The 64,081-nt window shown below is 35.3% G+C and overlaps 1 long non-coding RNA gene across 1 annotated transcript; it reads right to left on the bottom strand.

Moving 5' to 3' along the window:
- Positions 1-3,676: 3,676 nt before the first annotated feature.
- Positions 3,677-40,975, bottom strand: LOC116339251. The gene is made up of 3 exons (XR_004200969.1): positions 40,762-40,975; positions 39,677-40,477; positions 3,677-3,716 (listed from the first exon to the last, which is right to left on the bottom strand). It is a non-coding gene; the product is annotated as an uncharacterized LOC116339251 (long non-coding RNA).
- Positions 40,976-64,081: the final 23,106 nt, after the last annotated feature.

The raw sequence follows: 64,081 nt of genomic DNA, 5'->3' as shown, positions 1-64,081 counted from the left end.
TGTGTGTGTGTGTGTGTGTGTGTGTGTGTGTGTGTGTGTGTGTGTGTACGGAAAGAAATAAAAAAAGACTGGCGAACGAAAAAAAAAATTTGTCTGACAAATTAACATTCTAATCACATTCCGGCTCTTTATTTCGAATAGCCCGTGAATTGGTCGGCATTGGTCGGCAAAACCTTTTTTTTTGTCAGAAATTACTGGAAAGAAATAAATATTTAAAAAAAGAACAAATAGAATAAATGACGCTTGATTTTTTACTCTTCCACACATATTTGTGACTATTTATGGCATTTAACCGTACCATGGCCCACTCGAAATGTTAAATTTTTCACGCGGTGAAATCCATAAACGTTTCGTGTTTTTTTTTTCGGGAACATGGAAATGAATGTTCATAACAAAAGAGACGAACAGCATGCATCCAATGCTCAAATATCACATTCTTTGGTCATTCGACAAAATGAGAGATGAAAAAAATGATGTGTCAAAACGAGAAAAAAAAAATTAATTATGATCGAAGCGTTTATGAGACCATAATATCCATATAATCATTTTCATAATCATTATCATTATCAATGTCATCGTCGATTGTGACCATTCAGCTCTCATTCAGTATGCACTCAATTTTTCTCTTGTCAATTACTTCTCAGCTCTCTTTTTCAGACATTTCTTTCAACACTTGCATATCTATTATCGTCTGCATATTTTCGTCTTTTCTTCTCTCTATCAATATCATTATCGAGACGAGGGAACATTCTTTTCACAAAGAATCCATAGATTTTGTTGATTTCACTTTATCAAACACCATCAGACACATTTTGAGCACCCAATAAACTGTTATGTAACAAACAAACAACATAGTGATTTGACTTTAAACATGAATACTAACAATATTTGATGACGAAAGTAAATGGTTTGTGAAAAACCAAATGGTGCGTGAGAGAGAGAGAGAAAGAAAATTAGAATAAGCAATAGGAATCACAGTTCATAAACACCATTTTTATGACTGACAAGATATGCCATTATTTTTTTTTTCGCCAAGACACAACCAAATAAGAACCCGTTTCTCTTCTTTTCTTCACTTTAAACCAGACAATATATTTAGCTGCCGTCATCTGGATATTACAGCTCATCTGGATATCGTCAGCAGATGATACGAAGTGAAAACAATGGAAGTGATTGTTATAGGTATATAAGCTTGTTATATACTGGTATTACTATAACAATCACTTCTATTGTTTTCAATTCGTATCATCTGCTGACGGCATCCAGATGAGCTGAAATATCCAGATGACGGCAGCTAAATATATTGTCTGCTTTAAACCAACGAATTTTTCAAATTTGACTTACAAATTATTATTTTTTTATTTTCAACGTCCAACTCAAAAGCGATTTGCAATAAAACGCAGTCAATTTTATTTGTAAATGGTTTATGAGCATAAATTACAATATTTTGTAATTTTGTCGTCATCATCGTTTTGATTATATTATTAGTTTGAAAATGTCAAATTATTTCTGTTGAGTAAATAAATTTATACAATAATCACATCACATCGTCGGACATATATGCAAATGATTCGGAGAATATCATTTGAGTGTAGTTGCACACACAAACGCGCGCGCGCCTCGTCACAGAATGCCATTTTTGTTTGGTGCCTGACCAAATTGATTGCCATTTTTAGAATGATTTAACAAGAAAGAGTGAATTTTATAGTTGTTGTTTGTTGGTGAAGAGTTTGCGGCATTTGAATTGCGTGATAAAACGATATATCTCTTGAAGCTGTCGCCGTTCGCCAATTTTATGCCGAACCATGGTTGAAAAAAAAAATCTCGCTCTAGAATATGTTTTATTAGTAAGCACAAAGTGTTTTCAGTGAACTCTCTCATGCTTGAGAGTTGGCTGCTTTTGCCCCATTTCCAAGTTTTGCGCTGAGTCGCCAAAACACTTTGTTGTTTCCTCTTTTGTATCGATCATAAATCATTGATTTAAATCACTTAGCTGGTGCGCATAAGGCATACAAATTTCATATTTTCTTCCCCCGTCTACTTCTTCATCATCCTTTCAAATTCTTTTTTTTTTTTTTTCATTCGCTCGGTTTGTTGATGTATACATATTTTTCGCATGCGCGCGTCCATTAGAAAATTGAATGTTTGCATGAATCATTTCAGCTTTTAGCAAATTACCATAAGTTTTCAATAAAATCCATTCTTTTACAGTCATATCATGTGCACATCGTCTGGTTCATAGTATTAAATGAATTACTTTGTTTTGCAAATTAATTTCATAAACATTATAATAACCATTTTTTATTTCAATTTTTGGTCAGCCTATTCTATTCGAACAATTCACTTGTTTGCATCTCTTAATTTGGTTAAACAAAGATTATTCATTTGTTTATTTCGCGTCGCAAGAGAGTCAACTGCAAATGTAAGCGTTTATTACTAATAAACAATGCGAATGGAGTGTCTTATTCTTCGAACCATTTGCGCCAGAATTAATATTAATTGTTAAATAAAAACCTCAATCTTATTTTCATTTTGGTCGACAATTCATTTCATGTAATCAGTGTTACATGTTACGTGCAGAAAAAAACGTGTTTGATGCACATAGACACGTTGGCTATACAAATGAAATTAGAAGTTTGGTGCGTGTAAGCGTGCGTGCAAAAGACAACAGTTTTCGAAAACTTCAACTAACAACAATTTTTGTTGCACGTTTATATGGTTGTAAAACAATCGTTGAACTCATAAACAAACATTAAAACACAGTATCCACATACCACACCAGTGACGATGGAACGGACGAACGAACAAACCGACAATGTTGTCGTATGAGACGAGAAGCCACAAATGATAAACCAAATCAAAATTGAAACAAAAATAAAATTGTGCGCCGCACATACACAGGACATGTAATGCAATACATTATCGTTATAATGTTATTAAATTATGTTCAGTAAGTTGCGCACATCCAACTGAACCGGCCAGTCAATAAAATTGTAGCAAATCTAGCTAAAAATCGTTGTATCATGTACGTGTATATTCTTAACGTGTTTATTTGCTTTTGATTTGCTTTGTGCCCGCTCTCTCTTTATCTCTCTCTGTGCCTTGTGCTGACGGTATATGCCTGTGCATTTGAACGAATCTGCGCAATGTCTGGAGTGAATTTGCTAGCCGCTTGTATATACACACAATGGTCATTGAGAAAATGGCTAGTACACGTTCTGGATTGTTGATTCCATGAGCTTTTGGAGAACGTGCCGCTCGCATATCGCCATCGCACTAACCGAATGCGATTGAATAATAGTAGACATTAAATAAACCACACGGAAAAACAAATATCAAGTAACCGAGAGAAAGAAGAAGAAGAAGAAGAAGAAGAGAAAAACGCACCGCTCTTTCAAACCCAAAAACTAAAGAAGATTATTCGATGATATGATATGTATACTTCTTTGTAGCGTGGTTTTTCATTCATTCATGCTCCATGAAGTGTGGGCAACATTTATACGTGATTATGAAATATAAATGAAACGGCAATTAGAAGTTCGGTCATGGAACAACAATAAATGAAATGAAATTCGCTCGTTTATCGAACGATTGAGTGTCGTTTTGTTCCTCTTCCGAAAAATATTATTACCGTTTTTGTATTTGTGTTATTATTGTTCGAACATAATGGTCATACATACCGTTGGGTTGGTGTTGTTGTCTGCAAACTCAGCAATCTGTAACAAGATAAAAAAAAACAGAGAAGTGATGTGGTTAATGGATGCAAATGATTTACAAATCGATGCTTAATGTATTTTCAGACGCCATTTGACGAGAATGGGCCCAACATATTAAATCGAATCACTTTTTCTCATTCGAAATATTGGAAGTTAGATCAACCGTTATGCTGAAGATAACAAAGTTAAACGGATGCTCATAAACTAAAACTGTAATCAAATTGAATGCCAATGCTTATGTATGATGAGTAACAACAAAAACACAACAGTACACACACACAGAGAGAGAGAGAGAGACCCAACACACACTTTTTTGTCAAATATCTGTATCTACATAATTTATGATTTAACATCATCGATCCGACGACACACACACAGAGAGAAAGAGAGAGAGAGAAATACCGATGACCTGCATCGATGATGTGCCAAGCCACTAATCTAACTATTCTTAGCTTAACAACTGCCGATGAAAAACCACTGAATTTAATTAAAAACCGAACAACATGAACAGCAGCTGCTGTTTCCATTGCTTCTGACTTGAACGTAAATGAATTTTCGACATTCTTAAATTCATATTTAAATACTCGGAAATGTGAATTGGGAATGAGTGAAACGCATCGATCAGAAAGCACATTCGGAGATATCAGATAATAACAAAGGCGACGACATTGCTCGCATTAATTCAGTGACTTGCCTAATTTTCTTATCCACATTCTTCTCTTGCATGTTGATCCCTTTTTTCGTTGGATTGATCTTTTGTTGTTGTTGAGCATCGATTTTATACGAAAGCAAAATGAAAGAAAGGGAAAAAAATACAAAAATTACTCGCTGCCAAGAATTGTAATCAGACAAATTCAACAAATTTTAACTCATTAGCTAGTTTGAGAAACGAATCGATTTGCATCAATGTCAAGCATCAACTCCGACAAAATCCATGCAAATGCATTTAGCATTTTAATTCTTTCTTTCATTCGTTTGCCGGATGGTGTGTATGTGTTTCGATTGTTTTTTAATCATTTCATTTATGGAGTTGCGATTGAAGTTCAAAAGATTTCTAAAAAAAGTAGAAATCGATAAGAAATAAGAAAAAAAACTACACAGACAAAAAACGAAATCAATGGAAACCAAACAACATGCGTGCCCAGATAAAGACGAATAAGCATATCAAAAGAATTGGTTATTTTCCATTCTCTCTGGCTTCTGTGCTCTGTTAAGAATCACAAATATGGCAGTCTTAAGAGTCATGCATGAATTTTTCTCTCAAAATATTCACGATGCTCTGAAAAAGAATACGAAGAAAATCCGAAGATCGAGTAAAGGCATTTTCAGTCTAAATCCCGTTTGATTTGCTTCTTTTTTTTGCGGTTTTTGTTCACTTTTATCTATATGGTGCCATAACTGCGTCAAGATTTTCCAAATTTCATTCTCTCAAATGGATCAAATGCGACGACATTCACAAGAAATATACAATCGAAAAAGAAATGATAACATTTACACAGCTCTTTTGTACATGCATGAATGTGAAAATTATTATTATCATTGCAAATCCAAAAGTGAATGAATCAAAAATATTATTTATGATAATAATTACGAATCTTATATTCATCACTTGCCGTCATTTTCATTGGAAACTATCTTAAATGTATTTATGTAGTTTATTTTGTGAGAATGAGTTTTGAACGCATTAACGATAATGCCACGTGTGTGCATTGGCATTTTGGAAACTTTTCGCTTTCATTATTTGATGGGATTTTGGGGTATGGCCAAATTTGAGCAAAATACCAAGTTTTTCAATCGAAAATATGTTTGCGTGTGCTTACATCAGTTTTCGGTTCGAATGAAATCGAATTATATGTTCCACAGGGAATATATGTCATACAAGAGCCGAATATACATAATTCGGTGCACGAAAACCGATGAAAAGTGATGGAGAAAAGAAAGAGCAACCTCAGCAGAATCATCAACGGAGAAAAACCTAATACCATCCAAATTCATACATGAAAGAGGATTATCACAATGTGGAACAGAGTTCGACGCATCCGAATCTATTTTGACGATGATTATTAATACTGTTATTGTTACTTCCCATATAGTTGTGTAATGTTGAAAAGTTTTCTTTTTCTTCGTGTTTCTGCTGCTGTTATTTTAATGTTATATGCTGCGTAGTTTTTGATGCCGTTCAGTTGTTGTTGCTGTTGTTGTTATCTTAATTGCATTTTAATCTTCTAATAAAGCGTATGAGCAACGATTGCCGAGAATGTTCGCACTGAGTGAATGTGGCATGCGTGTGCTCTCGTTGTATGTTAGACAGGCAACAGTAAATTTATAGAGAGGAAGACGAGAATAAAAATTGATTGTACGCATTACATTCATGATATCCGTTCTCGTCACTTTTCGCTTTTCGATTTCGAGCACTGGGGATTGAGATATTCAATTTCATACTTGATTCGTTATGTGTCTCATTGCGTCTTTTGTTTCTTTTTTTTTCTCGTTCATATGCGAGTGAATCGTTGTTGTTGTTGATGTTATATTTTGAAGCACGTTGCTTATTATTCGAACAGAGCACGAGCCAAATCGTGTATGAAAATGCGAATGAAAGTAGCGTTTACGCCAATGAAATGAACATAAACACACACACACAGTGTCACACACATACACTCTTGTGTGTATAATGTAATAATATAATATAGTCGCTGGCAACGGATCTCATGAGAAACAAATGCGACCACTTTGCGTGTCTTATTCCCTTATCCCTGTCGCAAAAGTAAATATTCAATCGGTCTTTTTGCAACAGAAGCAACAACTCGACCGACAACAACAACCGACAGCAAAAAGATTGACAACTCATAATCACTGTTTCGTGCACGAGACATTCAACGTCTTAACATTGGATTCCCTGGAAGCGAAATGGCACTCACTTATTCGACTCGTTCGCTTCGTTTCTTTCTCTTACTACTTACACATTTTTTTTATGTATATCGTCGCCACCAATTTCATTCATGAATGTATATGAACAACGTGAGCATGAGCAAAACGAAAAATTACGATTTATATGCATTTTACCATATAGTAAACACACATTCAGTGTGCAATACTTAAATGGATGTACTGATAACATTCACGCCTCAGTTGCAAATATGAACAAACGAACGAACGCATACATATTTTTTTTTCTTGTTTTCATATTTAATAGAAGAATTAGCATAATATTTGGTTCAATCAACGCGCGCGCACTTCAATGTATTTACACACAAAACTAAACGACATGACTGACAATGGAAAATCACAACAAAAACACTACAGTTAAGTAGCAGTTAAATTGTGAATGCGTATCATTGTACGTGCAGTGTATATGTTGCGAAAAGATTTTAAAGAGAGACGATTTTAGAGCTCAATGTACCAAGTCAACATCAAACAAGCAAGCAAAAAACACACACATATTAAATGGACAAATGAATACGAGCGCGCACAATTCACATTTTCATGAATCAAGTCGCTTAATACAGACAATGCATATGTGGAGTAATATCGAAACCGAACACGAAGATAATTTCATGTAAATTGTTCAGTTTTTGGATATTTGGATGTGCGCGCGCGCACACGCGAACGACCCAGCAAAATAAATGTTATTTGTACATGAAATTTTCATTCGTCTTTATATTCAACGAGAGATGATTGCGATGAATCCAGACCGAAAAGTAGTCGACCGTTAACAGACAGGAAAATTCGGTGGTCTACTGTATACAGTACGCGATACAAACATAATGTGGGTACAATGAACACCCAGATGCAGTTAACAACATTTACAGTAGCTATTTGGTGATGGTGTCCGCGACCAAACACAAACCAACACATAAAATCAACTAAATAAATATAGAAATAAATGATCGCACACGACATTGCAAGTGAAAACTTGGAATTGTTTGGCCCATATGCATATGTGAAGAGAAAAACACAAAGATGAATGCGAAAAAAAAACACCGAAATAAACACACGAGAAATAATAACAAAGTTGCATGTAGAATTTAGATTCTTGTGTTTGCGTTTGTCTCTTCTCGAGAATGTGTGAAACGCGTTGGGTTTTTTAGTGTCTTTTTGGGTTTTGTTTCGGTATTCGATCGACATTCAGTTCACTTTGAAAGACACACGGCGTGTGTGTGTGCATTGTCCACGCGTGATAGATGCAAATGTGATGTTGATGTGGGTTTTTGCATATATGCATCGTACACATTTTCTCAAGCATTTTTTACGACTTACTCCTCATTCCATTGGCACCGAACAAGGGATTTTCCACCGAAAATGTTCGTCGTTGGCGCTATATTGCTGCTGCGGTTATGGTTGGTGAATGTTATTGCTTCATGTTCAGTACGTTTATATGCTTTTCATAAGCGCATTGCAAACAAAATGTTCCGTTCTCTCGTTGCTCGGCTTTATAAATATGTGCGGTTTAATAAATACGTACACCGTGTACTGGGAATGCGAGAGAGAGAAAGAAAGAGAGAAATAAAATTGAGTGTGGTTCAATGTATGTGCAACTGTGTATTGTGTGAGTCGCGTTCAATGTTCATTTTGGTTTTATCATATTCCATATTTGTGTAATTCCTAGTTTACCGTTTATAGCCTCCCATAATCATGTGTACATTCGTTGTTTTGCAACACACACAATTTTCACATCCATGCCAATGACAATGTTACCAAAAACCCATTTTTCGATATGTACAATATGAAAGTGAGGCACCGCACAATTCACAACATTTCTCTGTCGCACACTTGAAACTTTATTTGATGGCTGCGATGTGTTTGCCTGCCTTTCATTCTGCAGGTTTCTACTAGAAAAATGTGGATCATAATTTTTCACGAGTACGATTATGAAACCAATATTATGCCGCTATTGTCGCTGTTGATGCTGCTGCTGCTGTTCACTGCTGTTGTGCCTATGACAGTGCCCTTTTTTTGTATGAAAATACATTGAAATTGAAGTAACTGGAGCAAACCGAAATGTATGTGTATCAGTACTCCCCCCCATTCCGTTTGTAATGCATTTAACTTCATTTTTATCAAGCCAAAATGTCTGTATCTTCCTCAGTGATTAAATTAAAAAATTTGCGAAGAGATGTGTGGAACCGCACATCGGATTTAAAATGATACATTCAAAATTCACTTTATGTTCTCATTTTTCTGTTTGCCATGATTCGACATAAACATAGAACACACACAAACACACAGTCAGAGAGAGAGAGAGAGAGAATGGCAGAAATTGGGATTATGGTTTGGTTTATACTTTCACAATTCAGCCCTTTTGCAATCGGATTGAATGTCATTTCATGTACGAATGAACATCCACAAATGATGACAACTGCGGTATATTCAATCTATGTGTGTGTTTGTAAATGTGCGCGTGTACTGTATGTTTCGAATAATTTCAAATAAAAAACAATTTTTCTGCAATCTTTGTAAACCTTATGCGGTTTTTTCCTGTCTTAATTGCTGAATTTTCGCATTTTTCTCTCTTCATTTTTCAGAAGGCTCAGACCAAAACATGATTCTGTTTGTATATTTAAACCATTTTCATTTTTCGTACAACGGAAGAAACTTAGATAATTTCGAACATATTTGAAATGTTCGAATTGGTTTTAAATCGAGATTATTCCACAAAGTCAAATGCATACGTTTTAGACAAAAACATATTCAAAGCAACATTTTGTCTTTATCGTTTTTATCGCATGTCTTTCCAAAACTGAAAATAGATTGTATTTTGAATTTGTTAGTTAACGACCTACGGTACGAAAGATAGATGTACAATGTTTAAAAGACAAAAGCAAACTTCCGAACATCTCATTGTGTATTCTCATCTTTCTTTCTCTCTCTGTGTTTGGTTCATTTCTAATTCTACTCATTAGATTAAGAGAATGTGATATAATATAGTGGAAAAAGTTTAAGATCTTAAGCCCTTTGAGCTGAGGCGCTGAAAATGCCCCATTCAACATATTTAAACGAATGTGAATGAACGGTATGAATGAATGATAAAATTACACTCGGATTTGGAGACGTCATGTGTGTGTGTGTGTGTGTGCGCTCGCGCGCGCTCTTCGCAACACCATAGCAAACCGAAAACATTCCTCCAATAGATTTATTCGGAATGTTTGGAATTAACTTGTGTCAAACAATAAAAATATCTCTTAAAACGAACAAAAACAATTCGAATATGAACAAAAATAACTTTCTCCTCTTTCTTTAACTCAATTCAATGCACATCGAGATGTGCATCATTTTATGCTGGTGCGTTTATATTCCAAAGATCGATACGTGTCATCGTTTGTTTCCTTTGACTGCATGCGTACGTATGTTGCAAACGTGATCATTATTATGTAACAAACATCGGGGTTGCCGTTTAGGTACGCATTTCATTTTAAAGAAAGGATTTTTCTTGGTTCATTATTCTTTTTCTCTTCAGTCGGTGTGTGTGTGTGTGTGTGTATGCGCTCCGACATTTTAAAGGTATGAACTGAATATTTATTATTGTACACCGTAGTACACAAATAAAATTATCTTGCATTTTAGTTGTCATTCCCTCGTTTTTTTCTCCCGTGTTTAAGTTTGTCAGTTTGTGAAAATAAATGATGAACCAAATGTCATTTTTTTTTATTTCGTTTCATTTTGACTGGGTTCTGTTTCTATTTTGAGAGGCCACAAATTTGGGACTTTAAAGAGAAAAAGAGACGATGAAATCGAATGAAAACGCACAAAACGCAACAAAACACACGTATTCACATGTGTATTATATGCGGTTTGAACACGAACAATTTTTGCCTTTGTTATTTCTAACTCGGTGTTATTGTGCTTTCGACACGCTAATCGTAGGTAATAATGAACGAAGCAATGTTCATTCTTTCATGTTCTATGTGCACTGTGTGTAAAACATGGTTGCACGATGTCAGAAAAATCTATTTAAATTGTTATTTCTCTCACTATTACAACTCCAAAAGTTAGTTAAAATATGCGTACTGTATAACCTCAGCCTCTTTTGTGTTCGAACTAGCAAAGATCATAAGGTATTTATGTGTGTAGATATTTTTAAATTATGCAGAAAAAAACAAACAGTTTACTTATTATTCCAAAGTGTTGCTATCAAAAAGAGTAAGTAAAAGTCAACATATCGTATTTTAAAATCGTTTATCTGTCTACACATGGACAATAGGAAAATCGTTTAAAATAAATGATTTGACATTCAAAAATCGATGTTCTTTTTATTTCTGTCCTCCTGCATTGAATTTATTTTCGAACAAAAAAAAAACAAATCATGTTGAATTTATTTGTCACAATTTCGATACAGAACGAATTTCAACAAAATCATTGAAAATTCCAATATTTTTTTCGGTCGGTCAATACCTTTACGTCAATTCGAAAAGGTGAGTAATGGATAGAGAATTCATTGGCTCGGCGTGTGTAAATTTATCGATTCATTGAATTCTCATTGCGACCTAGAAAACTTGAAGCAACAAAAAAAGACGAAGAAAAACAACATGGACAGATAACAATTCAGTTTCGTGCGTGGTTCGTCATATCATTTGAGAAGCAAATGTTTTTGAAATGGTCACATGAAGCACACACTACGTGCGAACAATAAGAGACTTTATTAAAAAGTCACTCTGCGTCTAATTCTCCTTTCTAACTCACATTACCGATAACAATAGCCACGCCAATAAGCAAACAAAAGGCACCTAAAACCAAAAGATACATCATTTTCAGTCATGTACCCATTCAATTGAGTTGAGAATGAGAGAATGAATTTATCACATGCCGATGAGTGTTGAACACGATGCATTGAACACTCTCAACGTAAAAATACCGATTGTCATAATTTCGATGTGGAATTGGCCGAAAAATGTGTGTTTCATCCAAATGAAACTGGAGTATAAAAAGAAATCACACATAAACCCCATCGGTCGGATTTAAGAAAATTGCTGTTTGCAAAATTACGCATATTATATGTATATGTTATGCGAATTTTATGATTCTATTCGATGCACATCCGTTTCTATTCAAATGCGAAAATGCAATTTATATTTGAATATATGCACATAAAAATATTGAAACTTTTATTATTGATTTATTATAGTTTTAGTGCATAAATTCCTAAAATGCTAACCAACTAAATTGACAAATGGGTTTCAGCCATTTCAAGCTTTTTGTTTTTTTTTAGTTTATTTTATGAAAAATTATGGATTGAAAAATATTGAAATATAGGAAAGTGGTCGCGCGCGCGTAACTCTCAACTATGATTGTGTCGAGGAATTAACAATTTTGTTGCTTTGTTTGTTATTTATTCTTGAACCCATTTTTTTTTATCTCTATCCATGAATTTTTTTGGAAAACCACTGCTTTTGTATCATTCTGTATAATTTGCATTTATACAATAAATATTTTCGTGCGGTGAAAACAGCAGCGCGTCAATAGTCAGTGAATAAACACACACGTAGACAAATACCGGAATTTGCCAAAGCCAAAGCCATAAAATGTCAAACATAAAAGTAGTTTTTATGACTTTGCTTCACATTTTTGATTATGTAAAATTTTGCAGCATATAGCAAAACATAAATAACATAAATGGGCATTTGAAATCGATCCTATATGTGCATCGGAAAGCGTCTCTATTTGCAATTTCGATGCAAAATGTGCACGCTTGCATTTTATAGTTTTTGGTTTTTATTGGCGCGTAACTAACACACACACACACAGACGATTCCAATGGAGAAAAAAGGGCAAATGATGGGCGAGTGCACAAGCAGCAAAAATAGAGAAAGAAGCAAACGAGAAAAAAAGTGAAGCAAAATCAATCATCAAAGTCACCATGAAGAAATATAACTTTTCGAATGCGAAACGAGTGGCTATTATTATTGCAAAAGATGCTAGAAAATACAACGACACAAAGGACGAATGTGGTGGTGTGACGATGGCTGCTTTTTTTCTCTCTCTTTCTCTCTTCCTCGATTCGGCCGATGATTGGAATGCAAATATAAATGCATAAAAATTAGCGATAAAAGCACAAAACTATGGAATGTCATAAGATGACGACAAACGACAACGAATCGAGAGAGAGAGAGAGATGGAGAGAGAGAAAGAGAGAGAGAGAGAGAGAGAGAAAAAACGGAGAAAGAAGTGTGGCGAATATTGGCGGCATGTGTGCTGATTGTTTTAAATATATGGTTGAAAATGCAACGAAAAAACTGGTGTGAGCACATATTGGATGTTAGTCATTACTTGTGTCGTCGAATATTGAAAAGCAATAAATTCATCAATTCCACGGCTATACACATTATTTCAGCTCGCGCGTACACAACATGGACCCAAAGAGAATAAAATTAACAAACTCAACAGACACACACACACACACTCATACACGGACAAAAGGCATGCAAACTAGTATCGAACTATCAATACAAAATGACATTAATGCGGTTGTTTTTTCAATGCACTTATGCATATATTGAAATTAATTATTATGTTCCGCGCTCGCACATGAGAACGAGATACAGCAAATTGAAAAACTGAATAACTGAATGTGTTGGTGAGTGATACAGAGAGAGAGAGAGAGAGAGAGAGAGAGAGAGAGAGAGCATAAGATAAATGATTAATGCGTTGTTGCCTGAAGTCTACACACTTAATACTCATATATGATATGGTCATACATATTTGGATGTAATACCTAATTTTGCGTTCGCTTGTTGCGATGTGTTTTTTTTTAAGCCGCACTTAACTAATCGAGCGCGCGGTATGTTTTTTTTTTGTATTTTGAAGAGCAAATGAACTAGAGTTACAACTGAAAGAAAAAAATTGTGCCAGCCAAATGGACAAAATCCAATAAAAACAATCGAAGCAAAAAGTTTTTCGGCCTTTATGGAAATCTGTTTTGACTTGTTGACTGTATACTGTTGCCGGTCGAATGAGTACGTGGTTCGTGCATATGCACATTGGGTTTACGCCTGCTGCATTCATTCAGGAATCTCAATGTAAATGTGTTAGACTATATATTCGAACAATGGTTGCGTATCCTAGCAAACTTGCAAAACAGAAAAAAAAAAACAAAACACAGAACAACAATGCACGAAAAACCTGGTCTCTTGGTCTGCTCACTATCTACATAAATTCAAATTCTGGGCAATAAATTATAAAAAAAAACACATACACACGACACGAGGGAAAAAAAAACAACGGAATAGAAAGAATTATGACACGAACGCAACTATCCAAATGGGACAAATGCTGAATAAAGGGCCATATACGCGCAAATGAAAACAAAGAAAATATACGCAGCAAATATTCAGAGACGTATAATAAACAATATTTATTATTTGTGTCAGTCGAATGTTTTAATTTACTTGTGCTATTGATTTCATTTACTTTATGATAATCATAAATTTTATTTTTGTGGTCTCATTGTTCCATTATTCGACAACTACCGAATTTCATTTTTTTTTGTCTTTCTTCGATTGCATCAAAAATGAGTGCGACGGTTTTTCGATGACGTAAATATCAAATGATGAGTTATCAAAACTATTATTATAACTCATTAAATGAGTGTGCTTCCACCCTCATCGTTCATCGTTCATCGCTTGAAGTTTTGTCTATATTGTTAACACATACTCACACTGGCCCGTGCTCTCTCTCTCACTCACACTCTCGCTTGCTCAGCATGTTGACACTATGCTGTGTCATTTTCGATTGAAGTGAAAATGAGAATCCAAAATGGAAATGAAATGCAACATATATATATGTATTTATTTACATAAAACCAATCAAATCCACATCAAAAAACAATTTTAATTATTATTTGGTTTGCATAAGCGTGGTGTCGGTGGTGTTGGTGGTGGTTCTGTGTTTTGCCTATTTCAAAGAGTGACAGTTTTTCCCTACCGGTTTGTGTACTTGCTTCTATGTGAACACATCGAATGAAATGATTTTTAGCTGACAATGGTGACAACGAGAATAACAACATGTCAGATTTTTCGGTTGGTGGTATGGCGGAGAAGCCATAAACACATTTGTTCACTCATCGAACAAATCATACGCGTGCACGCTTAACATCATGCAAGAGCATCCACTTCCTAATATGGAGAAAACACCCCTAATTTTATCTGCGTAATGTGAATTATTTGGAAAAAAGAATCAAGCCATTTCGGTTTTGTTATACAGTTCATTCTTGTCGTTTGCATTTCGGATTCCCTGAAAATTTCGAAATTGCATGCACACATTACACATACTCTCTCTTGGCTCTTTTTTGATTTGGGTAGAAAAGTGAACGCGATCAACGTGAATGTGTGTGTATATTCAAGTTAATTAACTAACTAAATATCAAGCAAACACGCACAATTGACGGAACACACCGAAAATCCTGAATGAATGACACATGATTCACAATTCAGCCAATTTCATTTGATTTTTATTGGGTTTCTTCCTAGCTTGCTTCCATTTCGAATGAGAATCACCATCAAACTTTTTAGTGTCGTCAATTTCGTCGTCTTTTGTACTCAGCATTTATACATGTGACAGCGGTTGAGATGGGTTCGCCTTTGGTTTTTGCTTCATGACATACCATCGTAATCGAAGGCAATCGACCGCTTTCAATTACATGTGTAATGAATCCGAGCATAAACTCGAACAACAAAGACGCTAAATCTTCCTTGAAAATTTCAAAACTACCAATTTCTCGCAGCGTACACAAACGCGTATATTAATCGAAACGACGGGTACCAGAGAGACACAGAGAGAGGGCGCGAAAGAAAGAAAGAAAGAGAACAAGAGAGTGGGAAAAATACGATCGACAGCCCGAAATAGAGAGCTACCAAAGTTAATTATGTCGAACCACATAACCACGATTTAGCTGCTGTGGCTCAAATTCAAATTCAACGCGCCGACCAAATAATAACGATAATATTTTTTAATGAAGCAGAAAAAGAGACAGAAACGAGAATTTAATTAATGACAGTTCCAACGCAATCAACAATAATTATTGTAATTGATTTCAATGAAAATACACACACCGAGCACAAGAGGCGGCGAAACAGCCAGAAAGATGGAAAGTGCGAATGAGTGAAGGAAAAAAAATAGCCGAAGCGACATAGTGAGCAAGAGAAGAGAAAAAAAAGATGACAAATTAAAAAAAGCACGCACTTTGGCGAAACGAATGCACTTGCGAGAGCAAAGATGAAAATTATTCGCTTGTGTAATGTTTAATGGTATGTTGTGGTTACGACATTCGTTTTTATAAAGGGCAATACCGCGCCGTCCAAACAAACGAAACACCGACCACACAGATTGAATGTTGCTGTTCAAGTACGAGCCTGCCCTTACTCTTAGGTTCTATTTCGAAGGCAAATTGAATGTACAGAAAAGTTGGAAAAACAGCTGGAGGTCATACAAAATACAGCACAAACAAATTAGAATTACAAAGTTCCGTTTAAATAGTTGAAAAGTGACAACCGCCAACGCCAACACCATCCACATCGATTCGTTGCAACATTTAGATTTCTAGCCAAATATCTATCAAAGTAAACAGACACTCTTTTATTTTCGCTAGAACTGTCCACATAGTCCATCATTTACACGTTTCTCTGGGCTTCCTCTATATATTTGGTAATTTTATCATTTTAAGGCGAATATAGTCGAAATGCACAGCCAAAATACAAAAAGTATATACTTTATGCCATCACCGAACACATTAAACTATTTGGTGATTTTGAATGAGAAAGATAGTAATGCGCTTTTCTACAAAACTTTTTGTGATACATAACAGGAATGGCGCAAAAGTGTTACATTGTAATCGGACCGTGTTGGCAGTTCAATGGCAAAAGTACCTGTACGTCACGGAAAAAAAGAAGAACTTAGTATTTACGCCAATGATTCGGTAGAAATTCCAAATCGAGTTGGTAGTTTGATGTTTATTCAGAGCAAAAGAGTCAGAGTTGGTGTGTGTGTCTGTTCGTGTGCATAGAGGTCGGGGTATATTCTTTGAGAGAGATAGACAGTGTCAAAAGTTCAAATTATCCAATTTCATTGCTAATTAGAGACTAAATAGAAACGAGTTGAAAATTACAAAGTCAACGAAAACGTAATGCGTCATAGACATCGTTGAACATCGGAAACAAACGTAGTTACAAAATATTGTGACTGTTGATGCTGACAGTGAAACATACCGTAACACAAGTAAGAGGAGAAGTGAGAGTTTATTGGGTAAAGGTGTTTTCTCTGCTTTTTCTCGCTATATATATATATTGTATGTGATACAAAGTCTCCCCATTTGTCGTTGCCGTCATGCTTGATGCGCTCGAAAATCATTCCACTTCGAAAGATTCAAATCATTCGTTCGTGAAAATGGTTATATGAGTGTAGTCTAGTATAGCAAATCGTATTGAATAACAGATCAAGCGCCGGATATCGACCGACCGGCACACATACACACACACACACACGTATACACAGAAAGATACTTTTAATTGACGAAAAAGTAACAAATTTTATTGAACAAATTTAGTTTTTGAATTTGAAAAGTTCTTGAAAACTTTTCATTTCCATCGACGACAACGACGACAACGACGACGCGAGCACTTATACAAAAGACACAAACACACACCATTTAGTTTTGAGTGACAAATTTAAATTTAACTCTTATTCCTCCCCATTCTTTTGTTGATAAATATACACGTTGACTATTTTCTATGGCTCATTAGATTTATTTGAATGATTTTTCCTCGTTTTCAAATGCTATTTTTTATTCATTGCGTTAAATCCTCACCTCCATCAAAACAAGCAAGCCCATATTTTTTTTTCTTGATCATCATCGTTGTAGTTGTCAGTGTATACATATCACCATATCGGTATTGTGTATTTTTACATTTTATTTTATTGCTTTTTAGATACGCGAGGATTAATCTGAAGTAGTAAAACAGTTTTGTAATGCAGACAGTTGTCGAATGAATTTTTATTTTCAAACACATTGCGTATCGTTGTAGTGTCTGTGTGTTGTTTTTTTTTATCATGTGTGTAATGTTATGTGTCGTCAGTTATTTTTAAATAAATAAACATAGGGATTGACAAAATTGATTAATTAGGCTTGTTCGTTGAATGTACTTTATTTGTTTGCTTTTCAGTACCATGATTTATTTACCGAACAGCCAAAAATGAACCCATGAAAAAAAAGCAACTTGTGTTTCTTATTTTTTTTTTTTTTTTGTTTTTGTTGTTCGTTGTCGTAAAATTGTAAAAAAGCATCGATGCACAACCAAATGATGGACACACTGAATTTATGCATTGGTTCATTAACACATGTCCTCATGAGCGAAACGATAAAGATAAAGTGAGTGACCAAACCATTTGTTGAACCACAGTAAATGAATTTGACCGCGTCGATCAACATGAGCTCATCAGACAGACACTCTCAAATCGATTGATCTCAATATATATCTATGTGACCATCTATGCCATCAATATAAATAATAATCAATCGCAAAAGAGTGAGCGAAGCATTTTTTATGTGGTGTATTTTGATGAACAATCGATTTCGGACACTCGAACTAACGCTCGGCATACGGCTGGTGTGAACGGTATGCATTGAGCTACTCAACATTGATTGTATGTTATTTTTCTCAATAATAGATCTTTTTTTTTGCTTTAAATCGTTGCAATTCGTGATATTTTTTTTATACTTAAATGGATTGCAATCAGTGAAGTTTATTTGCATGTGTTTTTATTATTCATAGTCGGGTCCGATTTTATTGCATGTACTAAGCGTTATCCATTTTAAAAGAGTTTTTTTCCCACTAAATTCAATAGACTTCAATTCATCGTCACTTTTTCATTTAGTAAACAGACTGAATTGATTTGAAATGAAGTGGATGATGGGCAACCATTGATCGAAGAAGACATTTTAAATGAATGCAAGAATACTCATTGAATTAAATAAAATGCCATTTTTGTAAACCATACTGTCCCAGTGTCCCTGTTTATGTGCAAGTTTGTGACTATGGTAAGAGATACATAAAGTGCAAACAAATAAATAAATAAATAAATAAAAAAAACAATCGATTGGTCGTTGATAACCGTGTATAGACTCGAAAAATGAGTGAACGAACGGGCGCAAGCAAGAGACCAAAATCGAAGGAAATTGAATGTTCTATGGATTTCCCTTTAGTGTGTATCATTTATCTTGATTTTCGATAATGTCACCGAGAGCCACATGCATGACTATACACATTTCATTTAAATCTTTCTTGTTCTCTCATTCGATATTCTCTCTCTCTTGCTCTCTCTCGTTTGCTCTTCTATGTGTATGTACACATTGCACAGCCGCAACATTTAATTCGATATTATTTATTGAACATTTTTATATAGAAATTGATTTTTTTTATTCGTTTTGTTTGGATGTTGAATTTTCACCGAGTATATTTTGGTGACAGTGTGTTCATTGTTCTTTTTGATGGGTTTAATATCGTGATGAACATTTATTGCTGTCAAAATGGGATTTTTCAATTTTCAAAGTGTATTTTCATAGACTTGTTTATGTACATATATTGTTGATTGCTATCATTAGCACATTTTCCATTTGCTGTGTGTGTGAAGTATGAACCTATCATTTAAACGATAATTGAATGCGATTTTCGTTACACGCAATTCGGGTTTGTCACTGTGTGACAGCAAGCATAACAATAACGAGATTATTGCAATCGAATGTCTGTGTATTTTGATCGATATGAAAATCATTGAAGTTGACTTCTGTATTGAAAACAATTTTATGAGTGTGTGTGTGTTGTCTCTATGTGAAAACAGAAGTGCATATCTATTGTCACCAAAAAATGGAACACGAAAAGAAGGAAGAGAAAATTTTAACCGCATTCTTACATCTCACACAAGGAATCAACAGCAGGCAAAAAAAAAAAAGGAAAACGCATATAACAACAGCACATGTAATCTTATCGGCTAACACTGAAATGAACAAACAAAAGATGGAAAGAAAAAATTGACATCGGGCCGACCGCAAATAAAGCCTGAAATTTGGTGCATTTTGCGGTTTCGAAAATGCATCCAAGTGAGAGAGTGAGAGAGAGAGAGAGCAAATGTACAACTTCCTTCTTGAAAACGTCGTGTCTTATCCTTCAATCAAAATGTGGCCTGCCATGCATACATATATATTTTTAAAAATCGAATTTTTTACATTCACAGTGAGTCAAAGGAGAGTGGCTACGTATTTTGACAGAGAAATAAAAGCAAACACACAAATAGAGAAGAGTGACAGGGCCATGATATACAGAGCGCAAAATGTCGGTGATTGAAGAAAGAAGAAAAAAACCACAAATAAGCAAACCAATCATGACATCGAAATGAGTAAGCAAGAGAAAATAGTCGAGAGAAAAAAGCATTGTATGTTTATTATATTTGATAAATAATTTAATACTGTTTGCTTATCTAAAGTAATGGCAAACACAGTTACTAAACAATATTAGTTCCATCCAGCGGAAAAGAAAATATTTGAACTAAACAGAATTCACGGGACGAAATGAAATTAAAAAAAGAAAGAAAGAACGAGCGCAAATAAAAACAAAAGCTGAAGACGCAGAGTTTCACAGAGTCATGAATGAATTCGGTCGTATCGAATGACAAAAACCACACAATACAATGATGTGATTTGAGTGAGTGTATGAAGCGAGCGAGCGCGAGCGAATCAATATAAATGAAATGTGTTGTTGTTGTTGCAAAATTCTCTTTTCAATTAAAGAGAATATTAGATGAAATTTTATGTCAACTTTGGTGGTTTAGGCGATTCAATTACATTTGCCACTTTTGAGAGTAAATGTGCCGCGCGAGCGTCAACGTTCGACCGAATAAAAATGCATCGTCTACAATACTGTAATCATGAGACATAGCAAAGGCTGATGCAGTGCACACACAACAGTAGATTTATCTCGATGTTCTTGTTTTATATTATATTCCAATTCTTTGCTTGCATCCATTCCGAATTGCCTGTTCCCATTCAATACATATTTTATTGGCACATTGCCGCCGCTGCCGTTAGTGTATTGTAAACGGCTGGTCGTACAATTGCCTCGAGTGACTTAAATACATGAATAAACAGAGGCGTGCTTGCATACATTCGCCACATAATTGTCTTTCAACGTGTAGAACAAACGGCTGAACGCCGCTTTTTGACTTTAAACAAACAGACGAAAAAAATGCGCTATATATTTCGCTGTACGTCGTACCACATTCTCCCCGTCGCCGTCGTCATCGTCGTTTTTTTTCTCTCTCGATTCCCGTGGTTAGTTCATGCATACATAGTTGTGTGTTATCGTTGATTTTTGTTTATTTTCCCATTGCAAGCGTTTTATAATCAACGCTTAAGCGATGATGAGAAGAAGAAAAAAATGAAACATTTTAACTGGTGGGATAGAGTGCGCATGAAAGAAAGAGAATACGTAAAATATCGTTTTATAATTATTTGCTTATAAACAAGCGATCACGTTTAAAATACGCATATCTGCCATTTTCAATCTTCATGCACATGTCACAAGAATAAAGAACACATCTCTTCACATTCATCACATACACATATTGTTTGACGTTAAAAAAGAATGATAACTTTTCTCTGTCGGTAAAAACTAACCACATATTATATATTATGTGGGTGAGTTTGTGTACTTTGCAAAAAATGATTACAAACTCAAAGAGTGAGTGAAAAAATGACGGAACGGACAAAGTGAGCTAAACCTGAGACACAGAGTGAATGAGACCTATTAAAATGTGGCAAAGGGCTAGGCAACTTGGTGCCGTATTTTTTTTTCACTCCATTATGACATTAATATGTACTTCAAAGAATCCAGTCGTCAATATGGTATGCGGTTTGATCTATCACATCTTTTGAATGCCATTGCAAAAATAGAAATACACACCGAAACGGAACGAACGAACAAACGCACACACGATTGGAATTTTAGATTCGTGAGACAGGCATGCAACAAAAATGAAAATATAAATAAAAAAAACAACAACTACAAATAACAAACATCGAACCCGAGAACCAACAGATTGAATATTTGAGAGAAACAATAAGAGAAGAAAAAAAAAAGTAACAACAAATAACTCTAGGCAACTATGTGCTTTGCATATGGCGGAAATTTTACCGGCCGGCTCTATAAATATATGATTTGCATCGGCAATACGGCAACTGAATGCCAACATACTGAGGAGGGCTGTAAATATTCTTCACAAACACACACACACGCACGCACAAACGTACATCGAATGTGCTTTGCTTTTGCCACCAGAATGTGTGCGATTGTGATTGTGTTTGCTAATGAATTATGACTGACGTCGACTTAAATGTATTGCAATCGAGGAAAAGTCTCTCTATCGTCCGTGCATATATAGATAGATATATATATTCCATTTGATTCCATTGCACTGTTTTTCAATTCCAGAAAATGTGCAATGCATGTGTACGTGAAATGCCGTGTGTGAGAGAGTTTGTTAACTGATGTGGGTTATGGCTCATTCAAATTTTCAAGTGGGAGATGACTAATGCGAATGAGACTGCTCAAACAGCGATAAAATTTATTATTTATTTGAAATGCCAAGCCTTTTTCGTTTAAAATTTTCTTTGCACAAAGTAGGAAAAAAACACACACACACACATGTTCGACTCAATATAGTTTTTGTTAATTATTTCGTTTACAGACGGTCATTGGAATTGTGCGCGCAAACATTTCCGAATGAAAGAGAGCGAACACACAAATATGGAGAGAAACACAAAAATACTACGCAACAAAATCGCATAATTCATGTGCCATGTGAAACTGTTAACGCACACGAAAAAAAAAATATTCTCAATATATGCTCAAAAATACGCACAGCAATCAGCCCATGAACCCTTCAAATTGATTCTCTGAAAAGCAAAGAACACTTCTGCTCTTCACAATCGCGTTTCGGGCAATTTTCAATTGGGTCGAACATTTTTAACTTGGAAATTAAGTCGAGCATTCATGTGTTGCCCACAGATAATATGCTGCTTTGGCAGAGACAGACAACAAAGGGAATACATAAAGATCAAATTACAGATGATCGGACCGAACCGGGCTGGGCCGGTACATTTTAAGTCTGCTTGTGGTCGTCGATGAAAAATGTAACACACAAACAATGTAATTTTTGACCGTTGACAGGATGGATAGTCCTGATATTTGAAACTCAAAAAACAAAACATACACACGCACAAAAAACTTATTATTTCGATCGATGAAAATACAAAACGAGTGGAAGAAAACAAAAATGTGTCTGTGTTTTTTTCTGTCTTCGTTTTTTTCATTCCGCAAAGCGCTTCACTTCAATTTATTGATGATCCGAGCTGTTCGCCTTTTCAGAGCTTCAAGTGTCAAAAAGATTTATGCGATTCTTCAATGTGATCGGTCACAATAAATTCAACGACGGATTGATAACATTCTTCTGAGAATTTCCATTCTTCAGAATTCAATATATGTGCTATGCAAAGTTCAATGTAAACGTTTTGAACGGCGCGCGAATTTTCATTGTTCTACCAAACAGATGTTTTTCATTTGGTTGGTTGTTTCGTTTTGTTTGAATTCCGGGTTTGGCGAATAAAAAAAAGTATGCGGCATTCTTTCATTAAAATACACTTTGTCGTGATGATGATGTCATTTACAAAACGATCGCCTAACAAACACACACACACACACACACACACACACACCAAACAAATAAACAATGAGCAACACCATACATTGTCGTTCGGTCCTTGAATATAAAATACTTAGAAGGGAGAAATCGATTTGTCTTTCGAAAATGAGACACACAGCGAATAGTTGCGATTCATGGCGATGCCGCTCAAGCTTATGGTGTGTTCAAGTTTTTTTGTATTCATCCCATTTGCAATGCAGTCGAAATGCTAATAATTCTAAGCACATGATCAGTCAGCAAACAACAAACAACAACAAAATGAAACAAAACGAGCGTCGATTTTTACAAATCACGCGCATTTGAATTCGTATCGAATGATCTGTGAACCGCACAGCCAGCCGACAAGACAAATAATATCAATTTGTTTAAATTTATAGCGAACCATAAATCATCGGAAAATATTTTTCAATTTTATGTTCCATCTCTCTGCTATTGAGCGCAAAATGCCAAAACGACCGAACGAAATCGCGTACATTGTTTTTTTTTTTCTTTCGTCTTCTATTTTTTTTTCTTCTTCTTTTGTTAAAACACGAGAGATACGGTATAGTAAAATGCAAAATCCGTAATAACCATATGCAGTAAAAAGCCATTGTATGTTGGAAGGTTTGCTGATTTTTCATTTTCTATGCGATTGTCGATTTCTCAAGTTAAGGCACAGGTTAAATTCACTAAATTAGAATCGATTTTCAGCCTATTGCACTTGCCTTTTGTCTTGGCATTGGGGGGCTTGTTCCTTTCTTCTACGCGATCATTTGCTGTGTGTGTGCGCGCACAATTCGCCGAATCGACAGATCCACTTCATTTCATTTCACATTTCGTTTCAATGTAAATCTTTGTTTCGTTTCTCTGGCTGCATCTTCATTAATTTTCATTTAACAAATACGCTTTATATAGTATATATATGTGGTGATTGTAATCTAATCTAAAGACGCGCCGTACCCGTCCATCGTCGTTTTGCATTTGGTTGCCGGGCAAAGAGGAAATGAACGTGAATTGCACAGCGCAACGAATCTGCATAAATCAAAATCCAAAGATAAACACGAAAATAATTGACCGAAATCGATTTTAATGGTGAAATCCAAACGAAATAAACTTTGCAACGAATTTTGTCGTTTTTCGAAAATTCCATCGTGAATTGATTGTGGCTTGCTTTTTCCATGTAATACAAACAATATTGAGACTTGCTTGATTTTGGCTTTTAGAGAATGTTGTTTTGTTTCTCTCTCTCTCTCTCTCTCTCTCGGTCGACATTTCATATGCTCCAATCACATCGATTTTGCATAGTGCACACACATTTCGACGAGAGTAAGAATAATAATGCCGTCGAAAAACATCATTTAGCTAACAATCTTGTTATTATCATGGGGTTTACGTGATGGCATAAGAAAAAAAGTGCATTTTAACTGCCGTTCGACTCTGGAAGCCAGCAAAAAGTAAGTGCAACGAACTTAAAAAACACTAAAAATATTGTGTCTTTTGTTAAAAAGCATTTTTCTTTTGTTCACCAAGCATGTGTGTGTGTGTGCTATTTACGAATCGAAAATTTCATATAATTGAATTTAAACAGATTGATGATTCGTCGAATCTTTTCATACCGTTCATCTGTCTTATTTTGAAGCTGGTGCAAAAAACGGTGAATGCACGCCAAACAATTTTTTTTCCATCGTTTTTTTTTTGTTTATACATTCAAGAATATGTTTGGCGTATTTCTCTCTTTCTATCTCTACGCTATACCAAATTTGCATATCATTTTGCTTTTCTGCATATTTCTCCCTTTGTCTTTCTGCGCTTTTCAAAACTGACTTGGCGAATATTTGCCAACATTTCCTGCTTTCTTCTCGCAAAAGAGAATATTATTCAGTTTGTTGTTGTTGTTTTTTTTTCTCAACGTATTGTATATTACTTTGCAAAGCACAGGAAAATTAGATTTGACAGTCAATTAAGGGGCCATGTAAAAGAGATAAGTATGTTGTTATTTGCACTTGATTTTCACTTGTCTTGTATTTTACGTGCGCGCAACACCAATCTCACTTGCTTATTCTGTTGGAAAATCTACGGTTGTTGAGGCGTTCATGATTTTGATGTTGGGTGTGTATCGGGCGCCCATCGATTTCAAATAATTTTATGATTTGTATGAAAGAATTTAAAATGTAAATTCAATTCGTTTCCATTTCTTTTGCGCTATCGATTTACAGCGCTGTATGATAGGCGATGGCATTCGTTGCCAAGTCGAAATGTGTAAAAAAAGAGAAATACACAAGTGAGAATGTTTTTTTTTGTTCTCCTCTTCCAAATGGATCAACATCTTCTCTGAGCCAAACAACACGATGGATGATTGTGAGAAATTTCGTGATTGATTCACGGGAAAAGTATAAGACACATGTTAATAATATTATTGTGAAAAGGATTGGCACATTTTTTAATAATATTTGAATCTATCGAAGATCTGGTTTTGAAATGTTGTTTAAATTCATTCGAAAAATCGTTCAAGTGTTTAAAATCAACTCGCTCGGTTTACTTCGTTTAGCAATATATTTCATCTTCAGCAAGGAATGTAATGGTGTTAGGCGCAGATGAGAAATGACAAAAATTGCATGAAAAGAATAGGTTTCGATAATGGAAGCCGTTTCTTGTGTTTTTTTTTGTTTGTTTGATTCGAATTCCCCGTTAAGTGAATGTACAAAAACGTCAAGTGAGCAATGAGAAGAAAAGTGAGCGAAGAAGAAAAAAATCAGCAACACGTTGACGACGATGAAATTAGAAGACGTATGCCTGTCTAAGCGCATTAGTCTTGATGATGTCGATGCCAACGAATAGGCGATGATTTGTATATATATATATATATATATTTCTATTGAAAACGTGCTCGCGCTAATGTGTGCCCGCGCGCGCGCATGCTCTTTTTCTTCCATCGAATCGAACGCTCAAGTAACCAAAGGTATGAAGCTGTAAATAAGTGAATACGGACAACAACAACAATCCACGATGGATGCAAACATTTGGATATATTAATGGTAATTGAATTGAAATGATGGAGATCAACACTGTTGCCATTAATAAATGGCAACGCTGTGATCTCCAAGACAGTTTGTCAGAAATCGTGAAAAATAAAGTTTATGAATGTGGTGGCAACTCTCTTTTGTCGTGCACTTTTTGGCTCTCGAAAGTCATTTGATTATTGAAAGCGCGTTGACTGAATAAAGGAAAATACACACAGAGCCACATATATACGAAACAAGTTGAAAATCGGTCTGCCGCTTTTTAATTTTAAGAAACAAGCTGTAGCGAAGCATTTAATATGGAACGAAAGTAGAAGACGAAAAAAGTTTACTTGAAGTAAAAGAAGAGAAAAAAAGACACTCGGCAAATTTGAATATGAATACTTGCGCGCGCGCGCGCGATCGCGAATGAGCGAGCGAACGCTGAACGATGCAATTAAAGCAGTCTTGCAAAACGCCAATTGTGTGAATTTATGCCAAACGACGTTTATCCAAATCAATTTGGAAATGTTCGCTTTGATGGCTTGGCTATATGTATACTACAAAACGAATCAGGAACATTTTTTGTTTGCCTCTTTATTTGGATGTTTGCTTCACTCACCACATCTCTCAGAAATTGGTTGCAGCTGCATTTTTGTAACTTTAACGTTTTATTTTTGACTCTAAATTCGTTTTAATTTACATAACTTATTTGCGTTTATTTGCGTTTTTTTATATTGTTGTTGAGAACAAAAATGTTGTGGTTGACGTTGATTTTCCGAATTTAAAAGCGTTTGCTGGTTTTGCCATTACCCACACAGCAACCGATGACAATGAAGATATCTCTCTTTTAAAATGTCAAATATGTGCAAATTTTACCCGAAAAAAAAAGTGCTCAAACAAATATTGGTCCGTCGATAAAGTAAATCAGCAAAGCATGACAAAAAAAATGTGTATATCGACCCAGAATAGCGAAAAAAAGGCACCGGCGCATATAAAATAATATTTCTCTATTCAGATTCATTAAAAATGGTAATCACGATGAGTGCGTCACAGATGCGGTAATGGCAGCGATGAACATGTGGTATTGCTCACTCTCTTTCTCTTTGTGCATTTCAATTTCGGTAACTGTTTTACCACACTTGCGCCATCGACTCATGTGAACTAACGCAGCAAAAAAAAAAAGAGTAAATGAGTGAGTTGAACGAAAAAGCGTGAACTATGCACTCGCGAAAAAAAGCAATACGATTTCAACACACACGTTGTCTATGTGTTCAATGCTTTGAATGACGAATTTTTTTTTCGCCATTTTTTCGCCGTTCATCATGTTATTACTGTTGCCGTATATTTTTGACCATTTGTGTGTGTATTTCATCACCATTTTGGCGTGATGAATTGCTCATCGCTCCCTATGAAATGCACAGCACGCACACACACATTCGATAAGTAAATCGGTTCTTTCCTGTCTCGACGATACTCAACAACAGTCGGTGCAGTTTAACATGCGCACGCTTTTCAGCATTAAATTCAATATTTGCATCATACAGCACATATTTCATATTTTCAATTAAGTTATTTACTTTATAATTAAATTTTGTGTCTGCATGCAAAACTAATTGTTGCTTGCTTTGTGCGTTTGTTGGTACATGCGAATAAATTACGCGCTATAAACCGTACACACAATATCTCTCGCTCTCTCTCTCTCTCTCACTTACAGTAGCCAAATAGACAGAGAGTGCAGTGAGTGCTTTTCATCGAGAGAGTGCATATCGTGAGCACGATGAATCCATTTGATCATGAGAGAGAGAGAGAGAGAGAGAGAGAGAGAAAGAGACATGGTGCACCGAATGGTGTGCACTTTTTTTTTGTTCTGTTGCCACCCAAAACATGCCAACCAATCTACTGTGTGTATGTGGCCGTTATACAATGCCAGATATGGGGTTTTTTTGCAAGCCGGAAAATTTTTGTAAGTATGTATCTGGTGGATGTGTGGTGGAATGGTGCATTCACAAAGCATTTGAAGCGGTTCAACGCTTCCGCATGCTATAGTGTCTCAACATTCTTTTTTGTTTATCATTGAGGCCTCTGCATTTCTGCTTTTGCCTATATTAATAGCATTGCTTTTTTCGTCTCTATATTCTGATGCGATTTTATTATATCATATCCATATAGCGCTTTGCCTACCCATTTTTTTCTGCATTATATGTGTTTGTACTGGACTCGAAAGGTTGTTGATGTTATTCGGCTGTTGTTTTTGTTATTGTTGTTGTTTTTTTTTATTCGACTCTTTGGTCGGCAATTTTGATTTGAATATTTCAAGTGAACGTGTGCCACTGTGCAAATTTTGATTGTTGGCCATCACTGTTGCCGTCATATTGCCACTGCTGTTGCTACTGATCGTTTTCAACTTTTGAAAGGTGTTCATAAACACTCTCATACTTTTGTACGCACACAGCATATAGTCAAAATGTAATTGAGTTCTCTCTGTGTGTGCGCTCTCGTTGACCGACTCGTTTCCTCTCTTACTCATTTTCAACTTTTCACTCTTGGCGATGGTAATGAAGTGTTAATAACATTTTCGCATACCACTCTGTATCGTTCTATTTGCACTCATGTTCAGTTGTTGTATGTGTGTGCCTTTTGTTTTGCATGTTTCTATTTCGGTTCATAAAATTGTTTTCGAATTAAATGTTTTTCCATTTGCTGATAAAATTATTGGGCGCACGAGACTTTAAAGCATTGTACGGGCGGAGAGAAAAAAAAGTACCCACACAGACTCACTCACGTGAAATGGAAAAATCCTGGAGTTTAGTTTCCGGTTGCAGTTTTCGCATGGAAAACTGAGACAGACACTGAGAAAGACCGTGATAATTTTCTCTCTTCGAATTGTGTTTTGAGTGTGTGTGTGTGTGCTAGTGTCGAAAATTTAATTATGTGAAGTTCATATTCGGATTAAATATAATTTCCACACTATCAGCATCTATCGACTATTGCAGTGGTTTTGCCATTCAAAAAGTTTCCTCCCTTTGTGCCAGCGGTGAGCATACATTGCAATTTCAATAAACACACAACAAAACAACATCATATCGCCAGTGCAGATAGAGAAATGGGTTGACAAATAATAACCGAAAGAAGAGAAAAAAAAAACTGATAGAGAACTAATGCAGGCGATTTCAAATTCGTATATAACTTTGTCTGCGGGGCTTTTTCCGGTAGCTGTGAATTTTTGATGTGTAACACGGAACTCGCGCAGTATTCGAAATTGAGGGAATATTTTTTTTGTATGTGTGTATGTTTATTTCAGTGCATGGCAATTCAATTCGAAGCTAGTTTTTTTCTCTATGTTATTATTGTTCTTTTTTTCAGGCTGTTATATTTCGGTTGCCAAGTTTTTTGTTGTTGTTTGGGATTTCGTTTGCTGTAAGCCGATTTTCATGCAATAAGTCTCTTCAATTAACAGCTTTACCTTTGCTCAGCATAAAGAATGTTTCCGAGGATTGACTGAAGTGAAAATCAACTCTTGCACGAACACATTATTCGCAAGGAGCCGCCGCCAACAACGAAATAAACATTTATCCAAAAAGAAGAATAGACAAAGTGCATTAAAAACAACGTACTTGATCTTATCAATTACATTTTTGCTTTGATTCTCAGTCTTTATCGCTCGGTGAACGTTTTTTTTTTCTGCCTTCTTTTCTGTTTAGCTACTCTTGCCTTTTTCCACACACTTAATACCAAAACAAAAACTTCACAGCCATCATTGTTATTGCGCCGGGTTTGTTTATGTTTTCAGTCGTTTCGTCAAAAACGTAAAATAGAGATAGTTAGACAGAGAAAAAGAGAAGAAGAAAAGCCTCTTGAAACCGATGGTACTTGAGTGTTTGTATACATTTATTTAGTTTTTCAGGCATTGCAGTTCTGAAAAGACAATGTGTTTTTGTTACGTTATCGTTTCTTTCTCTATCGTCTCTTTCATACCCATTCTATCTTGCTACGTTCTATGCCCATTTCTCATTCTTCATTTCCACTTCGATGTGAAGAGTAGATGAATAAAAAAAAATTCCTCAGAATTGATATTAGACCTATACGCTTTGAATGACTCAGTGAATTTTTCGAACATTGGTCTGATATTGAATTGGAGTTTCCACTGATCAAATTACAAGAAGAATTGGTATATTCGTAGAATGGACGAGAAGCGTACGAAAGAGAGCAATTGTATGAGAAAAATCCGTTACATCCACAGTGTTCGTTCTCTGTTTGTTAAGAAATGATAAGACAAGAGTGAGTGTTTTGCTCTCCAAGACCATAAAAAACATCTTGCATTGGTATCGTTTGTATAAGCCAATAAAATACATGGCATTTCTGTACGGTTGGTATTTAAAGAGAATTTCGCGATTGCAAGCAAATGAGGGAAGAATGCAACGTATGCAGTATTAACATCCCCCCGAAAAAAAAAATACAACACAATCATACTCGCGCAAAACTAGCATTTACAAAGCTACAATAAAATGATAGCAACGAGCGAGACAGAGTAAGAGAAGAAAATTGAAAGCGGATTATTTGTGTACTTTATTTGTTGTGTAGCTGTTTGATGCTAATGCTCTCCACACAAAAATATTTCATAATACGAGCATTGCACATATTTGGGAAAATAGACAGTGAACAGAAGCAACAGCGATAAAAAGAAAACAGAATACGGCATAAGTTCATATTACGGCAAACGTAAGTATAGAGTTGAGAAATTAGGGATCGTTCTCACATTTGCGAATGAGAGAGAAAGAGAAAAATGCGAAGTGGAATAGTCGAAAAGCAGAAGAAAAAAATCTGCGAAATAACTATGAACGAAAAACGAGAAAAAGAACAAAGAAAGAAGAATACTGAGTAACAAATGGAACATGATGCATATTTATACTCATTCACTTCCAATGTAATGTATGTATGTATGTATAATATTGCATAAGATCGGAAACGAGAGAACACTTTGGATTCCTATTGAATTAGATAAAATACAGACCGAAAATAACATCAGATTAAACAAAATCGAAATGGGCGAGCGAAAAAAAAGACAGACTTCAGACGAAATCCAGAAGAAAGATCACACAGATGATATAAGATCGCAAAAGTATCAAAGCAATGAACAATAGGCACAAGCAAGAAGATAAAAGGTACTTCAGTGTTTCGCCTTCTCTCTTTCTTCCATTTATTATTACGCACAAATCGTGCACACATACTAAATGCTGAACAGTTCGAATGAAAGGAAAAAGAGAATACAACACAAGATTCATATCTGTTAGGATCTCTTTTTTTTTTTTGCTGAATTCATTCGTAGCTAACCGCCTTTTGGGGTAATAATTGTATTTGTTCCTGTCAATAGACAGTGCAATGGAATTTTCGGTATAGGTTCTCACTCAAAGAACCTTTACAAATGCATTCTCTCTCTCTCTTTCTCTCTCGTCTTTTTTGCTTTATTCGTGTGTGCTCTTTTGTAGGGCGTCTCTGTTGTTCTTTTCTTCAGACGATAAAAAATCAAGTCGAAATTGAGAGAGTTTATATATTCTTATTATTTTTGTATTGTGATAAAGTCGTCTTGGTGGTATGGGCTGCCGTTTTTATGCATTTCTTCCTTTTTTCAGCTTTCGTGCAGTTTACCATTCACATTTTCGTTCGTGTCGAATATTTGACATAATGTATGAGCTCCATTGTTTATAATCTCAACTAACAAGAAAAAACATCATTCCATTTATTTCTCTCTCGATCGTATTGTGTGCGAACCAAAAGAAAATAATAATAAAGATATTGCATCGTAGATAACAGTACCGAAAATTCAACATGTCAAACGAACGGTTATGTAAATGAATTAAGTTTGCGCATAAAATTGTTGTTAAATTGGTGTACAATCGAAATCAATTGGTCAACTTCCAATGTGTGTGCACGCAAAACCGTTTTGATATGAATATATAAAAGTCATATTATAGCGGATTTATAAAAATAATGAAGCGTTTGTTGGATTTTCATCAAATTTGATACCTCAGTCGCTTGCTGTGTGTGGCAAATTTCTTTTGTCTCGCTGATAAGAGACACCATAATGATTAATAAATGAAACTTGAGATTGTCCAATCTACTGGGGTGTTAGATTTTTGGCGAACATTTTTCATTTCACGGTATATTCAATCCAATCAAAAACATCCATAAAATGAACGAAACGCCGACCGTTTGATATTGAGCAGAATGGTTCAATGATCCGTCGAAAGCGGTAAATGTCTTATTCAAAATTGTATTGATTCTGTGAGAAAAAAATTGCCGACTCGGCAAATAAAAAAAAAATCTTGATTAAAAAAGAGCAATAATTTTAATATTGAATTTCTGATCAGGCGATTTGTTTACAGCGCACACAACAAATGAACGGATGGCAAAATACGAATACAAAAAAAAATAAAGTCGAATTAAAGAAAATATGTATTATATAGTCTGGAAAGCCAGTAAAGTATGTACATACAGTAATTTCGATCTCTCTCTCTCTCTCTCTCTCTCCAAAAAAGTAATGCGCTAAATGGTTTTGTGACTATTGAATCGAAAAACCGCAAACGTCGAGCTATTTCCACATGCTTGTTACCAATCTCTTTTCGTACAATTTACAGTAGATTTTTGTTTCCATTTTGTTGCACTTTATGCACTTGAAATACGCTCTCATATTGTAATCGAGTGTACGAGAACAAAAAAATTATCTCATAAATATGGTTGTGCTAACACAAAACCAAATGAAATGAAAAATAAAAACGTTGTTGCTATTCCAAAATATATTATGTCCGAAAGCGGTTGCGACAAAGTATATACTATACTCAATGAAATGGGGAATTAACAGCTGGGAGAAAAGTATGCACTCAAATGAACGAAAAAAACCGGCGATCAACAGTAAAAATTAGTAAAAGATGTTGTGTTTTGATAACAAAATCAATATAAATGTACAAATTAACGAGCGAACCGAAAAGATCAGCAGAGAGACAGAGATGGAAGAAACGGGATAGACAGAGAGAAACAGTTTAGCGGTCTCAGCACAAGTGCATTGGTAATAATAGCACCGATCGCATCTTTCGATTATAATATGGCAACAAATTAATGAAAATGAAAACAAAGTGAACACAAACCCAACTGCAACAAGCAAATAACAAAATGAGTTATTTATTATAAAGAGTACGCGGTGCGTATGTTGTAGTTACACGAAAAAAAAATTCTTGTATAGTGTTTATTTATTCTATCTCTATCTCTCTCTGTCTCTCGATTTCTCCGTCCCATGTGTTGACTGCCGTCGTTTGATCAAATTGCATTTTGTATTCATTCCCATAGAAATGCTTCTCTTAGCATCAGCACGCATGTAAAAACAAATCGAGCCGAAATGTAAACGCGAAAGCAAAATGAAATAATAATAAAAATAAAAAAAACGAAACGAAAGAGACAGCGAGAAAAAGAGAGAAATGATTGTCAAATCGGTTTTCCGCTTGATTTGGTATTTTGCATGTAATCGAAGTTTCTGCATTGCTACAATAATATACTAAATATTCATTAGTGTCACATACACCGTGTTCTACAACAAGTGTACGTATATACATGTATAATACTATATTTATTTGAATGTTTGGTATTTTTTATTTTTTATTTTTTTATTCGAGTATTCACATATTCGAAAGACCGAGTCAACTTCTCAACATTTGCTTTTTGCTCGTTTCCGAATCGCGATTGCTTACTCTCTCGCTAAGCGGCTTTATTTTTATTTTTATTTTTATTACTATTTATATTCAACAACTCTTTTGTGTGACAGCAAAAATGTTAATCAATCGATAAGATATATATGCTCACAATCGAATTCAAATTGGACAGATACATATAAATTATGCGATAATTATCGTACCAAAAATTATGGAAACTAACGATCCACATACCCATATATTATACAGATTTGTGAGTGTATTGAAATTGAATGCATCGCATTTTTGTGTAAGTCAATTGTCCAACATTCCGTTATGACAATCAGATTTGTTGGCTCATTGATGTTTTCAATTGACTCACTCGAATGGAAAAGCCCCAAAACCAAAACGAAAATAGTGGAACCGAAACCAAAATATAAAAATGGGAGAATTAGAGACGCGGGAGAGAGAGAGAGAGAGAGGTAGAGAGAAATAGGGAAAATCCAGAGAGAGACCCTTTGATTGCTGGCGGCCAAATTGTCATTGGCTTTTTCAATCATACGCACAATTTTATGTGCAACAGGATATAAAGTCATCCATACTTTTTTGATTAAGTGAGATCGGCTGACTGAAAATTCATTTTAATTCGATGGATGGTGAAACCGATAAAGAAAGGCGTGTGCACCGCTCATTTTCTAATGAAATCATTTTTACGCACTCATTCCCAGTATTTCCGGTTGGTAAATAAGCATTATTGCATGCGTTTGGTTTTCCAAGCATCCGTCGAAGACTCTTGCCAATACACATTTGCCAACTATTCACACAAACTCTGTGTTTTTTTTTTCTCTTTTTCTTCCATTCTCATTTGCCACTTTGAATCCTTTGTCTGTCGATCGAAATTCGCCTTGCGGCCAAATTGCAATGTGTGTGCAACCCTAAGTGTAAAATTTCGCTCGTATAATTTCCGATTGACTGTAGGCCAATGAATCTTTTTTGCTCTCTTAAACACACAAAAACGAAACCGAACACGAATGGAAAAAACGAAGAAGATGATGAAATTCATTTGCCAATATTTGCTTCCTTTTGCTCTCTCTCTCTCTCTCTCTCGCGCGCGCTCACACTCTCGATTCGCTTTGTTTGGGTCTTTTTTAAATGCTCTACGTTGAATGGCCCCCTGAATATAGCGGTGTGGTGAAATTAAATGCAACGCATTATCTCGGTCTTTAACCATTGTAGTAGCAGTCTCATCGGAAACATAATCATCGTTGCCACCGTTTTTTATGTGTGTGTGTGTGTGCGTGCATCTGTATGCTTCGACTAAATCATCTTTAAAGCGTTTCTAATTTGGCTATAATAAAACGATTACGTACCACTGAAGAATGGTTATCGATTTATCTAATGTGTACATTGTTACACCAAAATGAATATATGCGGTTGCACTATAATCGAGTGGAAAAAAAAGATGAAGCGGGAGTCGAAACTTTAAATGATGGCTGCGTATAACACGCGGTTCAAATTGATAGGTGCTGTATTATTGCTGGCGACCAACTGATAAATTTTGTGTGATGTGTGCATGCACCATAGTTGGCTGCTATTCGAATTGAAAACCAACCCATTGTAAATTGTCTTTGTCAATGGGATGTGTATGTGCTGATATGGTGGTGGGGTCGCAATAAAATTGCATCACCGGCTAAATTTTTAAATAAGCTTGATCTACTACACAAGTACATTACACATTATAATCCAATAAAAACCTTATCCATGTTCGTTATGTCCTTTGGGAACAAATCTATTGACGGAATGGAATCGCAGTGTTGAATGTGCATATGCGTCTTTGTTATTTTGTTACACCGTGGCGTTTGTTGTGTGTGTGTGTGTGTGTGTGTGTGTGTGTGTGTGTGTGTGTGTGTCAAAGGAAGAAAGAAAAAAAACGTGCAAATGCATCGCAACGGAGTGTCGTTCTTCATCAACGCAATGGTGAGAGTGAAAGTTAGATTGAATGAAAAATCCCCACAGGAATTTCATTTAGCACAACCGAAAAAAAATATTGAAACGAGAGAATTTCTGGCTGGGCGAAATTGACGTGTACTCGCTTTTTTTCGCTAGGAAACAAATTAATTCTTTGGGAAGCATAACGATACGGTCTCGCTCTCGTTCTCGTCACCGTTCTTTCTTGACGAGAGGGGGTCACCTTTTCTATATATGAAATATATAAAATTGACTAAATCAACAATTCATACAAAAGGGTTGCATGACATTGTGTGCGAAAGAACGTGTGTTGTGCGGCTGCCGATGTCGTTGCAACAACGTTCACAACGTTGACTTTCGGCAATGTAAAATCTTCCATTCTTTCTCTCGCTCTCTCTCTATGCACAACATTTCGGAAGTCAAATTCTTTATTGTTGTTTATAATTTGCATAACCAATTCGAAAGCATTTATTATTGCTTCGCATTCATCGAAGATATACTGGTTGCCTGTGTGAATATGCATGCAGCCAAATACACGCTGGATTATACACCAAGAAAAGAAATTAAACCAGCACAATAGACATAATGCGAATTACAGAATGGCTTCACCATGAAAATAGAATAAAAATTAAATTATGAACCGATACAATAGACTGAAAATGCGATATGAGAGAAAGAAAGTGAAATCGAAGACAAAAAGACGATGTTGATTCGACGAACAAGAAAACAAAATTACCGAAAAAGAAATTAAATTGAAGAAAAACATAACATGAACCATGGATATGATTTTTTTTTTCGAAGAACGAAACTTTCCAACATGTTGCACAAACGGTGCTTTCAATTTTTCGTGTGTTTTTTTTTATTCAGCGCCTGATTAGACATGATTAGCATAGCAATTCATATAATGAAAGCTATGAAACAAAATTATTACCAAAGTAATAAAAAACTGAATAGCAGCGAAGATGATAAGACGAACAAAGTACATGGCTATTGATTTATTCGTAATGACCGATAAATATTTCGTTTTATGGTTGTTCTTTTTGTTATTATTGTATTACTATTGTTGCATGCAAATCAACTCAAGCACAGTCGATATATATATATTTCGACGAAATTGACACACACACAAAAAAACCGAATTTTGTTGTTGTTGGTGATTGCTTTTTCGTCGAATAATTTCGACAAATGAATATCATAATAAATTGCACACATTTTCATGCCAAATACGCAGTCAAAAATCGAATGCAGTGGTTTATCTGTTAAACAGCTTTTAAAGGGCACACCGCGACGGCAAAGGTTCAAAGAATTCAGAAGGAATGAACACGAAAATAAACCGTCCACAACGAAAAGAAAACGAGCCAGTAAATGAAGAGACAAACGTGGAACGATCCGAATCGAATGGCGAAAAAAAACCTAACGGATCAATGCAAAAGAGAATGCTTCAACAAACACGCACATTATTTTCATGCATTGGATTTCTTTTTGTGTGATGTGCTATCACACGTTTAGAGTGCCAAATATATTTACGCGTTTCAAGGTGGAAAAGCGGTCTGAAGCTGCTGCTGCTGCTGCTGCTGCTGCTGCTGCTGCAACAACAAAAACCGTATACATTCTGTGGATTCATGAAATATTTTCTAAGTTCATTAGTTTCGGTATTGGCGTCATTTGCATAATATATGAGCCTGATGTGCATCAGCCACGATACAGCGTTGAATCGATTATGAGTTAAAAATTGAATTTCGTTTCCTTTCTCTCGAATCCATCTGCTGTGAATAGGGAACAGCACAACATTGCACATTTTGGTGGTCCCTGAATGAAACGAGCATTTGATCAACTCCAATTCAACGGTGAATTATTTATTAAAAATAGTTCACTTTTTGTCTCGTCCACTTCTTCTCTCCTCTCTTCCTCTTAAATTCAAGAAAATTTGTGTTATACTTGAAAAAATGTTTGTCAACGACCACATGTGACTCAAAGCGAATCAATGACAAACAAATTCCGGTCCTTTACTTTAGAACGCATTGAGTTTGAACATTTCGAATAACTAAATAAGTAAATAATAAATTACAATGAAATATATTATTAAACATGTATGATTATTTTTGATTATACGCTTCGTTCCGCAATCAAATTTTTTTTGACAAGCCGACTACACACAGAGAGAGAAAGAACAAAAAATTCGTCAATTCAGCCGTTGTGTGGTTCGAATTAGTTTCGGTTTACATTTTTTATTCATTATTATTAAAAACCCGAAAAACAACAACGATTGCAATGTGTAGAAATATTCTTTGCTCCGCGAGAGAGAGAGAATGTTCTTATGAATTGATCAAAAACTGTTTAATTGCATACATGTCCGTTTCAGTTCAGGGTGTTGTGTACATAATTCAACTGAATTTTTTTTATTTTTTTTGGATTTTTGAAAAAGGTTCGGCATCGGTTTTTTGGGTCTTCATCTTCATATTCATTTCACTGGTTTATTTCTCTGTGTCTATGTTGATTCACTTTACGTTCATAAGTTCATATATTCATAACGATATCGTTATAATTTATAACACACAGTGTTGTTCTCTCTTTTTTTTTTTTTTTTTGGTAAAAATGTTGGGCTGGCCAATTCAAAATAATTTTATTATCATTTTCCCTGTTGTGTTTGTGTGTAAATGTTTTTGTTTTGTTTTTAATTTCACGATGATGTTCGTTTCGGTGGTACCGTATTGGATTTCATTTCACATTCAAAATTCATCTGGCTGACCGAAAATGTGTTTGAACGAGATTACACAAGTTTTATGGCCTGTTTTCTCGAATTTTATTCCATTTAATATTTTCTATCTTGCTCGCCTTAATTTATGATCCTCCACTAGTTTACGGATTTATTTATTTTTTCCGCTCTCCAGTATATGATTTGTAGTTCATATTTGTTCAAGTTAGTCTTAAAGCGATTAAGCGATGTCAGTTAAACAAAAATCCGGAATAAAAGGGGAACAACGGGCACAACGAAATGTTTCTTTTTGATAACTGTAATTTTTTATGCCTAATTAATAATTATACATTGCATCCAATACAAGAAAATGCCATTCACCGCGCAAATGTTATGCATACATATAGTGAATAGTGTGCTCGATTGGTGAATAATTGAGGCAAGTCATCGATAAAATCGGTTGATTAAGAAAAAAACGAATATTTAAACGAATGGAAGAAAAATCATTAAATTCTCAAGAGAGTGAGAGAACAAAACGCGAGCCACATCTTAAAAAGACATCAATCACACTGTAATTAAAATTAACCGACATAAATCGGATTTTGGGTCGAAAACCGAAAACCGAAAACGATCTTTCCAATCATTTTCGTCGACTTTGTGTCCATGGCGCATATCATAGCAGAAATGAAAGAATGCATCATAATAACGACGATTGCTTCACTCTACCACTCTCTTTCGGTCCTCTCTCTTTTCAAACCAAATAAATTTTCGATAATGAGATTTTTGAACACCAACAATAACAACAAGAACAAAAATGAAATACAGATAAGTCTAATTCGTGTCCGTCGCTATGATATATCGAGCATATATACACTAGATGAAATATATATTAGAACTTACCCAATAAAATTGTCTAATATTTTTTGTTGAATTTTTTTTTCTTCTCTCTCGTTCGATATATGTAAGCTCTTCCTTCAACAATACAAAACAGAATTTATAATCCAATTTAATCCGGCAGGTCAATTAATAATTTCAGTTTATTTCTTTGTTATGCATTTGTTTTTTGTCAGTATTAAAAAAATTCTTGTGATTTGTTTCTTTTAATTATTTCAAAACGAATGAACAACGAACGATCGAGAACTGTATGGAGATTTTAATCTCGTCTTTCTGAAATGTGTGTCTTCTCTCACAATAATTTTCACTCAATTAACTTTATTTGTTCGGTTTGGTTTTTCTCTCTTCTATTCTTGATTCAAATTCGAGAATGGACAACACAAGGCCGATTAGTAATCTTAATTCGAATGATTCGGTAGCGCACAATATACATTCACATTCTTACAAAATAATCCTGTCTAATAAATATAATTCGATTCACTTCAAATTTAAACACAAAAACCGTTTTTTTTTTTTTTCAATTCGTTCTTTTGTTCCACACTCAACACGAGATAAAATTCAATTGACTTGTGACAGAAATGTATTGACACCTTTTCACACTAATTTTATCAAATTGCTTGTTTTAATTTTGGAGAAAAGTTTCGATATTAAATTTCATGCATTTCTTAACTCAATCGTTGGACAAAATTCGATCACTTTATATTTGAGTAGTTCAGCATAGTTTACAAATCATGCCAAATCATATGATAGCTTTGTGACAATTTGTTTTTTGTTGCTTTATTTATTGTTTCAATCGAAAACTTCGTTCTAAGAAACGATCAGAATTTCTTTCACAAAATACAATTAAGTTGAGATAACAAACTCTTCAAGCAAGTCAAACAATGTTTGCAAGTTCACTCCAGATCCAAATTTATTTTTTTCTTTTTATTTACTATGCACTGTTTAATGTTTATTTCGGAATATTCGTTTGGATAATGTTCACTGATCAAAAGAGAATTTTCAATGAAATATAACAAAAATTCGTTTCTCTTCGGGACTCAAAGAAAAACAAAAAAAAAACACATGAATTTAAACACAAGAAAATTGCTTACGATGTTTTTATTTTGTAAATGAACGAAATAAAAATTTATTCTCTCAATAAACACACTGTGTGAGATGAATAAAAAAGAAAATCGGTTTCGTCTCCTACGATCGAGACTAGTAAATAAAATACGAATTGTCGAAAACTGTTGGCAGGAAACGTAAATTACGAGAGCCAGCTAATGTGTGAAGCGCAAACAAAATAAATGCACATCCACTGAACACCACGATCTTACGCAAACTGAATTTGAAATTCAGTCTAAACAGATTGTTAAGGCTCTAACCAAAACAAAAATTCAACAAACAGCGGCACTGGAAGAGAGTTCCGAATTCCACTTGAGTGTCGCAACGACGCAGCCAATGCGTTTACAGTCATCCATGCATATGTTCTCACATTCATTCGTTCTACCGCACACATAAACGGGGACGGTGCGCGCGAGTACGCATCTAATGCACCGTCGTTCAGTCAACGTTCGTGTTCGTTGCGGCTCGTGTACGCAACCGACGTCATTCCGTTCTTATTTGATTCTCGAATTGTGCTCAATGAAATGATGTACCACTAGCTATACTGCTCTGTCGCATTCATGTTATTACATTTCCAATTGATTTGCCGTTTCACTTGTGGATGCGTATGTTTTTGTTTTCATTTGGCGTCAGACGTTCAGTGTTTTTGTGTGGCATCGGCAATCGTACAGCATGATGTTGCGGATGGATAGCAATTTTGATATCGGACTCAAGAGTGAGTGAACCACAGTCATTGCTTAAATACACTCATATAGAACGTAATATACGATTTTAAATGGAATATCGTTGTACTGCTGAGCATACGCGCTCGATGACGATGATAAGACACAGAAAACGTGACCGCCGTTTGCAGATGCAAGAAAAACATACGTTGGAAAATCACATGGGATATTGTGATTATGTATTGTCGCTGTTACGCTACGTGTATGCTTTGCCGGCATATTTTTTGAGTTGTTTATGCACACTTTTGACTCAGTGCAAACTTGGTTAAACTACAGTCACGCGAATTGAGTAGTTTTTTTTATTCGTCTTCTTCTTTTTTTGGTCCGTGAATGTGTGCATTGTGTGTTGGATTCTAATTGAATTTGTACATTTTCTCATAATTTCCTTTCGTTGAGTTCATATTGGATGCATATGATTGCTGCAAAATGATGATGTTAGCGTCGTTATTTCTGCGAACTGTGACGAACAAAATGGAATTTTATGTTCATTTTTACCACGAATTTAAATCAACTTGTCAATTTATGCAATTATTCTTTACTGTCGTAATAATATACACATCATCGTTGTTGTTGCTGTTGTTGCATCACCACATCGAAACTTTTTATTTTTATTTATTTTTTTTTTTTTTTTGAAAATTCCAAATTGTATTTGGACGTAATTTGCAGAGCGCACTCCAAAATGTAAACCCTCTTAATTAAGTTGAGTGGACATTCATCACAATAAAAGGTCGATCTGTTTTATAATGGAAACGCTTTATGGCGAAAATAATTACATTTCGAATTCACTAGAATAAACGGCAGCACTACCAAATGTCTATATCCATCCATATACGGTGTCTTTTTTTCGTTTTTCTTTTCTTAATCTATATGACATTCTATTTGTTGCACATTTTGTGTCCAAAACAGAGGAAAAAATTCGGTAAATGCTATTAGTGACTGAAGCTTTGGTTGCTGGGCTAGCAGATATAATTTATGGATGATTTTAACTTGATATTAAAATGCTGGAAGAGAAAAAAACACAAGCAGAGAAAATATATTGAAATCGAGAGATAGGAAGAATGCTTGTAGTCTAAGTGAGATGAAAGACAGGGGGTAGCAAACTATGCATTCAATACTTTACACTGACAAACACACACATACATTGAAATTATTTTCTTGATTGTGTGTGTGTGTGTGTGTTATGATAAAATATCTGATGTCGAGAGATGATATTGTGCTCTCTACGAACGCATCATAAGAAAGAAATATTGCATAGTTTTTTACTTGCTTTATCGTTTTTCTTCGCTTTCTCTCTCTCTAGCTGAAAACTCGGCGATTTCGTTGGTGCAACATGGCACAAAAGAAAATCGATCGCGCCGGTACTAATGGTTACTAGATGGCAAATTGAACGAGGGAAAATTGCATGGATTCAAGCACGAATATGGTGTCATGTGCATTGCTTGCTGCCTTTTTTTCTGAATTTTTCGCTCGTTTTTCGGACAACCAAAAGATATTGTCATACATCGTTGCATACAACTTATAAAAATAGTCGTACATATATTGAAACCCGGGGGATGTGAATGATGGTGGACCATTTTGTTCGTATGTGAAAGAGTATGTGTGTGTGTGTCTCTTTCTCTCTCTCTCTCTCTCTCTCTCTCTCTCTCTCTCTCTGTTGTTCGAAAATAAATGAAGCAAAATGAGAAACGAGCGATATGTTCAACAAAACGATTGGGTAACAAAATCCAGGAAAGTTGAGACAAAAAAATATACAGCGAAAGTATGTTCGCGCGAGCACGCCAAGAGAATTTATATGAATCAACATTCCTTTGGCATTTTTTCTAGTTTACCGTTAAATCGCAATCAAATAAAATGAAATTTGCCGTTTTTTGTTGATATCAATGACAAAATCAACGAAAAAACATCCGAAATGTCTTTGTATGTACACTGTATCTACGTGTGTGTATGCTTTCTTTCGCCCCTTTTTTTGCGTTAAAAATGCCTGAAATGAATCTAATATGCGTTGAATACAAGGAAGAAAACGATTCTTGGAAATCGCTGTGTGCTTCAAATATTGTGCATTCCAGCGTCCCTTTGCGAAACGCGTTTACTCACACAAGTGGCTGTCGATGAGAATTATTTCGCCACGTTGTAGAAATCGTATCATTGCACCCGAAATGGATGTACATGTGTGTGTGTATGTAAGTCTTTGTCTCTTGGATATTTATGTGTGCATGAGGCTATCACAGATCATAAAGCAATTTCATATTTTGTGCTGTGTTGTGTTTTGTTGTATTGCGCTCATGGTCGTTGCTTTCATGGCCCATCTCATTACATTCCGTATCCATGCACACGCTGATATTGTTGTGAACGAAGCAGAAAAATAGAAAAGTACCCAGCTTGATAAACCTGGTGTTAATGCAATGTAATAGATTTTTTGTGGGTTTCTGTCTCAAGCCTCACAACAGCACCATACACAATGCGCGTTTATTTGAAAATGCTGTTAATGAGATATGAGAGGATGCGAACAGAAGCATTTGGGCATCATTGTCGTCATCGGTATCATCAACATCACCATCATCACATATATCCGTTTCGTGCGGTGCGTGTGCATGGCACAGACACAGTTGTGAATTGTTATAAACGTTGTGTTACTTAAATTATGTGATTCGTTTGACATACTGTTATTTCGTAAGGTGCTGCTGCTGCTGCTGCTGCTGTTGAAGTTGAATCGAATTAAGGGATGCGATGGTATTTTATATTTATTGTGTGGATCGACAGAAAATATTTTTGTATATGAATAAGAGAGCCCATTCTGATGCTTAAGCTGCCATAAAGAAAGGAATGAAAAAAATCCCCTCATTCCATGAGGTAACCGGCTGCTGTGTGCACAAATAGCGATGAAAATGCGATTGACAGTAGTTATGCCTTACGAAATTTGTGTGCACGATTGTTTATATGTGACCGCATTTTGTGTGTACGTGTTATCGTGTATAACAATGGTAGCGAGAGAGAGAGAGAGCGAGAGCGAGATAGAAAAAGAGTAAACAACTTTTGTGGTTTTTCTTCCAGCCTGTGGCTGCTCATTCATTTCATATTTAATGTCGAAAACATTTTTGATGGTGGTGTAACAGATGAAATACTCCATTTCGCTTTTGTTTTCAAGCAAACGAGCGCGTGTGTTGTTTTTCTGCACTCTGGTTTCTCTCAGTGTCTAAGAGAAAGAGACGAGGAAAGAACAGTGATAAAACAACATAATTTTTTTTAGGGTGAATTCAACGTTTTGATACGCTTTTATTCACATTTTAATATATATGCGGTGCCCATTATAATATTCATTCAAACTTCTTTTTTATCATTCTACTTCCTCGAATTGGCAAACGGTATGCACCGGCAAAAATCGGGGCAAGAAAGACACATGCGAAGAAAGGCCCACTGGCACAGAGGTACAGACTGAGAGAAGGAGACGGTAAATTCATCATATTTTTCATCGACCGGCTACCGTTAAGTAATTCTTAATATATTTCGACTATTATCACAATTGTTAAATGCTTTGCTGGCTCGAAGTTCTGTAATAGTGGAATTTATGTACCCGGTCATAAATTATGAATTATTGCGCCGTTGGCTAAGAATTCGCCTTTTTCAATTCGATACTGTTGCTTTTATTATTATTATTATTGTCGTTTCGTATGTATTTCTTACTTATTTTTTTCTTTGTTCATTTTCTTGTTAAACTCTCGTTTTCGCTTTATTTGAGGATTTTGTCCCCTACTCCATTTCCCATTCCATTCAATAATCGAATGGGTGCATTTTTTCCATTGTTCTTATTACTATTATTATTATATAGTTTTTCCTCTTTCTATTTCGTTTCGTTTCTCATACAATGATGATGACCGTTTTTATATGGTTAGATTTTAAAATTAAGTAAAAAATTTACCCGATCCATTCTCAGGTCAATGAAAACAATTGAATTGTATTCCTATGGCATGATCAACATAAAATTCTATGTTCTAAAATAAGGTTCAGTCTTTTAAGTTTTTCAATACTCATTTAAAATATAGATATCATTATTGGATGGCACTATCATGCGCATTATTCGACATCGAGTCGTTCCTTTCGGTTAAGAAGAAAAATATCGATTTTTTAGTGAATAATTTATGCATTTTAAAATAGAGAATGCCATTCTTTTCACTGCATGATGATTTGTATGGATAAGTTTGTGTGTATGTGTGAATGCGAGTGTGACGGGAAAATCAAATAAAATGGAAATAATATTGTGTTCAACAATAGTGTGTGTGTGCATCAAAATAAATGCGTCGATTGCTTGATAGCAATATGAGACCATGTCAAAGAAGCGACTACTACTTTTTGCTGCTGACTGACTGACTGCCAGCTCTCTACCCGTTTGTATTTGGGACATGGTTTATAAGTCGGGGGCCGATTTTCACTGTATTGCATAAAATTATGCCACCCTTCTCGATTAACACACCATCCAAATTTGGTATTCGCATCAAAGCCAGAATATCACATACTATTTCACTCTCCATTGTGTGTATGTGCGCGCTTGAGATCTCATACATATTGCATGGCCAAGACGGAAGCTATATCGAAAAAAAAAATTAAATATATATTTCGAGAATACATTCGAATTGAAAGGAATATGTGGTGAGAGCATGAGCGTGTATACAGCTTGTTGAAAAACGGCACTTGTTTGTTTGATTTCGGCTTCAATTTGATTTTCCGATGACGCACTACAAATGAAATCGCCCCAACCAACCAATCATAATAGAATAATCTTCAGTCCAAATGAGACGAGCACGTAACAACACCGTACACAATGACAAACGCCGAACCTGTGCACTGTGAACACATGTTAACGAGAGAAAGAGAAGAAAAAAAAAGAGAATAACTGAACTTTCACCCACATCGGCTCTTTTTCACCCCCCTCAATACAAATTGCTATCAATGTTTGATAAAGGCGAACAACGAACATCGCTTTAACATAAGCGTGCATCACTTACATGCACATTTCTTTGACACATCCAAATTATACAGTACTCAATTTTACTTCGTTATTTTTGTGCCACCGTTGCTCTCTCTGTCGATATTCATGCAATTCCAATGTACTTTGTCGAATTATTGTATCTCTTACTCGTTTTTCTCTTCATTTCTTGTCCTGTCGAAATCCGCGTCCTCACGCATAAATATTCAATGAGATCAGTGAATAGAAAGTGCGTCGCGAGAGGTGCCTTAAACAGCGTTTGTATTAAAGTCGACACTGCTACGATGAATGTCACTTGAAATAAGACGAGTGAAATTTGACAGATTTTTTTTATTGCGAACGCTTGTTGCAATCAAACTTTACCGTTGCCCTATACAGTTGAAATGTTCATTTAATTGGAAAAAAAGGAAGGAGAACGTGAGAGAAAGAAGCTAATTTTCAACTCAAATTTGATTGAAAATTTCTTTTTCTCTTTCCCCAACAAAATTAACTAAATCATTTTCTGTTTCAAGCAAATTGTTTGACTCATTGATGATGAATGGCCGCGTTGAATGATTGGATTTTGCCAGCAACAAATCGATTAATGCCAATGCAACTTTGCCACATCAAGATTTAATTTATATTTATCAAAATTGAATTCTGTTCGTTTTAGTTTCTTCTTTTTTGCCTTTCTCAAGCTCGTTCGATCCGTATATTTGCGCACAGCATATAAATAAGGGTTTCTCTCGCCCGAAATTCATACAACACATTCTGCCATAGATCGTGCTGCAATTTACAGCTAAATACCGAATAGAATTGAGAGTGTGACTCTGAAAAATCGAAGCAAAAAGAAAAGCTTAAGTGAAACTTTTTTTTTATAATGAATAATGGATATTAGCCGTCATAAATTCGCATAAATACTAATTGTATCCATCTGTTGCGGTTGCCATTGTGGTTATTTGTTGCCTGATGCTTAATTCGTGGCTGCACTTACACACATACATCGAGCTGTCTCTTTCGTTCGTTCAATTTATGAATGTTCCAACCATTCATTATATGATTTTACACGTGTATTGTAGTAATTTACACACATTGAATGGTGTGGCAACAATTCTAAATCGAATAATTTCGAACAGCGGCTATTTCTCAAAACATAGTGTGCCACTCTCTTGTGTGTGTGTGTGTGTATGCTGTATGAACATCGATTATATGCCCGTTCATGGTAATTCCATGATAATTTTTTTTCTCTCGTTTCATTTCGTACACTGTTTTCGTTTCAATTGGTAATGAATGCGGCAACCGAGATTGAAACCTGAACGCTAGCATAGTCAAGGCTAATAGTGCTTAACAAAGACCAAAATAATTTGAAACTGATTGAATTTTCAACGAATGGAATTATCGAAATGGTTATTATCATTTACCGATAATTACACTTTTCTTCCTTTTTCACTTCTTCCTCTTGTTGTTATTATTATTGTTATTAAATAGCATGAAGAAAAATTGCACATCAAATGAATAAATTTTTATTGAATATATTTCGATAAATTGAGTGCAACGTGTGCACACACTGTTGAAGGCTGACTGGCTGAATAGTGGTAGTAAATTGATGCGATGCTGCATATTTAAACAAAAACACACATCATCACCATCGAACATAAATACACCACGTACTTGAATTAGCACGTCAAGTCTCTGGTGCATAATTATTATTATTTCTATTAAAATACGTAAGACACTCATGAAAAGGAGCCAAAAGAAGAATTTCAAACCGTAATGCCAACGCAGATGAACAGGATTTTTGTTTGAAAGAAGAAAAAAAATGTATGGTAGAATTTATTTAAAAAGAATATATGTATATAATATATATAATATATAAACCTGTTGAATGTTGAATAATTAACGGCAGCCAACCCAAATGGAATAAGAACGAAACGAATCGAAGATGTGAAAGGAACGGCAGAAAAAAAATACAGATTGAAACGACAACGTGTAATCGAGTGAAAGAGAAAAAAAAGCATCCGAAAGAAATTTATGAACACAGTTGTGTTTGATCATTTCATCGACAGAGTTCTTTTTTCATCTTGCCTCTCTCCTTTGCAATTTGTGTGTGTGCATATTAATAATACATATTATGAGTCGAATGTTGTTGCCGAACATCAGAATCATATCGTAATTTGAGGTAACTAATATCACGTCTTAACTGACAGCATGATTTGCTTGATTCAAACTACAGTACAACAATCCGCAATCTCATTAAAAGAAATATTGTTAAATGCAAAATGTGACGGATAATGTGTTTTTACTATTAACTCTAGTTTCATATAGTTGCTGTTTTTTATTTCGTTATTCGTTACCTCTTATATTTCACTTGCCGGCCACTTTGCACTCTCTCGTCCAATTCAAGCGAGAGATCCGCAATTGAAATGAGAAATGGTCGAGCGTGGTTAAAATGACGAATTCAAAATAACATGTGTTTATCATCACGTCATCGTATCGCATAGTTCTACATCCATCGCTAATGGTTAATTGTTGAAGAGGTGCACATTGCTCCGGTGTGCCATGAAGCCAAACAATTCGAAAATTGCCTTCGTATAACAAGTGTATTTTAAAATTGAATATGCTCAAATCAACCATGATGCAAGACCATTGAGATAAATGAAACACACATTCAAAACATAAACGTTGCATGAGGTGAAACGTCCCTCCCCGAAATCACAATTTCGTGCCAGTAATAAAAATTTATGTTCTTGAACATTAGTTGCGGCCAACCGCATTACATTGCATTAGAATATATCAATGGGCATAGGTACATAGGCTCTCTGACGGTTGCTGATTCGTTAAATCGCTGCTAAAATAGCTTGCTGTGTGTCTCTTTAACTGGCCGATAAATTATTTTGCTTCTATATTTTTCGCAAAAACGTTGTATATGCATTCAATTTTTCTCGGGCAAAAGTGGCATAACAATTCCGCTTGTTTTGCATCACACCATACTTATGCCTATTCCATCATCATTCCATTTAAATGCACATACAAGTACACATAACGAACAACACTGACCACCACTATACAATTGACTAATTTATCATTGAACGCATAAAAGCGCCCATTCAACTCGAATGTTTATGGAAACAAGCTAAATTTTCTACTAATTTGCAGTTCATTAGAAATTAAGCAAAAGACATTTTGCAGTAGTACATTGATTCGTTCATATAATGTGAAAGCATGTGTAATTTTTTTTCGTTTGCAATCGTTTTGGATTGCACAGGTTTAGTTTTGAAATGTCTAGTTGAAAGTAAGGTTGGCTGTTTTGATGTACATTTCCTTTTTTGCTTGACCAGAGAGTGAAAGAGTGTGTCTATTCCATTCATTCAATGCCAATTGATTCACGTGCACTCGCTTATGCACACGGTACAATCGAATGGGCGTTAAAATAAACTACCAACATGATTGTAAATTATTACCTTTCGTACGGATTTGTTGTAGCCGCAATGCATTCAAAGAGAAAAGAAACAAAACTCGAAATCAACCAAAACCGAAAATGAGATAGATAGAAGAGAGTGCAAAAATGAGAGAAAGAGAGAGAGAGAGAGAGAGAGAGAGAGAGAGAGAGAGAGAAAAGCGCTACAAATGAAGCAAAGTTCGTAAATTTCATTAGCAAACCCAAAAAATGATGCCATTTCATTTATATGCAAAATGATAATTAAGTGTGTTGTGCACGCCGGATGAGTGGCCTGCACCATTCCACCTCTTCTCTTCAACAATTATACATTTCGATTTGATTGCTCATTCGTTGTGGCCGTCGATTATATTCACACTGTGCACATTGCTTGAATTTGCAAGGCAACATCTACACGCGCTTTTTCCATACCACAGATTGTTATTAATTATCGTCCCGCTTGCAAATTCACAATAGCCATACACAACAGCACAGCAGAAAGAAGTTTCACTTTTCATCTCGCCCAAAATCCCATTAATGACTCTCAATCAGTCGATTTCTTTTGCGCTGTGTATTGTTGTTGCCGCTGCCGCTTTTTTTTCGCTTGCATTTTTCAGACTAACGGAATCCTTTCTCATTATTTAGTGTAAGGAGCGATGAAAATCGATTAAAACCAGCAATTGCGCTTAAGTTCCTGGAACAATGTTGTTCTTTTGCACGATAATTGTTGCCAATGATACGGGAATGGCGAAAAAAGGCAGCTTGAAAAACGAAATTATGCGTTCTTATCCAGAAGAATGAAAGAAGAGACGTTGGATTAAAATGAAGCGCATCTTTTTTCTCATTCTCACTCGATGTACATTGTGCATAAATAAGATAACTTATTCTTCTGCGTGCGTCGCACATTTTGCGGTTTTTCTCATTTCATGAGATTTTCGTGTTTCCTCGTACGTGCCATCAGTTTTCATCATGGGGCGGAAATGAATGAGACGAAATTTTCTCTCTCATGGGCGCAGCCATATTGAAAATTTTGTATGCGCTTATATGTAAAATTGGTGGCGCCACTGGTAAATTTGATGGAAAAAGAAGAACATGTTTGAGTCTCACTCGTTTATATGTAAATTACATAGGCATTTCCAGGCCATGGTTTTCATGAATATATCGCTTAGTTTTTTTTTACTTCGATTTAATATTTTCGGTTTGGATGTATGTGTGTGTTTGGTGTATACGATAATTTGGGTCGTGCTTCTCAGCATTTCTGTGTTCGTGTATCGCTGTCGTATTTTTTTTTCTTTCACTGCTCTCCATCACCGGGTGGATTTCATATTTCATATCGATGCAGAGAGAAAAACCTTCACGAAAACCCGGCATAAATCAAATCTCACAACGTGCAAAATGCACAACGACAACAACAACAACAAAAATAATAATAGCAACAACAATAATAAGTTGAAACGAAATACGATTCGCACTGACATGCTTATCAGATTTAATTAAACGATCTCAATATTTACGTAAAATGAGTGCATTCCGCCATTAAATGTAACATTGATACACCGTCAGAAGAAGCACACACAGCGTTGAGAGAATGATGTGGAACAGAACTTTGTCGAATCAACCGAATTTATATATCGCAAAAGGTAACGTGAACAATGTGTATGCAATGTACACGAATGCAATGTTTTGTTCAATAATAATCGCAATGATTAAGTAGACACCGGTGCGAAAAATTGATGTACTCGAGTCTCGAGAAATTTAAACCGAGCAAAAAAAGCATAATCAACGCGCAAGCAACGACAGCAGCAGCAGCAGTTGTGGCGACGACGTATACAGAATGGAGATGGAGAGTAAAGAATATATCCAGCAGATCATTATCTTATTTCAGTTTACGCGCTCCCAGTTTTTTTTTTCGACACGGCAATGGTAAAATAAATAATTAAGATTTCGGACCGTGTTTTTTTTTCAGTGAATATTGTACACGCAATGGATTTTATTTTACTCTCAAAATTGCAATGCACACGGACAATTATTTCGCATAACATACACACACACACACAGCGAAGATGAATTCATCTCTCTCCGGCTATACTCTAAAGTCTTTTAATCATAAAACGAACATAACAGATAAAAATTAGCAATAATAAAGTGCAAGCGAAAATTTGCATTCGTTTTTTGTTGGAGAGAATGTAATTCGGGTTCTCAGACTGCCACACATTTTTCAAGTGTGCTTGTTGCGCTGGTTTTTGGCTGGACCACAACTGCACGTATAGTTTTTTTTTTGTCTGACAAGCAGCAATAACAACAAAGAATGTGAAAGGAGTGTTTGTTTGGTTCGTAATCAGATTTTGTAGTCAGCAGCATGTGAGTCAGATTTTCGCAGGCAAAATAAAACTTACGTCATTTAATGCGTTCAAGCGCCGATCAAATCAAACCGACTTTTCATAACATTTTATTGTGTATACAATGTGTATGAATTTTCATAAATTATGAAAGAAACATGTCAAAATATTTCAGATTTGGTGAACATTCTGTCATTACATGTTGACAGCTGAGCTGAATTGAGTTGCTGCAAAGAGGCATGAAGAACGGTTTTTGTCTTGTACATATTTTTTGCCGTTTTTTTTCCTTCGTTCATTCTTCCGTGTTGTACACATCGTTTGGTGTCTCCATTCTCGTCAGTTTTGACTAAGCCCTATACATCCGAATGAAGCAATGCATTTGCCACATTTTGAAAAAAAAAGAGAAAAAAACCGAACAAACTTATCTTGATCACGATAATATGTCAGATTTTGTACATTTAAACATTTACATCCAAATTTATTACGATGTGGCGGTGCCCAGTGCATATGACCATGGTTCCAGAGATTTCATCGAACGTCATACGGTTTTTTTTTTCGTTTGTTTCACCAAAATACACTGACTATAATTAAACAAGTTTTCGTATAAATGAACTCAAACTTCAACAACGTTGACGACGACGAAAATGAACAAAGAATAAATAAATATGAAAACGCATTCTATATTATTTGAATATTACCACCTCCTGCGGCTATGGCATGTCGTCTATCAATCACAAGATTAATGCCTCATTCTCGCAATTTTAATCATTTCAACTCGCAGCCATTTGCGAATGAATGATATGTGAACTCTCTTGATTTTTTTTTAAACGTTTCGAACAAATGAGAACATTCATTTCTCATAAAAACCACTCAACTCAGAGACAAAGAGAAAAAAAGAACAATGTATTTACTTAATGCATAATGCAATGAATTGAAGTCAATTGCAATTGAAGTCCTTCGAAAAAAAAGTGTTTTTTATTTTTCAAAGTAAAACTTGAACGAAGAATCCTTTATAGCAATTGTTAATAAAAGGAATCCTCTGAATTCGTGGGATATTTCGATGAAATTCAGGAGCAGAATGAAAGAGAAAAAACGTTAAGCAGAAGAAAAAAATTGTGATATCTTGCACATCAAACGTAAATAAATAACATTGCATTTAAGTCACGTTTTTTCCCATATGAACACACCGCAACAACAATAACACAAAAAAAAAATTATAATCACGATGGCACAAAGAAAATAAAAGAGAATAAAATCTAAAATAAAGTAAAACAAAAAACCGAAACAGTACAGTGATGAATCAGAAACGTGAAATTCTAATTTTGAGCCGTTCAATTTTTCACCTTTCCAAACCGAATCAGTGTGCCTCTTGTGACTGTTTTCATCTTCTTATAATTTTTTTTTTAATTGCAAAATCGAAGTCATGATATGAATTCCAAGATATCATGTGATTTATTGTACAATATATAAATAAATTTTATTTCGTTTGAAATTTATGTTTTCATTTCTTCGTTTGTTAACTAGATAAATCGGGTCAATGGCATATGAATTTGATATTTTCCAGTTTCCACCTGAGATTTTGTATCAAAAAGGAAACGACGACGACAAAACGTTAGCTCGTTTGATAATGTAAATGGCAGAAATGTAATATGTCGATTTTTCGAGAAAAAAAAATTGAAATTTGATTCTCAGTTTGTTGAATCCAAGTACGGACGCGTTCATGCATACTTAGTTACAGAGGCTTAAATGTAGACACGGTTTAAAAGTTTTATGTTTCGAATGTTGCGGTCCAAAGGAGTGAAAATAATAACAATGAAAATCTCATAAATTCGCATAATAATGAAACTAACAAAAGATTATTAGAATTTTATTTATTGCTTAAGCCTATTGTGTGATACATTGTTGTTTGGCAAACAGCTAAACATTTATTTATATGGCAAAAGGAGAGCGATGAAGAAGAAGAATAAGTAGAGAGAAAAGAGAAAAAAAAACCGACACACGAACAAACAACTAAATTCTAACCAATCAAGATCAACCCGACACACAATAGCATCTCACAAAATCTTATTTCAATCTGCATAATAGAGTGAACAAAAGGCGGAATAAACACGCGCAAATAATGTAGATAAACAGACAGTTTGTAAAGTACCGACTGCATTCATCGGTGTGCACACTGCCGTGCAAAAAAAAAGATCCGTAAAAATTTAAACCCAGCATCAGTGAGTATCAAAGATGCAAAACAAAAACGGGCTTCGTATTACAAGCGATTAGATGACATAATGACTTGTCGGTGCAGTTTTCACGATCGTGACACACTTTACATTTACCTTTTTTTGGTATGTTATTCGGACTGTGTAAGCGTGACCATAGTAGGATATAATTGCAAATAAACAAAAAGATTGTAAAATTTCGAGCAAAATCAGTTTGAATACCAAAATGAAGATGAAGATGTATGATAAGACGGACAGGAATAAGGATTCAAATCGTCTTTCTCTTTGGATTTCCATTGAAGTGCCACCCAAATAAAGGTTAAAAAAACTTGGCCAACTCACGACACAAAACATTGACTTGAAAACAAAAGCACCTTAACCCATTATTCATATTTTCGCTCTGTGAATGAGTCCCAAACTATTAGGATCTGAATTAAAATGTATGAATTTATCAAATATTTAGAATACATAAAATATTCATATTTTCTGCGCGATAACATCCAATTAATGAAATAGAAATGCTTTGTTCATTCGAAATATCATGCATGCCAATGGATGTTGTTGATTCGATTGCTTAAGATAGTGCTTATTCATTTTACTTTTTTCTTTCTTTAGAGTTTTGTTTCAATAAGGCTTGAAGCTTGTGAAACAAACACCGCAAGACAATTTTGCTGTTGCATCGGAGTGTGATGTATATAAAACAAATACTATTGGAAAAGAATAAAAGAAGATTAATCGTTTGAGTTTTGCAGCATATTTATGAGAGCGAGTGTGTGAGAAAAAGAAAAGAGATAAAGAGAGATAGTTGGAACTCTGACACAAACACCATGTCGATGCGTTCCACCATAGAGTTCAAATCATAAAATGCCGAAACTGCTTGGCGCATAAAAATTGAAGAAGGAAGATGCGAAATGAGCGTGATATCAAGCCATTAAAATGGGTTCAATCGGTATGTTGTGTTCGGTATGCTTACGGTGCAGAAAAAAAGCATATAATAAGAATTGCTCGCATTACAAAAAAGCTGCTGGCCACTAGCGAGCGAATCTTCAATTATACCGAAAACTGTCTAGCGCATACACAAACAACCAGGCCTCTTAATATCAGAGCCATAGATGTTAGATGATACAGCATTTATTTGCCGCAGTGTTCGCTTTATATTATGTTAAGTTTTTTTCCTTCTTTCGTTCGCTTTCCACAAAAACCAACTATTCAAAGTTTCAGCAATGAGTATGATGGAGAGAAGAACGTCTTCAAGAAAAGATGAATGCACATTTGCGTCTAAAGACGATTGCCAAAACAAAATTGCTTTGGCTATTAGGAGAAAAAAAATTTCGAGTATCATCTTGTGCCCGATGTTCAGGAATGTTTAGTATGTAATTCAATTCAAAGGCATCGAGCAATTTTTTCCCGAATTTTACATCAATGTGCAAAAATAAGCTCGAAAATTACACTTTACTCTTGGTAAGTGGCAATATGCATGAATGCCAACAAACATTCTCTATATCCGAAAATTACGTATTTATTCGCTTAAGGTGAAAAATCACAGTCATTTCACAGAAAAAAATATATTTGCACACATGGGCACATAGAGTCGGTCGATTTGTTTGGGTCGTTGTTTTTGGTTTTTGCTGCTGATCTAATGCCATTGGAAGAGTTCCGAAACAAGACTACAACAAACATAAGTCAAAGAAATGCCACGACAAGTGCATAAAGCTGATCGGTCGATACAAATGCCATTAAAAGCCTCGTAAAGATGAATGAATGCCGACTACAAGCGAACACAAACGTACGAAACAAACCAAGTTACGGAAAAAATCAATTAATCTCTATTTTCGTTTAGTTTTTGCTCTCAATGTTCTCAGTGTTTTGTGTTTGCAAATAGATGAGCCACACCATCGACAAGCAACGACGAACGTGCGCATCGAACAATTCCTCTCGGTGTTTTTTTTTTGTGTGTTTCGCCACGGTTGCCAAAGAACTCAACATTTTACGATCCATTGAAAACGATGAACGATCGACTGAATACTGTTCAGTTTTTTAGTGGATATGCCAATCGTATACATATTGCTGAACGTACAAAGTAGGGAATAATCTGTAGCATCGAATTTTCAATGGAATGCACTGACAAATCTACAGCCATTGATGATAGAATAATCACATCTTGATGATTAACTACTATCATCCGCTCAATATCACTGCATCTTCTTCATTGTTCACTGCCAACATGAAAATATATCGCAAATTTGTTCTATATTACTTTATTTTTTTCTCTCTTCTTTGGTTGCATATTGTTGTAATGGAATTATTGCGAATTTCGTCAAGTACAAACATCGTAAATTTCATCGACAATGCGTGGAAGATGGGAATTCAGACATCGACATAGAGCTAGATAAAGCTAGAGAGTGAATAAGGGAGGAAGAGATCATAGAACCGGCCACGAAACCATAATTCGCCATGTATGTATGCGCAAAATATCATGAAAATGGGAAAGAAATGTTGTTATACTCTTTTTGACTGACAAAGAATAACTTAATAAATCACAATTTGTTTTGACGGAGGCGTTCGTAGCATGAACAACCGCAATGAATTAACTGCCAAACCGGTCAACATCAAACGCGCGTGCATCCATTAAATGTGTCATCAGGATTGATTAATGATATGGTCTCAACGAAAAACAGCTACAACATAGATCTACTGAACGAGCTCAAGAAAGCAAAAGCACATATGCACATACAGAGCCACAAGTACAAATCGGACCCGGTTGATGATGAGAACATTGCAGCAGCAATCACATCATTACAACAACAGAAACGATGACGGTACATGCGGCAAACAAAAAAAAATTGTACATATCTCTACAAATGAACAAATAAAATAACAAATGAAAATAATACGCAGCGAGAGAGAAAGATACACATACACAACAGCAACAGGAACTCGGTATAATCTGTGAAATGATCCATGCAAAATGTGCATATAAATGCGGCTCAAAGGAACCTTTGAGAAAAGTGGAGAAAAAAAACCGTACGCACGTACATACAGAAGAAGCAAAACATGACGACAATCCGAACAATTCTACTCAAAGTGAAGTGAAGTACCTATGGCTGAAGTACTTCCAGACTGTAGAGAGACCATCTATGCTTGACTCATTCATCGCGGCACACTAGCTATGTCACGATGTTATTGTGTATGGTGCCTCATTCACCACAAAACTATTCATCTTCTTATTCTGTTTCATTTTCTTTGCGAAAAACGTTTATGTTGCTCTCTGTACAACAAGAGCAAATTGGCGAAAAGAAACGGGCACATATATAAATTGAATGCATGCAAAAATATTAGTATGTCGCGGATTTTGCTGCCGCTGCTGCCGATGCCAATGAGTGTGCAAATGAGTGTTAGCTTGAGTAAGTGCGTACACACAAGAATAATCATAATTCATAAATATGGTTGATTTATTTTAATTAAAGTACAGGAGAAACACTCGAAAAATATTTCGTACCAAACGATGCGCTCGCTCATTCTCTCATTCTCTTCAACTTGATCATCTGTTCTCTCTCTATCGCTCTCCGTTTTTCTCATCTATCTTTCGACTAAACCATAAATTTTCAACTTTTTTCTTGCTTTTCTGTCTCTATCTCCAATTCGGTGTGCATAATTCTCTTTTATGCACTTTTGATAATTTAATATTTTGTTTGAAATTTGTACGCACTCTCTGCAGACGAGCCGATTTCTTTGATTTTTTTTTCTACTTTGGCAAAAAAATATACTTTATGCATGCTGCACTTTATTCATTGCTATACAGTTTTCATTTTGAGTTCTTTATGTGTTGTCGTCTTTTCTTTTCTCTCTCTCTCTCTTTTTCTGCGATCTTTTTCTTTTTCTTCATTTGGGGTCTTTCTTTACCATTTTATCGCCATTTTTTGCGCATTTTTGTTTTGATGTTAAATGGTCTGTACATTCAATTCCGAATTCAAATTCATTTACCATATGGGCACAAGAACAAGCATGAGTGCGTCGAACGAATGTCACGGTTTTTTGAATCTGAATACGCTAGTAAAGATGTTCTGAAATTGAATTTAGTGAATGTGTGGCATAAAATCGTCATCGAAGATGCTGTCATGCAATGTTCAGTTTCATTTCTGGGCGATTTGATTTTGAAAATGCAACGCAGAGATGTTGGAAGAATGAAAAAGAGCTAAAGCAAGTGGCAACCAAATGAATTTGTTTTTTAATGATCCATTCGTATAAATTGTAACTCTTGATGGATTTTCAGCCAAAGTCGAATCGGCTGATTCCTGTTGCGCACATTCGGGATGTATTTTGTTGTAGTGACGGCGGCAGTTGATGCTACATCGTGTACACGAAATCTGTAAAAATATATGGCCAATACACGGAATTTTATTTGCTTGTGATTTTTTCGTTTCCCTGGAATTGTTTGTTCTTTTCGTCGATTGTTTTTATTTCAGATTCATATGCAGTGTTTTTTTTTGTCAGTTATTTTAATTGGATTGTATATTTGGAGTCACGCAAAGCAATAATTACAGTCGCTAGTAGACACAACACATGTTTTTCGTATCATCATCCATTAAATTGTGTTAAAAAAAAATCTGAAAAAGAGGAAGAGAGAGCATGGTTAAGTAGAAAAGAGAAACACACACACACGAAAAAAAATGGCAAACTGAGGAATGGAAAGAAACACAAACAATGCAAATAAAATAAATGTTGGAAATGGCATTCGGCTATATCCGAAATGAGATCATAAAGCAAGGAAAGTATATAGAGGCGCGCGCGTACTCGCTCACTCACTCGTTAGCTCGATCGAGAAAGAAACGATACAAGGCAATGGACATAAATTCGCGCTGTGCAGCAAACAGCAATAAAAATCAACCGTATGAATGGAAATAAAGGAATCACAATGAATTTAATGAGATTTGTCTCTTTAGCGCTTTTGGTGAATGACAATGCATCGTTTGAAATCGCGCCCATCCGTTCGTCCATCCTTCTGTATACAAACACATTCCATATTTTATTTTCATGTTTCTCTCTCCTTTGTTTCATTCTTTTAAAGTGTTTTCTTCCAATTTCGTTTGCAAGATTGAAATAACTATTAAATTTGCAGGCAAATTGGAAGAGGCACTTAATTAATAATAATGAAGTAACTCAAAAACAAGAGCCGAACTACTGCTGCGAAATTATGGCTGAAGTGATAAAATAAAAAGAAGAAAAATCACAAAACATTTATAATGAACTATTAAATGATTTCATTTTTTTTTTCATCTCGTTTTGTTTTATTTTGTATTGTGCTCATGCTCATGTTAATTTTCAGCTAGTTTCAGTTGAAATCAGCTTGAATTAAAGTCATCAATTTAGACGCCTCTTGACTACCATCAAGATAACTATTAAAGCCAGAGTTGTTTTGATGAGCACAAAACTAACTTGAAGCACTGAAATAGTACTTGTTCTGTCTGTTAACAGATTGTCCTTCTGTTGTTGTTTGCTCAGGTTTTTACCATTTCACTCTCTCTCTCTCTCGCTCACGCTCTCATGTGTTTGCTTGTGTGTGAATGGCCTTTAAGCATCATTAAAAAATATCCACCACATTTACCAAAAAGTGTGAACTTTTGTTTAAGTTGACGACACTCATACTCACATATGTTGCCGCCGCTACCACTGCCACCATTGTCGACGAGTCGAGATCAAGTCAACAGCCGACACATCACTCTTTGTCATTTCTACTATGTGCGTTCCTTCGCCAAATCATTTCAATTATAAACGTGACGATTTAGTTTTTTAGATCGACACCAAATCCGGTACATACAAAAAGCGCGTGAGCGAACCAAATGCGTTCGCAACGCACATACTGAAGTACATCATCACTCCAGAATATGTCAAACACCGTCACTTGCAAAAGTGTGCTCAAAGAAAATATTTATTATAACTCTTACAACTCTTATTGTTAATGTTGTGGCATGGTGTGCCATCGATTTTGTTTGTGTGTTTGTGGCATGGTGTATTTTATTTGAGGTATACATGTACCGTTCAAAAATATACGTGTGTGTGTGTGCGTGTGTGTGTATAGAGTTGGCATGAAGCTTTTTCGCCTGAAACTTGTACGGGTATGGGGATGTTGTTGATGTGGTGGAGGTGTTATGAATCGCACATGCTACCACCCGACAATGAATAATGACTAAAGTTCTGAAGATATATAAAATGAAGAGACCAAACATATGAAAGGCATGATGTAGTAGAAAACGAAGGAGAAGAAGTAGCTGAAAAAAATGCATCATCAACAAAGACAGAAAACAACGTCATTTCAAACTCAACTTAAGCGATGAACGAGCGAAAAAAAAGTGTAAAAGTTTTTCCGTTTTTCTTATGACTTTTTTGTTCGTCTTCAGCTGTTTCTAATTCTCTCTCTAACAATCCTTCTTCTGGTTCCTTCGCCTTCAAAATGTGTGCGAAATGAGAAAATACATTTTAGTCGTTGATTTACAATGAAAATGGTTATGCTCTTTTCGATATAAAACGCTTTTGTTTCCATTTTGTTCGTGAGTTTGTTGAGTGTATGTGTATCGTTTCACATATAACCGCTGTAATTGTATGGATGCTGTTTTCTGGTTTATTGGTACACTTGTTTTATGTTTGTTGTTTTTCAAACATAATTTTCAAACTCAAGTGAAGTACTATGAGCGCGTATGAAATAGCAATTTACAATGTTTCGATGACTGAAATAACAATTCGAATGACAGATATTGCTTTTGGCATCTACCAAACGCAATACTGCAATGAAAATGCTATTGTGATATTGATTAGGTAAGTTCATTCAATGCGATTGCTTTGCCAATCAACAGTCTTACAAACTGAACAATTTGCCGGGTTTTTTTGCCTCTTGAATGCACTCCAATAATTTCTATTCGCTCTTTATCAGGTGGATAATGGAATTCAGCTGGAATATGGCTATCGAATATTGCTGAACGAAATCGAAGTATACTTACATCACGGCAAAATGGATATAGTTATGGATATGATTATTAAGCAATACCATTTTAGAAGACTGTTTCTAATGGAAACTTCCATTTCTGTTGATTACATTTCCATTTGACTGAATTGTTTTTCTTCATTTTGTATGTGAGTGTGTTATGGACAATAATTGCGAAACGAAGAGTATCTAACTTGTCACAATTCTTCGATTACATTGTCCTTTCCGTTTTTAATTGATGGCAGTGTCATTTCATGGGTTTTATAATATTAGTGCCGCATTCGATCGTAAAATAGTCATTTTCCGATTTTACTATGTAAAAATCTCTCAGTAAAATTAAAATCCTTACAAAGCATTTTAATTTATTTGGTTTGTTGTAAATGCTCTTCGACGTTGATGATATTGCGAAAAATATATCTTTGATTTCCATGTGTTACCGATATGATTAATTTTCGCATAGTGAGGCAAGTACAAACCGATCGAATTTATCTTTTTTAAACCATAAAAATGGTGTACGCTTTGTGCTTGATAATTGCTCGCTAAATAAAAGCGAATATACAGATCCGACATACATCGGAATATATGCAATAATATTTTATTGGGAAATGGGAAAGACGAACCGCGCATCACTTTGCAAAACTATCGAAAATAATCGATTTTACTTCGGCAAAGTCTTAACTGCTAATCGAAAACAATATATTGATTCGTGCTTGATACAATGGAAATTGCGATGATGAGGTGCGTACCGACAGTGTGTGTGTAAAAAAGGAAAGAGAAATCGAGAGACAGAAAACAGAAAGCGAAAAAAAGCGAGAAAATCAATTCCCGTGAACCCAATTTTTATAATAATCATACAGAGCTATCTGAGCATATCCATAGTGCAACATAGCACTTGCGTGTATCTGCAGTGTATCACAATTTAACGAACAACATGCTCGCACATTAAATATCACGCAGCGGGAACTCACTCATATTCACCACGACCAATTCGAATACATCTTTTGGATGCGAGCTCTCTCTCTCTCTCTGTGTGTGTGTCTATCATTTGGTGTGTAAAATAGGTAGTCTGTTGTTTCAGAGAGTTTTTCGGTGTCGGTTCATTTACGAGCAACTTTTATGTTGTGTATGCACTGGTGATCATATGAACGTTATGTTTAATAAAGCGTGCGAATGAGGCTATATCAAATCTATATATTTGTGAACACACACACACACACACGCGCCACAGGAAACAACAATGTTTTCCGTTATAATCGCCAATCTCTTCGACTTAATAAATATCTTCTGAACTGAATGAAATCGATATATCACAAAAATTCGCGCGCGTAATCACAATCGCACATGCCAGCATGTGTGTGTGTGTATGGAAAATGATTTTGCGTGTACATGCTATATGAAAAATCGTGATGGGCAAAATGATGATGTTTTAATGCAGAGCGCGCAAGACAGAGTCGGATAACATACAGAAGGAAAGACAGAGAGCAAAAAAAGCTGGTGTCTGATAGAGCATAAGATTGACGAAATTTAAGATATGGGGTAGTGCGAGGAGCACCGAAATGAATCTGAGTTTGATAATTACATACGTTGGGCGCTGTCGAATATTCAGAGGAAGACGATTAATAACAAATGTTCTAATGGATTATTTCGAATCGAGATATTTCGCTTGATTTGTTTTTCAGTGCTATGCAATTTCCGGTTAGGTAAAGTTCTGCACTACGTCTCACTTATTCAATTGAGCGAACGTTGCCTCACTAAATATTTCAATGTTTTTGATCAAATGACACCGCAAATTATTTTGTTATTAAACGTCGAAACATTTTCGTTTTTTGCCGAAAATCAAGTTTGTGTACTATGATTACCTTTGAAATTGAATAAAATCAAATGAGTGTCCTTTTTTGTCTGTTCAACATGAGCAAATTCAATTGAAAATGGCTTGGTTCAATTACATTGAGGCTTATTTCATTTCAACAATGTACCGGCGACACAAAATAATTTATGGATTATTATTAGTTATCGAGGCATGGGCAGTACAATGCAAAAAAATAATTAAAATTCTCATCATATTTTAATGTTGCAATCATTGGACAGTATACTCAAATCACGATTTGTTTTGGCCAGCACAAAAGCATTCCGATTCGATTTGGGGCGGGTGATGGGCGCGTATTTTAGATTTTAACTAAACGAGTTACGACCAGTTATTTCCATTTCGAAATCATTCGTATCGGTGAGTTTTTGGTATTATCGTATGCGTGATATTTACCCGATGTACGATGCGATCAAATCCCTAGCATTTAATTGAATAAATAATATAGTATGCGCAATAAACCACGGAACTGAAGCCAATATATGTACGTTTTTGTGTGTGTATATATTGTTTTTCATATTCAAATTCCATGATTTACCCAAGCGATATGAGGATGTCGACACGATTGATCATTTGGTTCGGTGTTTTTTTTCTATTAATTCACATGTAAATACAATCAGTGGAATTCTATTTGTACAATGCTCACGCAATTTATATATATATATATATATATATATATGAGTATCATGAATTGCAAAATGCATATCGCCACCACCGCCGTTGCCATCGTTGTCGTACGTTTGTTAGACCAAACTTGCGTTCGCACACGAAACAAGACATATTAATTATATTGATCG

This window comes from Contarinia nasturtii, unplaced genomic scaffold, assembly GCF_009176525.2.
Source record: "Contarinia nasturtii isolate CC-2019 unplaced genomic scaffold, AAFC_CNas_1.1 Cnas_scaffold_493, whole genome shotgun sequence".
Lineage (NCBI taxonomy): Eukaryota > Metazoa > Arthropoda > Insecta > Diptera > Cecidomyiidae > Contarinia > Contarinia nasturtii.
This window is presented reverse-complemented; position numbering and strand designations above follow the sequence as displayed.